Below are 72089 nucleotides of genomic sequence, written 5' to 3'. Positions count from 1 at the left end.
ATAATTTCAAGATAATTGGGGCACGAGAAGTAATAAATATATGATATCATCTAGAAAATAAATCATTAGGAAAAGTGGCAGACCATTCAAGAATCTCTTGACCACTATTACTGTCACCCTTCTGTTCTTCCATTCTCATGAGCTGAGGAAGAGCTATATGAGGACAGAAAATATAAGCATTAAAATTTCAGAGACCATTTTCACCCTAGGATCCTGCCACTACTGTCAGCCCTCCTAACCTACACCTTAATGAAGTATGATATTGCTGTCTCCAAGTCACCTTTGGCAGAGGCCTATTTCATTTCAGGATCTGCACGGGTGACCTTACTATTGGCCCTCTTATACTGTGTTGTTATTTCAATGAAGACAAATCCAAAAAATTCAAACACAGATCCCCTTACTTTCTTGTGCTCTGTTTTGTAATTTGTTTCTTCCTGGGAGTCCCCCTCCCAACACCACACCCCCGCCATCCAAAAGGCTAGAATTATTGCTTTTATTCTTGAATCATCTGGAAATTTTCTTTAACTATTCATTTTAAATACTTTATATGAGAATGCCTAAAGGAAAACAAACTAATTAGTTTCTTCCACTTAATTCCAACTGTATCAGGAACACCAGAACTAGCAATGACAGAAGCAACCACAGTCTGCATTGACGTTGTATCTGAAAGGTTACATGTACTTTCATGATGTGTTCTCATTTTATCTCCATAGCATCTCTGTAACATGAGCATTAGCAGGTACTGTTTTTCCCATTTTCCAGATGAGGATACCAAGGCTCCAAGATGCTCATCTTTACTCCAAACCCTGTGCTTTGGGGCTCACAATAATTGATTCTAGAAATGGTGAGGATACCTATTCAATTTTAGCCTTCTTTCAGCCCAGAACTCCCAAGCTCAGTGATTGCATTCTTTTCCAGTAGCAGAATATATAGGGTTATGTCACCATGCCCAGCTCTCGTTCCTCTTTTCCTCTTGTATGGTCATAGTTTGTGTGAACCTTATTCTTTTGGTTCTGCCTTTTTGTCCCCTTGAATTTATTTTGGAAAGTCTCTCTATGTGTCTTTTCATTTTTCATATTTCAATCAATCAGTTGGTGAACAAGCATTTATTGCCCACCTACTATGTGACAAGTACTATGCTAGGTTCTGGAGATACAATTGAAAAAGTGAGATGCTCTGACCGCAAGGACGTTACTAAAATAGTGGAGGGAGAGTGGTCAGGAAAAGGCATTTGGTCTAAATAGTCACAGAGATGGTAAATGTAACTATGGAGCAGTTGATTACCAATATTTTTCCAGTAGCACTGGTGGTATTGCTTTGAATATTGTTCCCAAAGCCAACAATGGTTAGGGTGGAGTGGGGTTACTCCTTGAAGTGGTAAGGAAGATCTTGGCCAAAGTTGCCAAATAGTATGCCATTATATTAATCACTGCAAAGTTGAAATGTTACCATCATAATTCTATATAATTTGGTATCTTAACGATATAATTATTTTTAATTTATTGTGTCCTCAGACTCAGGATTGTAGGCACGACATATGAGGTGCCTTCAGTGAGGAAGAAATACACAGGAATATTTCTACAACTTCAAAAATATGTTTACCTGGATCACATTCAACATATCCAGGTAATAACTTCCCATTGTCTCTCTTGGAAAGGAGAAATGGACTCACTGGTACCCTTTTTGGCAGGAAACGGCCAAATCTAATGAAGAATCATCTCTGTGATCTTCAAACTAACAAGCAAAAATAAAAATATTTCATTCTGTTTTCTAGGATTTTTTTCAATGAAGGAACATGAAATGTGTAGGCATGGAAGCTAATTTTTTTTTGCTTTACTAAGTTTTTTTGAACGATAAATGTTGCTTTAAAAACAGAGAGGAAAGCGTGTTTCTGAAAAATACATTCTCAATAAAAGAGAAGTAAAAAGTTCAGGGCCGCACAGAAATGTATTTTTTTTTGCTTCCCACGTAGTTTTTCTGCTGGTAAAATAACCAGTAAAAATAATGAACCTCAAAGCCACATGTAATTATGCCTACTTAACCTCCACAGCTGCCAACATTTCACTTTTTTCTTCTGAGTGGCTAACTGAATATATTAGGAGATCTTTGTGTCTGTGTTGGTGGTAAGACATATCTTCTATGAAATTTACAATTCTGTTTCCAAAGTCCCATATGAAACTGCACATGCTGCAGAAATGGCAACCTGCAATATTTGCTGTGGTTTACAGTGAATCAAAGCCAACCCCATGACTCACATCCATTTCTCGGTATGCAACCCCTGCAAAGACTTGACATTGGATCCAATATCCTTAGTCAAAATAGAAAAATCGAAAGGGTTTCTCCATCACTGATAATTGAGACTTTTTAATTGAAAAGCAAATTAATTTTAAAAATGAATAAAGCTCATCTTCCCAGGTACCTTCAGCCCAATTCAAAATAGGACCCTAGAGAGGATTTACTCATTGGTTGGATCAGCTTTCATGATCAAAGATCAATAGCTGGATTACAGTACAACAGAATACTGAAGTGGTTTAGTAAAAATCAGTAAAATAAGTCTGCAGACATATCCCAACTCCATTCCAATTTTTTACAGGATATCCCAGGACTTTCTAAATATCAATTTTGACCAAACATTTATTAGATGACATGCAAAAATGTGTAAACTATATATGTGACAATTCCACATTATCTGCATTACATGTGTACTTTTTAAAGAATTTCCACTTACATCTGGACTGACCCTTATAAAAATTTCAGGATATGGCTGATATCATGGACTCACAGTTCTACTACTTCCAATGTGACTTTCAGCAAGTTTATTCATCTCCATGAGCCTTGCGTTTGTAACTATTAACTGCGTATTTATGCAACATATATTTGTATGTGTATTTCTTGTCTCCCCTATTAGAAGGTAAACTCACTGAGAGTAGGGATTGCTTCATTAAAGAATATATCCCCAGCCTAGCACAATTCTTGACACATATTAGGTGCTTAATAAACATGTGTTGACTGACTGATTGATGGGAGGGTTAGTGAGCGGTGAAGTTCATTCCTGCTCTGAATTTATGAAATTAAATAATTATTTCCTGTGTGGCATTGGACATGTCATTGAAAAAAATAAAGTCTCTGTCTCCTCATCTGTAAAACAAAAAGCTTGAACTAGATATCTCTAAGATCTCTTCTAGCTCTCAATTTTTAATCCTATATTCCCATAAGGTTCACTATATTCCTGTCTTGAAACCATACAAACTAAAATACAAATTACTGGAGGAACTCCCCAACATAACATTTATCATCATGGACCTATAGATTCCTGGACCACTATACACTGTGTGTATGGTTGTGTGTGTGTGTGTGTATGTGTGATTTTTTTGTTTGGTTTGTTCTGGAAATGTGATTTAATTGTTGTGGGGGACTCCAGGCTGAAAAGTCTCTTCACTCATGGAGATAGCCAGGTGCTGCTGACTCTAAGGCCAGCCCTCTCTACTCACTGTGCCACACTGTATCTCACTGTGCACATACTGGCACATATATACAGTGTGTCCCAAAAGTTTTATTGCCACTTTAAGCTTATCAAAGCTCTTTACTAAAGCCTAAAACTTCACTAAAACTTTTGAAAAACCTTGTATATATTGTTAGAAATCTGTATCTGTATATCTATGTATAAAAGTTAACTGATTTTCCCTCAATCACACAGTGAGTAAGTATCAGAGCTGGGACTTGAAGTCAAGTCTTCAGACCTTAGATCCAGTACTCTGAAAGCTAAATCTGTCTGCTGTGCCCTTCCTCTTACCTTCAGTGGGGCATCTCTTAATCCCAAATGAACTTTATTTTTTAACACACTGTTACCCTTTCCTTTATTAGGTCCTGGTTGAATCATTTTGAGAGTTCCTAATGTAACCAGTTGGGAATATATAAGACAAGATGGGTTTCAGGTGGTACAGTAATTCTTACATTATTTCTTGTCAATCTATTTTCCAAGACACTTGTTTTATTTTCTATGAGATATTTCATATTTTCTCCTCTATTTTCAGTCTTTTGACTGTGCTTTATTGTTTCTTGATATCTCATGGATACATTAGCTTCCATCTGTCCAATTCTAATTTTTAAGAAGTTATTTTATTTAGTGAGGTTTTTTATCTCTTTTACCATTTGGCCAATTCTGATTTTTTTTAAGGAATTATTTTCTTCAGTTATATTTTTGTGCCTCTTTTACCAAGCTGTTAATTCTCTTTTCATAGCTCTCATTTCCCTCCAATGTTTCTTCTACTGCTCTTTAATGATTTTTTAAAATGATTTTTAAAAATATTTAATTTTTTTTTACTTTTTTTTATTTCCTTCATTAGTGCTTCTAGGAATTCTTGTTGGGCTTGTGTCCAATCTGCAATTTTCTTTGAGGCTTTGCTTGTAGATGCTCCTATGTCACTGTCTTTTTCTGAGTTTGTGTCTTAAGCTTCTCTGTCACCATAGAAGCTTTTTATGATCAGGTTATGTTGTTGTTGTTTGCTTATTTTCCCAGACTATTTCTTGACTTTGGGCTCTACTTACCTCTGGTGTGGTATAATTAATTTGAACTTTTGTATCTTAATCTGGGAACCTGTAGGTTTTCTTTGCTTCCAAGGTGGTGTGATCTGGGGAAAGTTCTGGTCATTATCCTCCTGGTCTGCCTTCTGGTCCATACCCAGATAGGGCCTCTACTTCTCCTCAACCACAGCTATTCTTCTGTGCTCTGAAACTATGATCTGGAACTGGGTAATAAGCTGCAGAGCTGCCAAATGTCACACAGTCCTGTGGGCAACTACTTTCCTTGCTCCCAGATAGTCCCCATACCAGTGAGGACTAAAAAAAATGAGTCACTGTAACTTTTTTGTTGATTTTTCTTATCAGAATTTGATTTGGCATTTTCTGTAATCATCTTGTAGGAAAGATTTTTCTGGGGAAGTTTGACAGTTGTGACCCTTCAACATGTCATCTTGACTCCACACTCACACCCCTAAGTTCTTTTTCAAATCTAACATTGTATGATTCTATGGAAACAAGAGCTGAGGTAGGTTCTTCTTTCCTTAGGACCAAAGAATTGTTATTAAATAAACAGGTAGGTGAACCAGTAAATGTAGTGCCAGACTTAAAGTCAAGAAGACTTGAGTTCAAATTTTGCTTCACACGTTATTTGTGTGATCCTGGGGAAGGGACTTAACCTTTACAATTCCCTCAACCATAAAAAGGATAATAATAATACCTGTTTCCTACAACTGTTAGATCAAATGAGTTAAATATATATGTAAAACACTTTGCCAACCTTCAAGTACTATACTAGCTATTACTGTTATTAAAACAACAACAACAACAACACTTTACTGTTAGTGAACTCTTAAAAGATATTGACATCTTCCTGCTTGTTCTAAAAGGGAAAGAAGCCCTTTCTCCTCTCACCATTCCAAGAGTAACAAAAGGAGGTAGAGTGAAGGATAAAGAAGCAGATGGTGTATGAAAGAAAGTGGTACAGGCTGGGTTTTCTTCATGCGTGGTTTATCTTTTTTTCCATCCTATATTGATGGTACTCTTTTGTTTTCGTCTCTCTAAAAATTCCTCCAGATATCCCCAGTGGAGACAAGGAATTCAATTAAGAAAAAGTTTAAGGGTTTCAGTCAATAATCCTAGTAGCCAAGATTTCTGTCTCAGTTTTAATGTATGTTGCCATTTTCCTAAGTGGTCTAAATAAAGCTTTCATTACATTAAGCTTCTCACAATATTTACCAAAATTTCCATGGGGTTTTAATACCTGATATACCAGTCTACACAGCATAAATTAAGTTAAAGAGCTGGCAATGAACATTGAAATGGGGAAATAGACACAACCAATATGAGTAATTCAAGCCATTAAAATCCTCTGTTCCTCAATTATCTTAGGAACGTAGAAATATGTCAATTTTTTCCTCTCATTTTTGCTTTGAACTCTGTATAAAGTTGAGCTAGAATAGGACTAGATTAAGTTGGGTTAACATAGAGAAAGAATTTCTAAGTAATTAGTAAAAATATTTTTCTCTATTTTTTGTCCACAAGAACTCAGTGCTAAAGATTTATAAACATTCAAGAAATTTTTATCAGAAAGAATTGTTGATGAATCTGAAACAAACATTTTTAAGAAGGGATGGGGGACAAAGAGGTATAGACTTTATTCTTTCAGGAGAAAGAAAAAAAATCCAGATCTGTGATTTAACTCCCTCCACATAGAGCTCCCTTATCTATAACTTAACACTAAGGGACTGAGAGATTAAATGACTTGCCCATGATTACACAGCTAGTATTTCTCGAAGATGGAACTTGGACCCACATCTTAATGTCTCTATCCATTACACCATGTTGTTTGTCTAAAGGATAATTCAATCAAATGGCTATTAAGAGGTGTCACTCATGTTATTATGCCCTCTTCAATCCTTTGTCAATGGGTGGAACCAATGCTTTTGTGTCGCTTGGTAAAGTAACACAAGACACTAGTAAGCTCTTCAGTAGGTCATCCAAAAGTTTACTTGAATGCTTTACTACACTAAATTAAGATAATTAAGAAAATGTATTTTTCTGCTTTATAGTCATGCATATGCTATCAATTAGATCTTTACTGCTGATCTCACAGAGCAGCCGTTTATGCTGTATCCACTGCTAACCCAAACTGGAAGCAGCCATGCCAGCTGACTGTGGTAAAGAATACACGTCCAGACAAGATGAGAAACCCCAAGTAATAACCTCCACGGTTGTTTTTCCATGCTCCCATTATGTTAGAGCATTATCCAGTCCCCTGGTCTAATTAATTCCATCTCTAGTTATTTCAGTCTCTTCTGTTTGGGATATTGAAGCCCAGGAAACAAAATTGCTGGTGTTCTATGTAGAGCTTTCCTGGAATATTTAGAAGAATCTTGAGCAAGAATATCAGAGATAAGAATGTTAAATAAATTGTAAAGTGTGCTGTTATTGATAAAAAGTGGTTAAATAAGACAACTTGGGCTCCTGATTTCCAGACTCAAAGGCTGCCTAAGGTTTGTTTCCCTTTTCTTAAAGTTATAACACCAAGAATTTGTGATAATTGAAAGTCTCTCATATTGAGGGACTAATATTTTTACTATATTGGAGCTATTGGTAAATCCAAATACAGTTTGTCAGAATTGACTCTCCTCCTTCCTATCTCTTCAACTCTCCCCTACTCCAACAGATGCTCACAAACACAGACGTATTGTCTAGATTTAAGTATCGCCATAGCATGAGGCTTATAGTTAATATAAGTGTTTAAAAATTGAACATAATTCAATGGGTGATGGTATTAGGAACTCATATTTATATATCTCTTTATGGCTACAAAGAACTTTACAGAATATTACAATGGAAAGAAGGAAGAATCTAGCAACACAAGACATGGGTTCAAGTATCACCTCTACCACTTCCCATCTGTGTGACATTGAGTAAAGTTACTTAACCTCTCTTGGTCTCAGTTTCTCCATATGTAAAATGAGGGGATTGATCCCAAAGATCCCATGATCCCTCCCCACTCAGGATATATGATCTTATGATCTGATTTGATTCCCCCAACAATTCTTCAACAGAAGCAATACCCACACTCTTTTCCTCATTTTACAGATGAGGAAATTGAGGCTCAGAGAAATTGAGACTTGCTTAAGGTCAAAGAGCTTAAATGGCAGAGCTGCAATGAGAACTCAGGGTTTTTTTCATTCCTAATTCAGTGATCTTTTACCAGGCTTCCTCTTCAATACAATAGAAACAAGCACTTACCATCAAAGATTTACAAATGTCCAGTTTCTTATTAGGAGTTTACATGACTCTTGCCAAATTTAAGGCTTTCTTCATCCCCCTTTTACTCCCTTTACCTTTATTTCGTTCTGCCTTTTCTCTCAAATTCTGTTATCTTCTTTAAATTTACCTTTTTAAAAATGTTTCTTCTCCACATTTTGTTCTTTCTTAACCTTCATGAAATTCCACGATGCTGCTGTTACTTCCGCAATTCTCCTCCTCCTCCTTTCTTGTAATCAGTTGCTCCATCACCCACTCTCTGAAATTCCCAGGGAAGAAGAATAGCCTAAGAGGCAAGGGAGCGAAGAAGGCCTACAGCAGGCATAAAAAAACAATTTCTCCCTAAGAGTAGAAGGGGATTAAAGTGTTTCCTCTTTCCAGAATCACATGATCTCAGAGTTTTAAGATGTCTTAGAAGTCATATAGGTCAACGAAAAGGAATCCCTCGATAACATCCCAAACTATCGTCCAGTCTTTGCTTGAAGACCATCAGTAATGGGAAATTCAGAACCACTGAGGCTGCACATTCAATCTCATTGTCTAGAAGCTTATCTTTATGTTGTCAGAGTCTTACTCTATAAAATCCACCCATTATTCCTAATTCTGCCTTCCAGAGGTAAGTACTTGAATACAGCTATTATGTCTCCCTTATAGTTACTCTTTTCTAAGCTAAATATCTCTAGTTCATTCCAACTCTCTTCCCTTCTCCCCCACTCCACCATAAATATATTTTAAGTATGACTGAAATTTGGAGACAGAATTGAAAGTGTCACAAAATAATTGTATTTACCAGGCTTGTCTCATGAGCAGAATATTATAGTTTGATGAAACGTTAGAGCTCATCTATTCCAACCCTCTGATTTTGTATATGAAGAAATGAAAGCCTAGAAAGGTGAACTGATTTATCCAATAGCCCAAAGCTAATTAGAGATATAACTGGGACAAGAACTCAGGTTTCTATATTACATTATGCTGTGCTTATAGATGGAGTAGCTGGCTAAAGACAAGATGTGATTTAGAGAGGTTGGGACTTATCTGAAACTAAAAAATGTCACTGCCACCTTGGTATCCAATGGTTGAAATATTATCTGGTTCCTTGAGTCCTTTCCAGATTTATTGAGATTTTGTATAATTGTTTTAAAAAGAATTTTAACTTTATTCCAGTTTTATTTAAAACAAGTTACGATGTTCAATAGACAAAAAGAAAGTTCGGCCTTTAAAAATTCCTGTCAGCAGAATCTGAACTTTGGAAAACGCTGACATCGGCAGGCTTCTTGTAAGATGTAGATGACCTATTGACTGAGGTAGAAAGGTAAAAGTAAGTTAGTGAAAGGAAACAGAAACTGGTCACCATAGTGGTCAAAGGAAATGCTTACCTTGACTGGGAAAAGAAATTGCAAGGGAATGGATGTTATTGCCTCATTTTCTTTGTGGTGGGAATCTAACTTTAATTCAGAAACCTCAAGTAGAGAGCTGGTAATGCTCACTTATTAGAGATTTAACAGAGCTTTCAAAGCACCTATAAAGTGGGAGAAAATGGATGTGAAAATTGGAGAACGTGAGTTCTATCCTGGCTCTGCTGCTTACTGCCTTGCACAACTTTCCTGGGACTCAATTTCTTCCTCGGTAAAACAAAGTTTTGTGACTAGATGACTTCTGAGGTTCCTTCCAGATCCAGATCTTTGATGTTATGATATGTAAAAGAAGGATACTGAACCAAATGGCCTTTAAATTAACTTGCAGTATGTCTAATATGATTGTACAATGTATAATCAACATCAGATTGCTTGCCATCTTAGGGAAAGCGAGGCAAGGAAGGGAGGGAGAAAAAATTGGAACTCAGAGTCTTACATAAGTCAATGTTGAAAACTATCTTTACATGTAATTAGGAAAAATAAAATGTTATTAAGTGGGGAAAACTAATTAATTAATTAATTTACTTCCAGTTCTAAATCTATGATCTTATGAATGGGTAGGAGCTGTTGAGGGCAGAAAGAATAGCTACTAAGGTGGTAGAATCTCAATGGACAGATTCCCTCAACACTCCTAGTACAGTGTCTCATACCTAATAAGCCTTCAATAAATATTTGTGGAATGAAGAAATGAATGGATGTGTAGATGTATGAATGAGTTTGAAGACCGACAACGATGAGCTGGGACGTAGGGGAAAGACACCGGATAGGGACTTTGGGGTTAGATGTGACAGTGAGAGTACAGATCAACGCAATCCTCAATGACAAACTTTCTGGCTTCATGTGGCAGAGGAGCTCCAAAATGGAGTATACAATTTGAATTCCATAATTATTGTTTTGTGATAAAAATGAAAAACTTTGTAGCTTTATGAAACAATACTCCCAAATTCTATTTGCTGAAATGTACATTGCTAATTCTATTTGCATAGATCCTGCATGACATCATGGACAGAGAACTGAACTGGGAATCAAGAAGACTTGAGATCGAATCCTTTAGATGTGGGACCTTGGGCAAGTCACTTACTCCCTCTAAGTGTCAGTTGCCTCATGCGTAAAATAATAGCACCCACCTCAAAGGTTCATTATGAAGATCAAATGAGATAATAATAAGCACTTTGTAAACCTTAAAGTGTTAAATGTTACCTATTATCATTATTCCATTTTATATGTTAAAAGACTATAGAATAACAATTATTAAATTCTGCCTAAATATACTGATTTTGCTGGTATTTAAAGTCTGTGCATCATAATGATAAAAGCTAAAATGAGAATAAAAAGATTTTAGTACTAAAAGCAACAATCAACAGGCCTTTAAAAGTCCATTTTATTTAGAAAAGAAATGACCAGGGGTGCACAGTTAAATTCAGTCTAATAATGTTAACGATGTATTTCCATTGGTTCAAAGCTATCCTGTCAGCCCCAATTAGGGGCTCTGGGAAAGAAAAAAGACACTGGCACATAACACATAGTTTGGCCCCAAAAATGAACATGGGAGCCAAGGCAAAGAATATAGAAAATATTCAAAAGAAAAGAAATGCAATTTTGAATGATTAGGCACGGTTGTGGTTATTGTTGTTCAGTGGTTTCTGTCATCTCCGACTCTTTTCAGCCCTATTTGGGGTTTCCCTGGCAAAGATACAAGCTTGGTTTGTCATTTCCTTCTCTAGCTTGTTTTATGGATGAGCAAACTGAGGCAATCGGGCTTAAATGACTTGCCCAGAGTCACATAGCTAATAAGTATCTGAGGGCATATTTGAACTCAAGAAGATGAATCTTCCTGACTCCAGGCCTGACACTCTGCCTGCTGCAACACATACCTGCCCCACAATTAGACATGGGCAGGTTTTCAAAGTGTAACCCTGTAACAGTTCTCTATCTATGGTCTTTTAAGCTTGGTAATGGGCTTTAGAGGTCATTAGAGGAGCACAGGTCCAAATTGAAACTCCAAAATACCATTCCCACCAGGGCCCGATTCCTGAAAGGGGACTCAAAGAGTTGGTAAAGTGGATGCCCAACTTTCAAGGAGATGCGCATGTAGACTTAGGAGCCAACTGTGTCAATACTTCAAATAGTACATGAATTTATTCGTGTGGATGTTCCCTCCACTGACTCAGCTTGCAATCTTACTTACTTTTGTAGATAGCTCTTCAAGAAAGAGGAGCAGGCTCATGAATTAGTAAATAGCAGTTCCTTCAAGGTAGGTGTATAAGAGCGGCTAGGTGGTGCAGTGGATAGAGTGCCAGGCCTGGAGTCAGGAAGACTCATCTTCCTGACTTTAAATATGGCCTCAGACACTTACTAGCTGTGTGACCCTGGGAAAGTAACTTAACCCTGCCTTGGTTTCCTTATCTGTAAAATGAACTGGAGAAGGAAATGGCAAATCACTTCAGTATTTTTCCCAAGAAAACTCCAAATGGGGTCACAAAGAGTCAGACACAACTGAAAAAACAATTGAATAACAGCAAAAACCCAACTGTGGCACCCAAATTTAATGAACTTTTGTGCTCTAAGAAATGATAAATATATGAAGAATGCAGAGAACCATAGGAAGAAATATCAACTAATATGAAGTAAAGCAAGCAGATCCAAATATATGTGTATATATATATATGTATATATATATATATATGTGTGTGTGTGTGTGTGTATGTGTGTGTGTATGTGTATGTGTGTATGTACATATATGTATGTATACACAGACACACAGATACATACAGACACACACGACTACTTCCCCTCCCTCGATGAAAAGAGAAAGGACCATAACAACAAAAGAACAATAAATGAAACTGAGCACAATATAACGGTAATTACTAAACCCTGGCCCTGAAGAAGAAATGAGAAAATTCATCTCCTTCTCTACCTTGCAGAGGCGCAGATTGGGAATAAAACATTAAATATACAAAGTGTCCCAAAAGTCTTAATGAAGTTTTAAGATATTAAAGTTTAAAACTTGAAGCTACACCAAGATTTTTGAGGATATACTTTTTGTCAGATTCAGAATTTTTTGAAGAAAAATTCTTCCCATTTATTTTTTGTGTTAGGGATTCTCTGGATTGGACATGAGAGGAGCAATATATTTAAAAATAAAGATGATGTGTTTTTTTAGAAAAGACTTTTTTATTTTTTCTAAAGAAAGCTGCATTTGGAGTCAGTAGATTTGAATTCAGATGTGAGTGTGGCTATTTATTAGTTTATGAATTTGTACAAGTCTCCCTTTCTTCGCTGCGATTCAATTTCCTCATCTATAAAAATATATATGGAGGAGTTGTTGGATTCAGTCTCTAAAGACCATTCAAATTCCAAAATCTCATGATCCCTTGACTTGTGATCAATGGATCAATAAGCTCGTACAATGTGCATCGTCCACGATACTGGGTGTTGAAAAACCAAAAATGAAATAGTCCTACTCTCAAGACGCTTCAAAGGGAGGGAGGGAAGGAAGTGGGATTGACAAGGGGAGAGAATGAATTGAGGAGACCAGCGAAGAGTCCCTTATAGAAGTAGAGATGAGAGATGATATGGGTCTGAAGTAGGATTGTGGCTATGGAAATGGAAAGGAAAGGACAGATGGGAAACAGTTTCTGAAGGAACAGGATATTGTTCCTAAGGGAGGAAATATGGTCATGTGGCATTCGTCCATTTTAATCTTCTGTTTAATGTAATCCTAGGCTTCTTTCACATACCATCTAAGGCAAAATTAATTTAAGTTCCTCTAGGATTACCATATACTGATTCATTTTTCATCTAAAATACATTAAGATAAAAGCATTGATTTAATATATTTTAAGTCAGCCTAGTCTTTTATATACAGAGTTGGTTATAAAAATATCCTCATTAAATAAACAAAAAAAAATGCTTACTTATAGTCAGGGAAGTTGGGCTAATACCCACCTAATGGGAAATAATTTCAAAGCAAAATTCTTAATGTGTTCATTCCATAAGGTCATTAAATAGAATCATGTGCTCTACTGAAAGATTTGAGGGGGACATAAGCCCCCTCAAAATGGCAACAGAAATATTAGAGGATGTTGCTGAACTATCATAAGATCTCCATTTCAAGAATAAAGTAAATTAACAGTCAAGAATTTCAAAATCTGGTGTACAGAAAGTGTTATGATTCAAGAAATTCATTTGGCTCTTGGTAGATATCTAGTAGGAAAAGTTATTGTGCATATTTCCAGGGCATAGCAAGAATTTGCAATACATATCTTTCAGGTTTGCCTTCAATGGGGACAGTGGAAAGAGTGATGGATTTATCTTCATAGGACCAGGTTCTGTTCTTATTATCTCTAACAAACTTGGACAAGTCATTCAAATTTGGAGGACTCCGTTTCCTCCTCTATAAAATGAAAGGATTGGACTAGATGACCCCTCACGTCCTTTCTAGCCCTAAGTCTATGATCCAGGTACAGCAAAAATATAGATTGCTGTTGAATGATTATTAAAATAAGCTTGCTAATTTATTTTTGCCTACCCACATCACATAAAACTGTTTTCAAAGCATTTTTCAAAGATGATTACCTACAGAATTCTTGATAAGATTTCAATAAAGTATATCAATTTTCTGAAGGTTTTTTTAAAAGCGCTTAGAAATTGTTTATCTCCACCGATTTTTAGCAATCGATTACTGGTTGGCATTTTGATGTTTTTCTTACATAATTATTGTCCTTTTCATTAAAAAAGAAATTGAAACATATTTCCTTTTAGAAACACACATTGACAGAGGTTCATGAAGTGAATCCTTAAGGAAAAAAAAGTTTTATATAAAGCACACAGTCTAAAATCCCCACTCTTTCTGTCACTTTACTTCAAAATAGCAACAAAGAAATTCTCAACAATTGATTTGAGAAATGTGCTACTACCCTCCAGTGGTCAATAGCTGAATTTCACCCTGTGAATTCATGGTCGTCTTTCCCTTTTAAAAACGGTGAAAATGTAAAGAAGTTTTCGTTGAACTTTTAGTTGGAAGGGATCTTAGATATCACCTTTTCCTACCCTTTCACTTCACAGACGAGGTAAATAAGGTCTTGTGACTTCCTCAAAGTCACAGAGGTAGTAAGGAGTATATAACAAGAATTCAAACCCACATATCAGACTCTAGAACCAAGGCTCTCTCCACTTTACCAAAATGTCTTTCATTTTCACCAAATGATATTCTTCTCTGCAACAGAATTTATCTTCTCAAATGACCAATATTTTAGCTATGTAATTAGAGACTATACATTCATTTGAGATATATGTTATTAGCTAATTAACATAGACAGACTAAATGATACATTAGATAGAGTGTTGGGCTTGGAATCTGGAAGATCTGAGTTCAAATCCAATTTCTGACACTATATGTGTGACCCTGAGCAAATCATTTTTATTGTAAAACAGGGATAATACCTTCTAGGTTTATTGTGAGGATCAAATAATCTAAGTAAAGTGCTCAGCATAGCACTTGGGACATAGTTGACATTTAATGAATGCTTTTTCCTTTCTCCCTCCAAACCAAGATGTTTATATTCAAGAAAATAATAAGCCTTTAAAAATAAATATGTGTATGTACATATATTTATGCATATGCTTATATATGTTTTGGGGACAGTAAATATATCAACTACACAGACATTTATACATATACACATACATACATATGTGTGTGTATATTTCTGGGAGGGTAAATATATCAGCTATATTCTTCATCTTTAGGTGATCCAGTCCATAAAGTTAATTGGGAGAGAAAAATTTAGTTAAAATGATTCCTTTAGAAGTTTTGATTGAGCCATGGTTTATGAAGACAACCTAGAGATGTCAGCCTCCTTGCTGGCAAGGTCAGTTTAATGAATCTTTGCATAAACACATGACATTTATCCATTCTCTTTCATGCCTGCTCCTTGATCTTTTTTTCTTAAATTTCCCCAAGGAATTACTGTCTGGAATAGAAAAATAATGAGTCCTAACTATTCGTTTTATTCTTAGAAGAATTAGGTTTATATTTTTAGACAAGAGTTTCAACATATCAGCATTGCTCAATTCTCTCCCCTCTTTCTTTCTAATCCAATCCACTACCACACCCCAATTGTTGTTGCTTTCTCCCCATGCAGGTGTCTCCTCAGTGTTTTCTGTGTTTTCTGTCCACCAGCCATGACATAGACCAGCTATACATGAGGAAAGATCAGCATGTAATCCGGCCATGACATTATTTTTTCTCAATCTTTCTTGATTGCCTTTATAGAATTCAGTCTCAAGTGTGTGGTTGTTCAAGTTGCTTGATAGACCTGACTAATTTATGAAAGCAAGCCCACGGCAGTCATGCTTGTTCTGCTTTCTGATTTAAGAACATTTTGGTGAACCACCCATTGTTACAATTAAGGTTTTTGTGGGCACACTGTGGCAAATTATCAGCAGTAGATATAATAAAGCCTTTCCTATAGATCTAGTCTAAGGGATTTTAAAATAGTAATTTTGGTAGAGTAAGAGCCAGCCATCTGGTAACCAGTGATTGATAACATGGTCAGGTTGTCTTGAAAGTGTCTTAGAATACACTAATCAAAAAAGAAAAAGAAAAAAATCTTTCCCACTTGTTGATTCATGCTTGCAATTCTATACTGTCATTTATCCCTATAAAGGATCCTTTATAAATTTAATTCCTTTTAAAATGAAAATGTCATTCTGAGACATTTAAAACTTTAAATTGCTATTAATGTTATAGCTTAGCATGAATGAGAGTTATGAAAGCTAGAAGCCTGAGGAGGTCAAGGGATAATTAGATGGAAGATGATAGATGGATAGGTAGATAGATAGATAGATAGATAGATAGACAGACAGATGAATGAGTGATTAAGCAAATATGTGTGTATTTGCATTATATACTTTTATGTGACAGGGAGACTAGGGCTTAAGAACAAACTGCCTAATTTTTCACAATATTGCTTAGGACCATCCCTGGGTAGATCCCTGGTCTGAGGAGACCAATAGTCTTCCCTTTAAGAGATCAGCCTTGATCTCTTTATACAGCCCCCTCCTCACCAATGTTTCATTGGTACAGGTAAGGGACTAACAATAGCTACCATTTATAAAATATACAGGCAACTAGGAGAGCAGTGGGTAGAACACTGGCCCTGAAAGTAAGGAGGACCTGTGTTCAAATGTGACCTCAGAAACTCACCAGCTGTGTGATCCTTGCCAAGTCACTTTACCCTGTCTACCTCAGTTTCCTCATCTATAAAATGAGTTAAAGAAGGAAATGGCAAACCACTCCAATATTTTTGCCAAGAAAACCCTAAATGGGGTCACAAAGTCTGACCTGACTAATCAACATTAACAGCAGCATTTATGTAGTGGCTACTATGTACAAACATTATGCAAAGCACTTTTCCTTTGATCCAACCCTGATATTATTATCCTCATTTCACAGTTGAGGAAACCGATGAAAACAGAATTTAAGTGACTTACTCAGGGTCACACAGCTAGTAAATGTCTGAGGCCACTTTTGAACCCAGGTCTTTTTCACTTCAAGGTCAGGGCTCTAACTGCTACCCCACCTAGCTGTTTCCACTGATACAAATTAGCACCTGCTCAGCCATCTTGAATTTCAGGGAGTTCCCTAGAAATGCTAAGAGATTGAATGACTTGTCCAGGGTCACACAGCCAGTTCCTTTTATTCCTCAAACAGAAAGTCTAAGGAAGAGGTTCTGAGAGTCCCAAGGAGCACTTTCAGAAGAGGAGTAGGGGAGCAAGAGCAGAAGTCATCTCTCAATGGGTGGGTCCTTCCTTACTGAATACATGCATTCAGAAGAAAACCCAGGTGGGCTCAGCTTAGCTTTATGAATGCCTAATTTAATTTAATTAATGTGTTCTAGCTAGGGAAGATTGAGGGGGTGGGGGTGGAGGGGCTATGCAGATTATCCCCATGACAGTTGCAGCGGAGCAAATAAGGGCCTATTATTTCTACTATATACATATATATGAGAGGGTGACTAGGACTACAGACAAACCACCTACCGTATTTCACTGCATAATCGTCGCACACTGTGTTGTGGGGTTTTGTTTTTTTTTTCTTTTTCAATCCAAAAATTGGTTTGCAGATTTCATCTTAGCATGGTATACTTCCATTCCTCACACCGCTTAAAAGATAAACAGAGCAGCAACATATTCACCAGTAGCATAAGGATACCCATTTATCTCTGGTGTATTGTGAGTGAGCCCTGAGCCTAGAATTCTCAGCCCAGGCACATTGTCAGTATACTTCTGAAAGCCCACTTGTTTGGCTTGTTTAGAACACTGCAGTGGTATTATCGTTGGCCCAAGAGCTGTAGGCCAAGGGGAGGAGCCCACTGGTGGAGCTGCCATGAGTAAGTCATGTAACATGGTAAGACTTGTGTCTTCTCAATTTTTACGTATATTCATGAGTATTCCCTGCATCCTAATCTTGCACCAAAGACAGTTTAGTTATAAATAATTTTTAAGTAATAATACTAGCACAATTGTTTCTTTTGGGTTTTTTTGTTTTGTTTTGTTTTAAAATGTCATAGTGGTCGCACCTCACTTTTTTGCAAAAAAAAAATTGGCATAAAATCTGCAACATTTGTGCAGTGTAATATGGCAATTCTGTAAACTTGAAAATAAGGTTGGCCTCATTTTTGTATTGGTATACATAGTGCTTAGCATGGTTACTTCGCACAAAGTAACTGGTTAATAGATTTTTTTCCGTTCTTATCAGTCAAAAAGATCTAGCATGCCTAAGCGGTCAGTAAAGAATTTTATAACACAGTGGGAAAAAATCATGACCCAATAGACAATTTCAACTGTCTGTTACACATCAGTAAACTGTTTTGGCTGGGGACTTACTCCTGTTTAACCTGAAAGGGATGGTTCTAACTCTACGTCTTCTTAAATAGCTTGCCAGGATAATATAGTTTTTCTATTAAGAAATAGGTTTCCATGCTCAAATACATTAATCATCCTTTCCTTGTGGAAAATTGCATCATCCTTGTGAAAACACAGACAGAGAGTTGGATCTCTGTGGTTTCACTCATAGGAACGGGATATTAATTATGCCTATAGACTCTTGTAGAATGCCAAAAGCAAAACTGATCCTAAATTTGATGGTGAAATAGGAAGCTGCTTAGACATGTGATTTAAGGGTCTATGAGAATCAATCATTCAATCAATGTGCATTTATTAAGAATTTATATGCCAGACTCTCTCCTAGAAGCAGAAGACATAAAGACAAAAATGAAAGTCTTTGCCTTCAAGAAGCTTAAATTCTAGCAAGCACTCCATTACAAAATATAACATCACCCCCCCATTACTGACTTATGTATTTTTATTGTTGTTCAGTCATTTCAGTCATGTCCAAGTCTTCATGACCCCATTTGGGGTTTTCTTGGCAAAGATACTGGAGTGGTTTGCCATTTCCTTCTCCAGTTCATTTTACAGATGAGGAAACTGAGGCAACTAGAGTGAAGTGACTTACACAGGGTCACAGCTGGTAAGTGTCTGAGGCCAGATTTGAACTTGTGAAGATGAGTCTTCCTGATTCCAGGCCTGGAACTCTATCCACTGCTCTACCTGGATGCTCGGTTTTGTGTATAGCATGAATTATTTGCTAGATTGAAAACACACACGTGTGCACACACACACACACACACAACCACTTCTTATGCTTTAATGGAAGGTATGATTTTATATAGGACATCCCATCAGTATCTCAAAATCAATGTCCAAAACTGAATTTACCATCTCCTTACTAAAACCTCCCCATATTCTTCCCCATGGAGCCTCCATTTCTGTTGAATTAGATTGACCAAGTTCTTACTGATTCTGATGATGCTGACTCTGTATCTTCTATACCAGGTTACCCCTCTATATACTGGCTATGTGATCCTGGACAAATGACTTTAACCTTAAATGACTTGCTAAATGGTAATCAAACATGTTGGTAGACAAAATTTATTAACCAGAAGAATCATTGGAAGGGAGAAAGAAGAGGGTGGAGGGAATAAGACAGAGAGGAGAAAGAGGTAGAGAGGAAAGAGGAAAGAGAGGATTAAAGAGAATGAGAGAAAATGAGAGACTGAAAGACAGGAATTGTGAGATACTGAGAGTGAAAATGAAAGAAAGAAAAAACATATATGTTAACAGAGAAGAGAGAGAGAGGGGGAGAGAGAGAGAGAGAGAGAGAGAGAGAGAGAGAGAGAGAGAGAGAAGAGAAAAGAAGAGATTAGATTTTTTATTTTTAGTTTACGACATAGTTCAACATGTTCTTGAGTTTCAAATTTTCTTCCCTTCCCTCCCCTCCCCCTCTCCCCCAAGACGGCATACAGTCTGATATAAATTCTATATAAACCTTCACATTAAACTTATTTACACAATAGTCAAGTTGCAAAGAAGACTTATGACCAATGGAATGAATCATGAGAAAGAAGAAACGAAACCATAAAAGAAGAGAAGAAAGAGAGCAAATAGTTTGCCTCAATCTGCATCGAGATTCCACAGTTCTTTCTCTGGATGTAGCTAGCTTTTTCCATTATGAGTCCTTTGGAGCTGTCTTTGAGGCTTGTATTGCTGAGGAGAGTGAAGTCTATCAAAGTTAGTCATCACAGAATCAATAGGTCTGTAGTTGTGTACAATGTTCCCCTGGTTCTGCTCCTTTCACTCAGCACCATATCATGTAGGTCTTTCCAGGTTATTATGAAGTCCGTATCTTCCCCATTTCTTATAGCACACTAGTATTCTGTTATATTCCTATGCCACAACTTGTTCAGCCATTGCGCAGTTGATGGGCATCCCCTTGATTTCAATTCTTTGCTACCACAAAAAGAGCTGTTATAAATATGTTTGTACATACAGGTCCCTTTCCCACTTGTGTGATCTCTTTGGGATATAGCCCTAGGAGAGGTATTGCTGGGTCAAAGGGTATGAACATTTTTATAGCCCTTTGGGCATAGTTCCAAATTTCTCTCCCAAATGGCTGGATTTGTTCACAACTCCACCAACAATATATTAATGTTTCAATTTTCCCACATCCTCTCCAGCATTTATCATTTTCCTGTTTTGTCATGTTAGCCAATATGACAGGAGAGATGTGGTACCTAAGAGTTGTTGTGATTTGCATTTCTCTAATCAATAATGATTTAGGGCATGTTTTCATATGATTATAGATATCTTTAATTTCTTCCTCTGAAAACTATCTGTTCATATCCTTTGACCATTTCTCAATTGGGGAATGGCTTTTATTCCTATAAATTTGGCTCAGTTCCCTGTATATTTTAGAAATGAGGCCTCTATCAGAGACACTGGTTATAAAGATTTTCTCCCAGTTTTCTGCTTCCCTCCTAATCTTTGTTGCATTGGCTTTGTTTATACAAAAACTTTGCAGTTTAACATAATCAAAATTATCCATTTTGCATTTTGTAATGCTCTCTATCTCTTGTTGGGTCATGAATTCTTCCCTTTCTCATAGATCTGACAGGTAAACTATTCCCTGCTCTCCCAAATTGCTTATAGTAATTTATTTCTAAATCATGAACCCATTTTGACTTTATTTTCATATATGGTGTGAGATATTGTTTTTGCCTTACCATTTCACAAGTTTTCCAGCAGTTTTTTGAAATAGTGAATTCTTAGCCCAGAAGCTGGATTCTTTGGGTTTATCAAAGAGTAGATTGCTAGAGTTGGTGACTTCTGCGTCTTGTGTACCTAACCTATTCCACTGATCCACCACTCTGTTTCTTAGCCAGTACCAGGTAGTTTTGATAACAGCTGCTTTATAGTACAGTTTGATATCTGGTATGGCTAGGCCACCTTCTCTAGCATTTCTTTTCATTTATACCTTAGATATTCTAGACCTCTTGTTCTTCCAGATGAATTTTGTTATTATTTTATCCAGCTCTGTAAAATAATTTTTGGTAGTTCGATTGGTATGGCACTGAATAAGTAAATTAATTTAGGTAAAATTGTCATTTTTAATTAAATTAGCTCAGCCTAACCACGAGCAACTGATGTTATTCCAGTTATTAAGATTTGACTTTATTCATGTGAAAAGTGTTTCATAATTATGTTCATACAGGCCTTGGGTTTGTCTTGGCAGGTAGACTCCCAAATATTTTATAGTGACTATTGTAACTTTAAATGGAATTTCTCTTTCTATCTCTTGCTCTTGGGCTTTGTTAGTAATGCATAGGAATGCTGAGGATTTATGTGGGTTTGTTTTATATCCTGCAACTTTACTAAAGTTTTTTTTATTATTTTAAGTAGTTTTTTACTTGATTCTTTAGGATTCTCTAAGTAAATCATAATATCATCTGCAAAAAGTGATAATTTAGTTTCTTCTTTGCCTATTCTAATACCTTCAATTTCTTTTTCTTCTCTTAATACTAAAGCTGACATTTCTAGTACCAAATTGAATAATAGAGGTGATAATGGACATCTTTGTTTCACCCCTGATCTTATTGGGAATGCATCTAGGTTACCCCCATTACATATAATGCTTGCTGAATGGTTTCAGTAGATGTTATTTATAATTTTAAAGAAGAGTTCTTATTCGTATTCTTTCTAGTGTTTTTAATAGGAATGAGTGTTGTATTTTGTCAAAAGCTTTTTCTGCATCTATTGAGATAATCATATGGTTTCTGCTAGTTTTGTTATTGACATGATCAATTATGCTGATAGTGTCCCCAATATTGAACCAGCCACTTTGGATCTTTCCTTTCTTTCTTCTTAGTACAAGCTGCCTTTTATTTTAAATACAAATACACACATACACATATGCACATATATGTACATATATACATATACATATACGTGTGGAGAGAGAGAAAGAAAGAGGGGGGCGGGGTGTGCACGCAGGCACACACAGCAAATAATAGCACAGTAGACAGAATGGTGGGCCTGGAGTTTAGAAGACTTGAGTTCAAATCCAGCCTCAGCCATTTACTAGCTATGGGACCCTTGGCAAGTCATCTAACCTTGTCTGCCTCAGTTTCCTCTTCTGTAAAATGAATATGAGAAAGAAATGTTAAACCACTCCAGTATCTTTGACAAGAAAACCCCAAATGAGGTCACCTAGAGTCAGACAGAACTGAAACAAGCAAACACACACACAGACACACACACACACCCACTCACTCACACACACATTCTCCACTATTAGATTGTAAACTTTTTGAGAGCCCAGCCCTGATATTTTTTTTATCCCCACACCTTAGTACAGTGCTTTGCAACAAGTAGGCACCTTAAGACTATTTTGTACTCTTCCTTTGCCCTCACTTTTCACATCTAGTTAGTTATATAAAGCCCCTGTCAATACCATCTCCTTAATATTTCTTCAGTTTGTCCTGTCTCTATTTATACTGTCACCACCCTGAATGGGCAGTAATCACAGCCTTATTTCAGGTGGTTACAATGCCACTTTATTCTTCCTCTATTTCAGACTTCATCCTGCTGCCAGGATATCGATTTTTATACGTAAAAATGTCACTCCTCTGCTCAAAATTGTTCAGTAGCTTTCTATTGCCCACTGAGTGTGGTTCAGATTTTGTTTGGCATTCAATGTCTTCTGCAATTTGACTCTACCCAGTATGTCTGAGCCTTGTCTCATATTGCTTCCACAAGTTGTAAATTTGAGGCAAATTGGATAACTCTCTAATCTTTCCTGAATATACGCCACATTCACATCTTCTGCTTTTGTTTCATATAACTGCTCATTTTTTGATTTTTAAACTACCCACCCTTCAATGCCCAATTCCAAAATCATTTCCTCCATAAAACCTTCCCTGATACCTGGGTTGATAATGGCCTTCAACTTCAGACTTCACATAGTACCTTGTCTATTAGAGTTACCTGTTTTGGTAGCTTACTAGATACCAAAATAGTATCCTTGGTACCCCTACTAGACTGTAAGCTCTTTGCAGTCAGGGAGTCTATCTTATCTAAAACCTCAATATCCAGCAGAATACTTTGCACTTGGTAAGAATTTGTTGAATGATTAATGAATTGAATTTAAAAAAAGTTTTGACTGAGTTTGAAAGCTTCTGTAGCAAATAAAAGACATGAGAAATGTAAACACATTATCATTTATCCCAGGAAATAATCAGGGCAGAAAGAAACCATTGCTATAGCTGAAAGTATAAAAGCCAAGAATTGACTGTTCTTTCTATCAGTCCACATGTACTAGTTGAAACACTGTGAAGAGAGTTTCCCCAAGAGGAAGCATGTGCCTTTGAGGTATCTGATTCTCAAGTCTGCCTAATGAAAGGAAATCAGTCCTAACACGTACACCAGACAAGTTCAAAATTCCATGAATATGTTGTTGAATAAAGAAATAATAACAGAGAAATGATAGTAATTAGCTTTCATGAGTCATTAGAACAGCTGACCATCAGGTTTTCAAAGTTACATAAAAGTATAACAGTAGCAAAAGGTTTCCTAGTTAGGACCAATATACAAAAAGAAAAAAAAAACACAATAAACCTAGGATAGGAGATAAGTGAGAGATTTTTATGTGTTATTGTATATTTTGGACAATTATATAATTATTATATTTACATATGATACATTTCTATTAATAATTATTATAATGTATTATTCTAGTATTATGTAAAACAGGGATCTGTTAAGTATGCATTTCACAAATGTACACACACACACACACACACACACACACACACACACACGAGTCCAACAGATCTCTAATTGTTCAACAAGCTAATCTTTTTAGGGTACTAAGAAGTTAAGTGACTTGGCTAGAGTAACACAGGCCGTCTGTGCCAGAGACTGGACCAGAAGCAATGTATGCATGTATACATGTATACATACATGTAATGTATTATACATATGAACACACCTACATACACACACTTATATTTGGAAACTCCCTCCCTTTAAACTTAAAACCAACATATATTTGTATATATTATAGCATATATATACACAGGGTGTTCCTAAAGTCTGGACACATAAGCAAAAATGTGTATTTTCAAGAAATTAAATGAATGAAATTTTCAACAACATTTTATTTAATTGGAACACCTTCAATATGATTGCCATCATCTGTGATGCAAAGGTTGATGTGTTTTGCAACATTCATGTGAACTCAATGCAATAACTCCACATTGCCGTCAATTTTCCTATGTGTCCAGACTTTAGGGACACCCTTTACATATACTTTTTTTGATTATATATGTGCATATGTTTGTGTAAATATTATATATATATATATATGTTTATATTGTGTGTTTACATGCATATATTTCTATATTGTGTGTATTTATATAATACAACACATGTGGGGGAGAAAGTTTCTGAATAGATACACATGGACATAATGTGTATGTATGTATATATATATATATATATCATACATAGACACACATACATACACACATATGTTGGTGGTAAGTTTGCGGGGAAGGACATTTCTGAATTCATAGATTCAAAGATCATTAATGCTAGGTGGGAATTTAGAGGTGATCTAATCCAGCCTCTCCAATTTACAGGAAAGGAAACTGAGACTGGGAGAGGAAAAGTTATTTCACCAAGTATGCACAAAGACAAAACTCTGAGAGGCAGGATGTAATCATAAAATTGGGTATTGATTCCACATAATATATTCACTTGGACATTTTTAAAGTAAGTTACTTTATTCAACTATGATCAGAATTTGTATCTAGTTTGTTCATCTTTCTATCAGGCAAAGGCAAATTATGGTGCTGAGATCTGTAGTTAGATGACTCTAATTGGTAGAATTTGGCTAATAACTTTCCATTTCACTTTTGCTTTTTACACATAGAGACACATTTTACAGCATTTAACTCTTTCAGATACTATTTTGATTGTCTGTAAGTTGGAGGAAACACTAGACACCTCCTATATAGGTGAAGTTTCCAGCTACTTTAAATATATTTTATTTAAAAAAACAGCTAGGATCTCATGTCACTACCAAATGAAGGCTGAATAATTATCCTGTTAATTTTGTCCATGAAGAAAGATGACTTTTGTAGTCACATAACTTTTAATGAATGATTGCGAGTTGTTGGACATTTCACTTGGCTCCAATTACATATGACCATCTAGTATCAATACTCTAATTGGGAAATCCAACCTTAAGAGATCAAAGTTAAATTATCTAGTTTGGCTTATCACGCTCTTTAAAGTAGAACCAGTGCTCAAATAGCCCTTGTTTTATGATGAAGAAACTGAGGCCTAAAGCAATCTAGTAATTTGTTTAGTGTTAAACAGACAACAAGTGGTAGAGTTGAGATTGACAACCAGGTACTCTAATCCTTGTTCCCCGTTTCCCCATATCTCCACATTGATTATGACTAACTGGGAATGGTTCTGGGCTGATGTTATCTTTGTCATTAAGAGAAAGAAAAAAAAAACTTTTTTTTTCCAACCAGAATTTCAAGAGAGCTATTATAGGCCCCAAATCAAATTCTCTATTTGGCCATTGGCTTTGTCACTGATGTGAGTAAATTCTTGTATTTCTCTGAATCATTTTGTTGTTATAACAATGAGATGCTAATGGGAAGACCAATCACTAAGTTAATTCTCATAGCAATTCTCATAGAATTCCAATTCTGTTACCATATTTTATTAGCTCAAGGTTTAGTTTTAATTATCTCAGAACATAAGCATTATTGAGAATCTCATCCCACCCTTCTACTTTTTATGGGAGTTCCTTTAAATATGCTAAGTAATTGTAATAGTCTTTGCCCAGGAAAAAAAAAATATATTCTCAGAAAACTGTCAGTCGCCTCTCTGGACCTTTATCTTCTCGACATCGGGATTGAATTTACCCTTAAAAAGTCAATAGATTCAAAGAAAATACAATAGTAGCTGGGATAGCAACAGCCATAAGAAGGGTACTGTTACATCTATTGCTGTGGTACCACACAGGAGCCACATGTGACCCCAAGGATTTTTGATAATCATTTAAGTCAGAAGTTTTGAAGTCTTTAAAAAAAAAGCTCCTCCAGGTGGTGTTTTAAATACACAGAGCAAGGACAACGATAGCAAGATTTCTAGAGAAGAAGAAAAAGAATCCTATTTTCATTTCTCTTTTTGAAAATGTGGTTTGCATTTTTGAAGCAAGGCTCTACAGAATGAACACAAAGGATGTTCTTTTTTGGCCAAAGTTATCTTTTCATGGCTGCCTGATGGAAAGTGGATGACATGACCAATATAATAATGGCAATAATAAGTTATCATCATAGATAGAATTTTCATAGTGTTTTTATTTTTGCAAAGTGCTTTATAAATATCTCATTTTATTCTCACAACCATCCTGGGGAGCAGGTCTTATTATCCCCATTTTTTGTTTGGAAATTGAAGCAGACAGGCGAAGTGTCAGCCCCTAAGTGCCTGAAGCTGATTTTCAATTCAGGCCTTCCTACCTCCAGTCTAGCGTTCTACCCACTGTGCCACCAAACTGCCACTGCATCTAAGAAGGCCTTAGCCTTGTTTCATTTCAGTCCCCAGACATCTTTTCACCTGCCCACTTGCCACTAGACCATTCACTACTACTCAGAGGTCTTAAACCTTCCATACTGGAATACTACTATCCTGATTGGTGGGTGCCATGCATGGACTACCACATCTACAACCCCCATCCTTTTTCAGTTCTTGAGCCACAATCAAATCAACTCTGCTACTTCTAATCCAAAAAGTGTGTTAATCTACTCTTCTATGAATCCATTCAGCATTCCTATAGCCTCACAAACCACCATACTCTGTTCTGGATGCAGCTTCTTCTCTCTGTTGGCTTTCCCTGTAAGAAAGTCCTTTCTTCTCTTGCTCCTTGAAGGTAATGACTATCTTTGTTTTAGTATTTGTATCCCCACCTGAAGTTCAGTATAGTGCTTGGCACATTTTGTTGCTTTCAGTCATTCAGCTGTGTCTGACTCTTTTTGACCCTGTGCACCATGAAGTTCAGTATAGTGCTTGGCACATTTTGTTGCTTTCAGTCATTCAGCTGTGTCTGACTCTTTTTGACCCTGTGCACCATTATCACAGCAATACTCTCCATGGGATTTTCTTGACAAAGATACCTTACCTAGCCCCCAGCCATTGAATGGGCGTTGCCTCAGACAAACTGAAACCTGAGAAAGACCTTAATTTAGGAAGGCTGAGGTCACTCACTGCATTCTGGGTCATCACCAGTCATCTTGACTTTTATCTTGCCATTGGACTCCAATGACTTTGGAGGAGAGATCAAGGCTGATGACTTTGTGCAGCTCTGCCTCACTTAAATCTAATTCACACACATGGCAAGACATCACCTTCATGGTTTCATTGGTCCTCTTCAAGAATGAAGGACTAACAACAACCACAGCAATTTTTGGTTGCTTATGTTTTGTAAAACATTTTAAGATTTGGGGCCTATCTTTTTTTTGTTTTTGTTTTTTTATTTTTTTAAATGTTTCTATTTCTATTCAGTTATTTTTATTTTCTCTTTTTCAAAAAGCTGGGACAATTTGCTTTATGGTGTGTGAGTTTTCATTTAGGATTTCTTGAAATATAGTTGTAAAAAAACAGGCTATAAAAAGCCCATTGTGTTTCAAATGGAGCTACTCAACTATGCTTTTAAACCCAATTCACTCTGACTTTCATTGAATGGCCAATAACAGCCCCCAACATAAGCCTCTGGCTCATTGTTTAGATTCTGATGGTTTAGAATAAGTGTAAACAGCAATTATTTTGTGTTCTGCCCGGTGGGTCTGCCTCTCCAAGATTGATGGTTTTATGATGGCAAATGGGGCCAATCCTTTGTCTCAGTTCTTACCTAGCCATTAGTCACTGAATAGGCATTGCTTCAAGTAAAGTGAGACCTGGGTAAGAGCTAATTTAGACAGGCCAAGATCAGCCTCTGCATCCTGGGCCATCTCCAGTCATCTTGACTTTTGTCTCACCATTGGACTTGAATGACTCTAAAGGAAGCTGTGAGGCTGATGATTTTGTACAGCTCTGACTCATTTAAATCCAATTCACACACAAGGCAAGACTTCACCCTCATGACATCATTAGCCCTCTCCTGGAACAACATCAACTGGAGTGGTTTGCCATTTCCTCCTCCAGTGGATTAAGGAAAACAGAGATTAGATGACTTGCCCAGGGCACACAGCTAGTGTCTGAGGCCAAATTTGAACTCAGGTCTTCCTGACTCCAGGTCCAGCACTCTGAGCCACCTAGATGCCTCCACTTAGCACTTCACAAGTGTGTAATAATGATTTTTGTATTTATTCATTCATTCACTCACTCAACAAGGGAATAAGATATATATACGATAGCATATAAAATGTCATTATGAAAAGTGCCTAAAAGATTGAGTAAAGGATAATTCTTGTGAAGACTACGCAGAGAAAAAATATAAGAATTATTTCTGGAATAAGCAGGGGCAGTGAGAGGATGGAATAGACCTTGGGATTTAACCTTGTAGGAATGTGATTACTTAATTCTCAGGAATTCAAGGCCTGGGGCAATAAGTGCCTACAGGTTGTTCGTTCCCTGCTCTGGGAAGCCCCCTCCCTCTTTCCTCATTCCTCCTCTTTACCTTAGCCATACTATTGCCACATCAGCAACTAGCTAATAAATAAGGAGATATGTTTTGGGTTGGCTATACTCGATTTCCTGGTTCTTTGTCTAGCTTTTCACACCTAGATTCTAAGCCCACCTCCCAGCCAATGGAGAGGAGGAATAGTGGTGGGTGGGAGTTCCTTTGCGATAGGATATATGTTGGTGCTTTGCCTTTGTGATCCACCTCCTTCCACTAGTCCATCCTAGTGGAGGTGATGCCCAAGTCTCTTGAGATTTGTGAAATAAAAATTAATTCTTTTTCTGTCCCTACCTGAGAAGCCTCTGTGAATTATTGGGGTACTCGGGTGGTCTCGCCACCCCACACGAGATGAAAATCAGGGTGTGTGTGTATGTGGTGGAGGGGGTAATCTGCAGTACTTTTTAGAGATAGAAAACTATCTTCAACAAGGGCATGGAGAAAATAATAGCACTTACCTTGAATTGTTCCTGTAAGGATCAAATGACATATTTGTCAAAATGCTTAGCACGATTCCTAGCACATAGTAGGTGCTTTATAAATACCTATTCCTCACTCCTCCTTCCAAATCCTCACCCCCAGACTGCAGACAACAAATCATTTGCCTAAGGTCTCACAGGCAGATGCTAAAACCATTATTCCTTTTTTTTTAATCCCTTTATTCAACAAGTACTCACGCCAGTGAGTCAGGGAGACTCTGGGAGAGAGACTCTGGGAGTCTCTGGGAGATGAAAAGAAAAAGTAAACACTTTATCACCATTCCCAATTTTATCTCCTATCCCAGCATTGTCCCTCCCCTTAGCCTAGATGCTATTGTCCTACATTTAGGATAAAATCAAAGGTACACTTGATTACAGGGAAAGGGATTTTACCAAAAACAATAATGGGTAAAGTTGGGTCTATCTCACCTCTACCTAAATGATATGCTATGTTATAATTTGACCCCCACTCAATAGCAGCTTCCTGCTATATTCATTGCTGGTACTGCTATACAGTCCTACCTGGACCCTGAGATCATGTTTTCCTGATTTGTGAACTGGAAATTGAGGAAACTGAGGCAGAGTTGAAGTGGCTTGCTCAGAGTCACACAGCTGCTAAGCGACTGAGGCCAAATTTGAACTCGGTTCTTCCTGACTCCAGGCCCAGAGTTCTATCCATTTGGTATCACCGGCTGCCTCAAATGTCTTTATTATTGGTATTATTATTACTGAAGTCTAAAGGTCTCTAGGTCCTTATTAAAATGCAAAGTTTAGATTATATCAAGGGTTGTTAACCTGGGCTTTCAGGAGCTTGAGGGGGAAATGGCACTAGCCTCTAACTGAAATTGAGCATTTCTTTAGATTTTTTTTCTTTAAAGCATGATTCTGAGAAGGGGTCCACAGGTTTCACCAAGGCTGCTGAAGAGTTCTCTGGTAAAATAAAAACCTGAAATGGTCACTAAGTTTAATAATGTCAACAGCTAGCATTTATAAGCGCTGTAAGAGAGGCAAAGCACTTTACAAAAATTGTCTCATTTAAACCTCATAACCTTGGGAGGTAGGTGCTTTAGAGCTTATATTAACCCTCTTTTCCAGACCAGAAAATGGAGACAGACAGATGTTTATTGACTTACCTGAGGTCACATAATTAGAAAGCATCTGTGGCTGCATCTGAACTCCTGACTTCCTGTTGCCACATTCAACTCTCTATCCACTGCACCACCTTGCCGTTCCTTCTAGCTCTCACAATCTATGATTTGGGTTTGTTGTCATTGGTTAGTTGTTTCAGTTATGTCTGACTCTTTTGCGACCCCGTTTGGAGTTTTCTTGGCAGAGATACTGGAGTAGCTTTGCCATTTACTTCTCCAGCTCATTTGACAGATGAGGAAACTGAGGCAAACACGTTAGGTGACTTGCCTAGGGTCACATAGCTAGTAAGTGTCCGAGGCCAGATTTGAGCTCACCAAATTGACTCTTCCTGACTCCACGCACTCTATCCACTGCATCACATAGCTGCCCCCATCATTTGCATGGTATAGTTTAAAAAACACTGTTCTTAGAGTTAGGCAGACCTGGATTCAAATCACGCTTCTGATGCTTACTAGTTATATTATCCTGGTCAAGCCATTTAAATTCTCTAGGTTTCTTCATCTTGTCAATGGTGATGAAGATGTAGTCCTTGTATTCTCCATCAAAAGACTGTTAGAAGAAAAATTCGTTGGAAACCAGAAACCAAAAACTACACTTTTACACTCATAGATATCACATTGTCCATAATATTGAAATCTCAAGGATCTTTCCCATATGGACAGAAGTCCTTGGAAATGTCCAGCATGTGGAAAGAAAGCCAGGGATCTTTTCTTAAGTAGATAAGTATCCAGGAAAGCTATTAAGGAGGATTTGGTGTGCTGAAATGGGGAGAGTGGTTTATTCCCATTATGGTTATGTTCAACAATCACATGTTATTAATAAAAATATCAACAGTGACTGAAATTGGTAAATGACATTCAAAGAAAATATTTAATCACAAATATTAGACTGCTGAAATATAAAAATTTTATCTCCCTTTTAAGTATAAACAAGTCAATGAATCAATCTATAACTACAGTATCTCAGAACTCAAATCTAAGAAGATTAAGCAAAATATCTGAATAAGATTTAAAAAATAGATATGCCTTGGTCAATAAATTAAAATTTTGGAGATTTAGCCACCATATATTGGTTTGGCCATTAGGTTTAACGTGAGAACTAGTTCCAGGATTAATGCTTTTTATCCCCAAGAAAGAAACAAATAGAGGGATGGCTTGGTGGAGATCTGAGCCATGCTGATAACAAGGAAGGAAGATAATTCAGAGCTGTTAAAATCAAAATGGGTAAGATACAGAGGCAGCCTGCCTGGGAACACTGATAAAAACGTGAGGGGTAAGGGCTAAGGCTAATGTTTAATACTACCGGTATGGAAAAGAAAACCTCAAGGATGTCTATTATCAAGTCATGAATTTAAATTATTGCTGAGATACAGCTTTCATTAATTTGGGTTCTAACCAATGGCATATAAGTGCTTGAGAAGGGAAAAGTGACAAATGTGTTTGGAGCCACCCTCTCTAGCTCAACACAAGAGGCAACACAGTACAATGGAGAGTGAGTTTTGGCTTTGAAGTCTGAGGACTTGGGTTCAAATCTAATTTTCCTAGTGCCCTTAAGTAATTCATTTAATCTCTTTGGGCCTCAGCTTCCTCATTATTAAAATGAAAGGGTTGTACTAGATGGCCTTGAAGATAACTTCTAGTTTTAAACATATGCCCTGTCATTTTTAAATGATCCTTTCCTAAACAATAAGCAGAGACAATGATGAATATAGAGAAGAGTAGAAAGAATTACATGAACTAATGCAAAGTGAAGTAATCAGACCCGGCAAAACAATATACACCAATGACTGCCACAATCTCAATGGAAAAAAGTAATCACCACAAAAAAATTAGTACTAAATGTTATGAAATTACAAAGAATAAGTTTTGCCCTGAAGATAAGATATAAAAAGATGCTTTCTCCCACCCAAATCTTTTGTAATGGTGAAAGTCCATGGGTTTTGGAACATGGAACATAATTTTTTGTTTCAATAGTCTGATTGATTTTGCTGAGTTTTACTTTTAAAAAAATTCTTTGCGGGGCAGCTAGGTGGCGCAGTGAGTAGAGCACAGGGCCTGGAGTCAGGAGGACCTGAGTTCAAATCCAGCCTCAGACACTTGACACATGTACTAGCTGTGTGACCTTGGGCAAGTCACTTAACCTCAATTGCCCTGCCAAAAAAAAAATTAAAAAAAAACTCTTTGCTATAAGGGGTGGCTTTCTAGGGTTACAAGGGGATAAGATGTCTGCCAGAAAATAACTGCATTGAGATGAAAAAACGGAGAAAGACACAGACAGAGACAGAGAGAGAAGGACAGAGAAAGACAGAGAGAGAGATCTAAGTAATGTAAAAACAAAACTCTGTTTTTAAAAATATGAATAAGGGGAGAGACTAGATTTGTGATTTTACTGGCATAGGAAGGTTCTAGACGAGGAGACTAACTCTAGAAATGTAGGTCAGCACCTTCCCTGAAATATATTTAGCATTAGAGAGGTTAAGCGACTTGCCCTGTATGTTAGGATGTTTCAGAGGCTAGACATAAATCTAAATATTACTGGCTCTGAGGCCAGCTTTCTATCTACTACAGCACATTTTCTGCTTTTACAAGTAGCCTATTCATTTGAACCAGCATCTCCACCCTTCTTACTCCACCAGAATAAATGAGAAATGACATTACTGAAAGAGAAAAGCTGCCTGAAACAAAATGATAGTTGCCTTCCTGTTAAAATGGAAGACATTTTAGCAGTATTTGAAAAAAAATAACATTAGAGATCTCAACATTGGGAATTATAAAGGAAGGCTCCTTAAGAAGACAGGAAAAGAAAAAGGCTATCATTAGAAAATGGTAATGTATTGGATGTTTGTGTTGTCTTAGTTTTTTTAAAAGGTGTTATTTTGTGAAACTTTATAAAGTCAATAACCTAAATGCCAATAGGTTTAAGGGAGAGATGTTTTATAGCATTGCAAACATGGCAGAAGATATTATTTGAGCTGAGTCAAGATATTCAATTTCCCCCTTGTCTAAAGAAAACAAGTAATTTTATTGACCTACCCCATTCGGGCCTTGTTGAAATTCCCAAATTCACCATCATGAAGTCATTTTAAAACCATGATGTGTATTTCAGTTCACCACTTCTTCACATTACCAACAACTCATGAGCCCAAAGAAAATAATGCATCTTAAAAAGCAACACATCAACCATTTTTGTCATCTTCTTTATTTGTAGATTCAAATGGAATGCCATACAATTTTTGACAATTTACTGACTCAAAATCAAACCAAACAAAACAAAAATGCATACACGAGGATTTCTTTTTGCAAAAACAGAAGCAAAAAAGAAATTTACTAAACAAAAGTCTGTCTTGCTTTTGAGTTATCAAACCAGTACATAGAGTACTAATAATATACATATATACATTAGAAGTATATTGATATAAATATACTATGGATAATCTTGGAACCACAATAAATATCAAGTAAGTTTTTTAGGCACACGGCATAGAAAAAAATGCAAAATCTGCACAATCCTTAAGAGTCTTGAGTGACTCACTCTTACATCATTTTCACACTGAAAAAAGCAAATTTTTACACAAAATATACAGCTACAACTCATATAGTCCCCAGTGACCCAGGAATCTAGCTTGTATTAGTGCTGCCTTGTTTTTCTGATGCTACTGCTCTATACAGCTATCTATCACATAAGAAAATATTTTGCAGATTTCTTCAAGCAAATTGCCTACATCGTCATTATCTAACAAAATAAGTACACCCTTATCTACATAGGATATCTATACAGCTGTGCAGAGATGCACAAACTTACTGAACAGCTTAGGAGTTCGTTAGAATACTGGGGATTTACCCTGAAGGCAAAAGGATGATTTTTTAAGGTACATTATTTGTGAACTGTTGATATTATTAAATCCAGTTATTATTACAAACTGAGGTAACACCTGTTCTTTAAAGATAGAAATATCTTAAAATACAATTGAGAGAATTAAGAAAAAAAAAAAACCTTGGATAGCATGAAGGAACTAGGTCATTGGAAAGATTTGTTGGTAATCCCTTCAGTGCAAATGTAAACCAAAGAACCCAAAGGGGATGCTCCAGTTGACTGTACCATGTACTGTCGGGATTAAAGATCGGAGACATGGAACACCTGAGATCGCACTCTGGTAAGTGAAGCCTCTGATGCTTCTCTTAGTAGAGCCAATGTTCAGTGATAAAAATTAAATACAAGGTGATTTGGGGATTTTTGTTTGTTTTGTTTTGTTTTGAAGCTATAAGTCGGATTCTGGCATGTCGGGCATGTCTGCCATTAAATACCCTATTCCATACCGTCCATTGGGAGCTGTATCAAGAGTTGGAGAACCACTTTGCTTTCGATAAATATTTTTACCAAAATTTGGAGAAGGCACCTCACTTGCTATCTTTCCATGAATGAGGCTGGCATCATCTCCTTCTAAATTAGATGGTTCTTTAATGATCCGTCCTCTCTTATAGGTCACAGACGCTAAATTGCCAGAACTATCATCGATAAGGTTGCAGCAACGAACAACGAAGACGATCGGGACAGGAAGTATCGCCAACACCATCAGACATATACAGAGGGCCAGGCCCCAAGTTGGAAAGCTCAAAAATTCTTCAGCAGCCTGATGAAAACAACAAAATATAAACACTATCATAAATTCTCTTCCTTTGTTTCCACTAAAGCATAGAGATAGATGATAGATATGACTTTACTCCAGTGACAGAAACATATATATATTAGCCCAGTGACTTACAGAAAACAGATGTATACAGGAAACTTTTAGATTTTGCTTTTTTGGAGTATACTTTTCCTTATCACTTGAGAAAATGTAGCTGCTAGCTATGAAATCCCATTATTCAAATTGTCCATGGAGAAGACATTGCCTGAATTATTAAATCAGTTGAGGAAAAGACTGATGGGGTAGGAAAGTTCTGAATTATTCAGATTGTTTCCATCGGTCTAAATTGCTAGAATTCCCTAGATAGTTAGACAAACTTATATACTTCATCTTGCACTTTCCGGAAAATCTGTAATAAATATAGATTTTACTATAGTCATAGCAATTAAGAGACTGATTACAGTGATTTTATATAATAGCTATTTGCATGTAGCTTCTGTATCCTGGGGGAATATATATTCTAGTAATATAAATATACTTAAGCTAAAATATTCCTGAAATTTTGCTAAATAAGTTTTCCAGTAAAAAGTTTTCTAGAAAGACAGAATGATTCTTTTTTTATTAATAATGAAAAATAGCTATTAATCAATATTAACAAGGTATTGAAAGGAAAAAATAGCAATAACCAAATTGGATTTTATGGATTTGGGGAATAAGAAAATAATTTTCAAGAGACCTACACAAGAGGTAACCCCATTTTGTACAGGACAGGGCTGTCCAAAACACGGGCCGTGTGCCCCCATGCAGCCTGCACAGAAATGGACACAAATATTTGCTTTAGTTAAAGAATTTATGTCAATTTCCATGCCAATCGTAAACACAGGCGGGCCACATTCTAGACAGCCCTGGTATAGGATATGCAGAAAACTAAGGTATTAGAACTGATAGTTTTCATTCACTGGAGTTTACAAACATATTTTATTTAAAATGAAATTCATTGCAATTCATTGCTTTTTACCTTGTCTTCTATCCACGCATTATAGCCAGGTCGACTTAATCCAATCTGAACCATGCTGGCGATCAGTAATGACAACAGCATGAGGGGAGACACGTATTTCCACATGTAGAAGTAGTATCTGTTAGGGGCAAAGCCTAGCATATCCTTCAGATCTTCCATGAACCTAAAAACAGCAAATAATTAAAGATCCTTTCCCATCACGTTGCTTCCTTCGGTAAACAATTCCAGTCAATGAATGACCCGGGGTACTCTTAAAAGTAAATCCAAGACCACTTTCCTTAGAGAAGAGCCTTGACATGCCCTGCATTAATTGTGTCCACCTTAGCCTTTGAAATTACACTCTAGCTTTCGCTCTCACTAGGATGGAGGCTGGTTTGCAAAATGGATAGAGGGCTGGTCTCAAAGTCAAGAAAATCTAGGTTAAAATCTAATCCCTGCTACAGAAGGACCTTGCGACCCTAGGTAAGTCACAACTTCTCATTGTCCCAGATATCTCTTAAGATTCTAGTCAAAAAGTGGGAGATGCTGCATTGGTGGAGGGAATTTCTTCACTAGAAGTTCTCCTCACCAATGAAATTCAGGTTTGGTCCAAAAGATTCAATAGTCGACAATTACTCAAGCATTTATTAAGCACTTGCTCTGGGCCAGTCGCTGTGTTAAGTGCAACAACAAATGACAAATGAAATAAATGTACTGATTCTGTGATAGTTTCTTTGGGACAATAATTCAATATATATAATATATTCAATATATATAATATGAACATATAACACAGATTCAATATATTCTATATAATATATATTCAATGTATATTTCAATATTACATATGTATTTTATATATATTAATTATATATTCAATATAGAATTCAATACAATAATTCAAGTGGTGAAAAAGGGATAGCTGTGATAGCCACCTGCAGTAAATATAAACTTACTTCCACAACAATAAAATATTAAGGCTCAGAACAAGAAAATAGAAGCAGCTGGGGTTCCACTGAGGAAAGTCCTAAGCACCTTGTTCGTTCCCCAGACAGCATTATGTCAGAGCTGAGCACGGCCACTGATGTTCACCCCAGTCATCTGGAGTTATCAAGGATCGATTTTATTTAGGAATTGTGTTTAAGGAAGTTTTCTATGTTTTAGGAAAACATCCATCCAGAAGCTAACATTTTATTCAATTAAGAGGGTATTAACGTCTGAATGGCTTGCTCCTATGAAAGGAACAATTCAGTCTATAACAGTGTAAAGGAGGCAGTGAGGAGCTTACGCTGCAACAAATTTTATGTCACTTATCAGTTCCCTTGTAACTTAAAAGACATACAAAGAAAAACCCAAATTAAATAAGTTGCCCAACTAGAATCTGATTAAAAATGCAGCACAGCCTAAGAGATATGTATAGGGAGGGTGGGAATGGGAAAGAGGGAGAGAAAGAAAAAGAGAGGAGAGGGAGGGAGAGAGGGGGAGAGAGGGGGAGAGAGATAGAGAGAGGGAGAGAAAGAGCGAGAGAGAGAAAGAGAGAGAGAGAGAAGAAGAGAGGAAAAGAGGGGGAGAGGGGGGGAAACAGAGACAGAGAGAGAGCATAAAAAAGAAAGTGAGAGGGAAAGGGAGGAAGAGAGTGACAGAAAGGGAGAGAAAGAAAGGACAGGGAGAGGGGAGAGACAGAGACAAGGAGCTCATAATAAAAATCTTTCTAGCTTATTGGGGTTAGACAAGAGCTGGGATAATCTACTGGCATAACCTTTGACAACACAGGCATTAGAGGAAGCCTCTAATAATGGCAGAATCCAGGCATCAGAGGAAGCCTCTAATAATGGAAGAACCTATCATTTGATTTTAAAGTTTTCTGTCATTTCCATAACACCCCACTTCTTTTCGATAGAAATATGGTCCGTGAGTTTTCCAAGACCAAAATAAAAATGACCAAATTAGATTATTTTGAAACTTACTTGTCTATGCCATAAATAGTTGAGACAGCAATATTCTCCAAAATGACCACAATTAGCAGAGGCAAGGTAGCAGAATAGTCATCAAACATTGTGACAAAATAATTTCCAGAACGTTGCACAAATATCAGGCCAATAGAAAATGCTAGAAGACAACAGACAACTGCAGAAGAAGAGCAAACAAGAAAAATAAGTTAATCCTCAAGTTTGGCAATTAAAAACTATCAATAAAAATTAACTATTTAGTGCTAATGGCCCACATCATTTTGATTAGTGAGTGCCTCCTAAGGCTCACTATATCTAGCCAGCCTCCAGCCATACTTCACTTTTCACCCTAGCAAAATTCTTGCCAACTGTATGCCACTCCAGGCACCATCTAGTGCTGGTACACTCATTGCTCATGGAAAATCAGATCTATTCCCCTATAGCTGCACTCTCTATACCTGTGGCTTTCTAAAACCAAACTCACTTCCTCGGAAATAACGGTTCTCATCATGTTAGAATCTGAACACTTTAAAGATAGATTCTGTGTTTTTATCCCCAGGGCTTATCACATGGTATGTACTTAATAAATGCCTTTTCATTCATTCACAGGATAATTTTAAAAGAAAATGATTTGGTAATCTTGTCTTTCTTTTAAACTGGTGATTACTTTAAGCTTTGTTCTAAGTAAACCAATGGACTGATTGTATACTCATAGCTGACTCTGAAATCTGTAACCAAGCACCTCCTGTCTGCTAGGATTGAATTTATGTCTTTTCACGTGATGTCTTTTAACCAGCCAGAGTGAGGGACTTCTGGGCGCCAATGCTCTGTGTATACCTAAACAGATGACTGAAAAAGGTCATATTTCCATTTTGATCTTATCTATTTGGTTTAAATCTTAAATGAAAATGTATTATACATACTGAGAATCCATACATCGTTTTATGTTGACTACTCTGCACTTTATGGATACTTAAAAACATTTTAATGCCATTACATTAAAAAATTCCATTGGTTTGTTATTCTTGCAGAATTGTGCATGTTTCTCTGGGAGGATCAACCCTATTGGGTGATAATTCCTTTATATATCAGCAGACTGCCTTCCTGGGCTATTACGCGTCTTGCTCACTTTTTTGCCGACTGCATGGTTTTTAAAGTTGAGCTCTACTCCTGGGGGACATGAAGCACTGTCCCAAGCTCCTTGTGCTGGGCTCCAGGGGCCTGGTCACTGCTCTGGGGTGGCCCAGTCTAGTTGCACCTGTTGTTGCTTGGTTTCCAGGGCTCTCAATTTGCCTTCTGCACTGGGGCTGGAGGCCTCACAGCTGGCCTGCTAATCCAGGACAGAGAAGCCTCAGTTGCTGATCAGTACTGTGGTTAAGATCCTCTGGCTGGCTTGTCTGGACACCTGTCTGCACTGCGCTGCACTTCCTTTTTGCCCAAGTGAGACAGACCTTTCCTGAAGTCCTAAGTAATCTTAAGCTGGAAAAGTGTTTCATTCCATCTCTGTGTAGATTCTATCGCTCCAGAATCCACTTAGAGTCTTGATTTACAGTTGTTTCTGAGGGAAACTGAGGAGAGCTCAGGCAACTTCCTGGCTTCTCTCCACCATCTTGGCTCCTCCCCCTACCCTTCCTGAGCTATTATGGTCAGAAATACACCATCATCCTATGGCCTCTCTGAACTAGCACAGGCTAGTGCTTGGCCACCACAGACATTCATCCAGTGCCAGACCTTCACTCAAACCCTTTTGAGATTAGCAAGGCTTGCCAGAGCTCAGAATTCACTATCCCCACCTTCAAGAATGACGGGTCACTTCCACGTCCAAACAAGGGTCCTGAGTAGGGTGTTGGTGCTCAAACATACGACTAATAAACCTTTTTTTAAAAGGAATTACAGGGGCAGCTAGGTGGCACAGTGAGTAAAGCACTGGCCCTAGAGTCAGGAGGACCTGAATCCAAATCCAGCCTTAGACACTTGACAGACTTACTAGCTGTGTGACCTTGGGCAAGTCACTTAACCCCAATTGCCCTCCCTACCCCCTCAAAAAAAAAAACAAAAGGATTTACAACAAAAAGATGAGGGAGTTCTGAGAGGAGAAGAAAGGAGCACAAGATGTGGGGTTGGATGATCTGGGAGTGAATTTTAGCTCCATTTTTTAACCTTTGTAACATCATGACAAAGACTTCATGCAGGTAAAAGCCAAAACAGAAAATAAACACTTCTTTCCTTCCTTGATCCTTCACGTGAATGAAAACCATCTTATTCAACGAATCATAAAATACATGAGACTCACCAGTAAGTATTTCCTTCCTTACTTTGAAGGTATCGACAATTGGTGTGATGATTCCTTCTATGGTCCCAAACATGCTGCCAAGTCCTAAGTTTATGAGCATCAGAAAGAACATCACGGACCAGAAGGGAGAGGCAGGGAAATGGGTCATTGCTTCAGTGAAAGCAATAAAAGCTAACCCTGTCCCCTGTACGGCCTGTAAGACAGACGACCAGGAAACAATGAAATTAATGGAGAATGAAAAGCAATAGGTCATCCAACTCTATGTGGAAGTCACAGTGGCAGAGAGGGATTTCACTTCTGAATAATAGGGCAGAGAGGACCAGAAATGAAGTCAACGTGTTGAAGGCAACACATAATTGGCAGCCACTTATTTAATTTGCCGTATCATTTTCTTAGATCCAGATCCTGCCACTAGATTTAATTTGTTACACTGAATCAGAATCATTTGTATCCTGCTAAGGATTGTAACATTTTGACAAATTAATCTTTCCTGCAAAAAGTACAGAGGCCCTACTACTTTTCATGCCTATGATATTAAGGAATTAAGGATTAAGGAATTCACAATTACATATATACATGCACTTAGACACACAGTTCGATTGCTTTAGAGGGAAATGTATATATACATCTTTTTCTATGCCAAACAAAAATTACAAAGTATTTTTCTCTTTAACCTCCACATGACCTAATTAATCAGCAAATATGCATTTTTCAAATTAAAATAATATGTGAATGAAAACTAAATGAAAACCAAGTGAACAGAAATTTTCCAGAAAAGTGAAAATCCTTTTCTATCTTCTAAGAAGAAAGTCGATTGGCCCACCCCTGATAACTCTTCCATGTCTGCTTTGAATGGGGCTTATGGGTTTGTTTTCTCAATACTTTGGCTATGACAGCATGAGCATCACTGACTTTATGATAATAATTAATGATAATTTAAAAGACCTCCCAAGCAAAACTTTCTGTCTTTCATGACTAACCCCAATTTCTATAATAATAAAAGTGACCTCTTGTGACCACCCCTCTCCCCCAACATCACTTTAACTGATTGCTCTGAGAGTCCTAAGGACTTAAAACTTGAATCATATTTAACAGAATTTCCTAAAGAAAAATCTAGCCACAAAATGTGGGACAGGATAGAAGAGTCTTGAAAAGGAAAAATTCCCAACTGTCAATTTCATTCCCATCTCAATTCTCCGCTTTCACATTTATAATGTCATCACTTTTAATTAATACTTTCCAGTTATTTCAGAATCCACAAATTTAACTGCTTTTATGTATAGAATGCCAAAAGCTTTAATATCACTGTAGTTTTCTATTTGATAAAATGACACATGATGCAAGAAGAAACAGAAAGCCAATCTTTCAGATTCATCTATTTCTTGCATCTTAAAATAATATAATGACAGTAACGTAAGGAAAGAAATTGTCAGTACTCCTGTTTAGAATTTCACAATATTTTCTTCTCCTCTTAAAAAACATAAGAGCAATTATAAAGTACATTTAAAAAGACACTAGAATGACACTAAGTACTAATTAATTTTAATGACCAATTTTGGCCCCAGAGAAGGTATAAAATACTTTCCTTATTTCAGCAGAAAGGTGGGAGACTACAGGTGTGGAATGTTATATATTATGCCACACGTAGTTCCTGCTTCAATTGGTTTTTCTTAACTATCATGTCTTGGTTATAATGGAGAGAGAATATTTTTGAGGGTGGGGAGGATAGTACACCTGCAAGTTACCATAGAATGTAGTATGTATGTATACAAAGTTTGTGTGTGTATATATCTATACAATATTATACACACATACACACGTGTGTTGCATATAATTATATATAGTATCAATTCTATCAATGTATATCAATTTTATCAAATCAATGACATATATCAATTATGTATATATGTGTGTATATATACATATATGTACACAGCCTACACGTGTGTGTGTATATATACACACACACAAAGTATGTACATATTACATATACACTTATATACATATATAAACACATACACTGAGTGTATCTGTTGTATACGTGTGTTTACAATTTGCATATACACATATTTGTATATATACACTATGTGTATATGTGTGCATATATACACGCTATGTATAAAAGTGTGCATATATGCAGACAGACACACAATTAACCAATTAACCAGGCTTGACATTTCGTAGGAAAAAATCAAGTTATATATCCATATATAGGTTTGCTTATTATTATCTAAATAAATAGGAAAAGAACCTAATAGAAAAACATACATTAGATTTATAATGCATACCATCTAGAGAAATTATTTGATAATTCTAATTATTAATCATTTGTTTCCATCTAAGTACCATGTATGGAAATATCATGTATGGAATGGCTAACATAAAATGTTGTCAAACTAGAAAAATAAATTTAAAATAAGAGACATGCAAGTGATGGCAAAACTACTATTTTGTACAAAAATATGTAACAAAATATTCAGATTAAGATCGCTTTCATGCCAAAAACATAGGATCCATCACCGCATGAGTTGAATATATATCTATGTTCTCTTCCCTTATGATAAAGGTATTTTTCAAATTATTTACAGTTTGATTTATTAACTCTCACTGCTTTATGTAGCATATTTTCATATGGCATTTGCAAATAGTGAACACTTAGCCAATAGCATCTTACTTTGGATTATGAATAGATAAGGATATATACACACATATATACATACAGTCATTGACACAGCTTTGCTTGAAGATAGTCAAAACAAAAACAGAGTGGGTAACCTCAGTGAGGATCTTATCTAAGAATAAATGTCTCAAATACCCATGAATAAAAAGCCCCAAAGTTCTTGCCTTAAAATGAACTATATTCCCCTTTTCCATCCCAAGCAATAAATGACTTGACAACTATAAAGTATCAATTCCACTTAACCCCTTTCTGAGCTAAAACAAAATAAGTTCCTGGTGGGTTCTTTTCTGTTCTGTTCTCTTCTGGCTCCTCAGATTTAATCATATCCTCTTCATTTTGTATATCAGAGATGTATATATACAGACTGATTTGAAAAGCTCATTAGTTTCCCATGTTGCTTCTTCTACCCTAGATTACAAACTAATACATATACTAAAACCCATTTCTACCAAGAAGAATGAAAGAAAAAATACCATATTATAGTTAACTTTTAAACTTGGTACACCTGAGAAGTTTACTTTTTACTCAAATAAAAAGAAAGAAAAACATGCACTATGGGCTATTTTTGTCTTTTTGTTGTCGTTGCTCTGACCTTCAATTTCATCAGTACAGATCAGCAATTTCTGCAACTTATAGTCGTAATGAATTACCTGGCACGCTGAGAAGTTAAAGGATCTACCCAGGGTCACCTAGCCAGTATGAATCAGAAACAAGACTCAAACTTTTGTCTTGCTAATTCTGAGGCTGACTCTGTAGCCACTACACCAAGCTGGCTCTCCCACACTGTGTAACCAGACTAATTAGAATAGATACAAAAACTACAGCCAGGTTTCCAGGTTATATTTCCGTATCTATTCTAGTTTAGCCATATATAAACAGAAGCAGCATGCTGAAATTACATCTCACATTCTCTGTTGTAACCCCAAGATGTAAAGAGAACACAAGACCACCATACTGCAAACTTGAAGAAAGAAATGGTACCAAAGCGTTGGGATCTCTACTTTTGGAGTGAGATCACACACAGATTCACTGTAGTAGACAGAGCACGAGGCTTCAAGTCATGAAGACATAGACCTAAATCCAGTATCATACTGAGGAAGCCACTTAACCTCTAGGTGCCTCAGGCAACCCCTTAAGAATTATCTACTATGATATAGATATGTTGCTATCTGCATTAAGAAAGGCGAGCTCCCTGAGCCAAATATATAGGAATACAAGCCATTCCCCAATTGAGAAATGGTCAAAGGATATGAACAGGCAGTTTTCAGAGGAAGAAATTAAAGCTATCTACAGGCATATGGAAAAACGCTCTGGATCGCTGCTGATTAGAGAAATGCAAATCAAAACAACTCTTAGATACCACATCTCTCCTGTCAGATTGGCGAAAATAACAAATCAGGAGAATGATAAATGCTGGAAAGGATGTGGGGAAATTGGAACATTGTTGCATTGCTGGTGGAGTTGTGAGCTGATCCAGCCATTTTGGAGGGCGGTTTGGAACTATGCCCAAAGGGCTATAGAAATGTTCATACCCTTTGACCCAGCAATACCACTTCTAGGGTTGTATCCCAAAGAAATCACACAAGCGGGAAAAGGACCCATATGTACAAGAATATTTATAGCAGCTCTCTTTGTGGTAGCCAAGAATTGGAAATCAAAGGGATGCCCATCAATTGGGGAATGGCTGAACGAGCTGTGGTATATGAAGGTGATGGAATACTATTGTGCCATAAGAAATGGGGATGATGCAGACTTCATAACAACCTGGAAAAACCTACACAACATAATGCTGAGTGAGCGGAGCAGAGCCAGGAGAACGTTGTGCACAGCCACAGATATATGGATTCCGTGAGGAGCAACCCTGACATACTGCGCTTTTCTCAGCAACCTAAGGGGCAAGGACAACTCCAGGGGACTCATGATGGAGAATGCTATCTTCATCAAGACAAAGAACTGCGAAGTTTGAATACAGACTGAGGCACACTACGTGTTCGCCTTTTCTGCTTCTCTTTTGTTTTTGTTTTGGGGTTTTTTTTTTGGTTCTGTTTCTTCTTTCTCATGATTCACTCCATTGGTCAAAATTCTTCTCCACGACTTGACTAGTGCATAAATTAATTCAATGCGAAGTTATACATGACAGTTATATGAGACTTTATGCCATCTTGGGGAGGGAGAGGAGAGGGAGGGGAGAAAAACTGGAACTCAAAACTATGTAGAACCGTGTGTGGTAAACTAAAAATAAATAAAGAAATTTATAAAAAAAAAAAAGAAATAAACAGGATAAATGCAAACAAAAAAAAAAAAAAAAGAAAGGCGAGCTCCCATGTTGGAAATGCCCTATGCTTATGAAATTCTAAATCCTTCACATATGGCTAAAACAAGTAAAATCACTTCAATATTAAATGTCAAAACTTCATGATCAAAAAAAAAATTACTCCTATAACATCTGAACTACAAATGTTATGCAACAAACAATATATAATTTTATATAAATATATATATATATAAATATATATATAAATATGTGCTTATATATAAATATATAAATAAAATCTATTGTGATTTCTATTAATTTATAAAAATATGATAGTATACCTACATGGTGGCTATTGTGCTTATTAACTTATATGCACTACGTTACCCCTTTTTTTTTAACCCACTCACTTTATCAAGCTCATCTTCGATTTGACAGGGGCTGAGATGAAGGGCAGGGAATTCCTCTTCCTTCACCTTCTCAATGATGTCATAAACTAAATGATAATCTTCAGCAGTAATAGCTGAAAAGTTGATATGATGAGGAATTATATCTTGGCTAATATTGCCCATCTTGAGAAGCTTAACAATCATCTCAGAATTTCTGTAAAAGAGTAAAATGTTATTATGATCCTCGATATACATCCTTCAACAAATCATACTGTCAAAATATGAAAGTGAATGAACGTTCATACTGGATAATGCATTTCTCATTTATGATGTTTGCTTTGAAGCCCAGGACGGCAAACACTACCAACGTGGCCAGGACAGAAGTGAAAAAATTGATGAAGGACACCAGGACAGCATCAAAATGGCAGTTGTTGTCTCTCTTATTGTAACTTGAGAAGGCAATGACTCCACCAAATCCCAGTCCTAAGGCAAAAAACACCTGAGTAGCAGCTTCTCTCCAGACCTTGGGCTCCAACATCATTTCAAGCTGTTTAAAACAAGACACGATAAAAGTCAGCTGCAAAATATAATTTGGGGATAGATATATAACAAGGAAAGACAATCTGACAACTATTAAAATATATTACAATGAGATATGTGAATCAAAGAGAACATTGATATGTGTCTATAAGCACACCTCCCACTGTTATATGTGAATACCACCAACTGATCCCAACTCTTACTCACCCTCATTCCCTGATGCAGAGAGTCATTTCAAGTTCCCACTATTAAAAGCTTTCAAAGAGAAACAAACTTAAGGTATCTTCAATTTTTTTTTCTTTGTTAGAAGATAATATGGTTCCTAAGTAAAAATAAATCAAATCCTTCCAAAGTTCTATGGCTCATAAAGTGATATGGGTCAGTAACTGGTGTGTATGTGAGTGAAAAACTAACTTGATTTAGAAGACTTATGTCAAGGCACACCTCTTGCTGCCGAGCAAGGAGGTGGTAGACAAGAGGTGAGGAATAAGACATACATTTAGAGACCACTGCTTTTGCTTGATCAAATTTCATTTCATTTTTTTTAAAAGGAAGTCTCTACTGGGGTTTGGGGTCAGTGGGAAGGGACAGGGATGTCACTGATGAACTTATGCAAAGACAATGGAAAACATGGGCAAGTTGGACTTTCCACAAATCTCAAACTCATTCATTCACTAATTCATTAAGATTACATATTTAAGCTGAAAGGGGCTTAGAGGTCAACTTCCTTGTTTTTAAGATGTGGAAACAGAACCACACAGAGGTTAAGTGATTTGCCCAGTGCCAAACACCTAGTGTCTGTGATGGGATTTGTGCCCAGGTCTTCCAAACTCCAAGTCCAGTGACACATCCCCTACCCCACACAGCCTCTCCTTCATTCAAGAAATACTTATATACTGTCTATCAAATGATTGGTAAAGGCCAAGTTATATACAACTTATAATCATGGTGATGATGGTACAATGCTTTTGCATCCCATTTCATATGACCTGTCTCTTCATGGTAAGATGGCTGAGAATCTATTTACTAGAGTTCATCAGGATTCAGTTTTATTGTGGTTACACTAGAACTGACATCAGTATTTTATCACTAATGCACTTAGATAATTTAAAAACTCCTTCATTTGCTCAATGAAACAATTATTTGCTCTTTTAAATTTCTGAAAAATATCTGATTAAATACAGAATATAAAATTTTTGTATATAATATGTGTCTGTGTATCTTGACTCTTCCCAATCAGACTTGTCAAATTCCTGTTAGTAATAAGACGACATGCATACGTCAGTCTTTGGCCACTAGATGGAGCCAAATACCCTTTTTTAGTATCAATTCCATCCCTGTTGAATTTATTTTAGGATTTCTGAAACCGCTGTTTATTTGATTCTTCCTTAGTAATTCAAGAATTTCGGTTTGGGGGGGGGGGCTGGTTTGGCCACACAGACAACCACTTGTCACATATGTGACAGGGGAATTCTTCCAAGGATGGATTAGATTAGACAGCTATTAAGGTCCCTCCTGACTTTCAAAGGTCTGTGATCTGTTATTGCATAAATTCAGAGAGTATAGGGCAATGCATATTTCTACTACCTCCAGTCACAGGAAAACAGAATTAGAGGTGGAAGGGGCTTCAGCTGCCGTCAAAGCCAATCCTCTCATTTCACAGATGAGAAAACTGATGTCTAGGAGGTTAAGTGACTTGCCCTTGCCTAAGATCACACAGGTAAGTAAAGAAGAATCAGAGTTCGAACCCGGGTCTTCCTCCTCCTCTGAGTCTATGCCACATTGCACCAAGCTCCCCATCTGGGATCCAGTGGCTACTAACTGATGTGACCCCACGGCCACAGGTGGTAAAGTTCAGCACGCCCCCATAGAGAGGGAAACATCCATGGATGTGGCAGAGCTGTGAAAGGCTGGACACTAACTCCAAGCTGAGTAGGCTCTTTCGCAGAGGAGGGAAGGGAAGCATCAGAAAGCCTTCCTAACCCACACCTGGCTGCCAAACCAGAGGACTCTATGGAGGCTCCATGGAGAAAGCTGAAGATGGCCCCCCCTCCCTGACACCTCCAGCAGCCTGGAGTGCACGTGTACACGCTCATTCACACACCCACTCATATAGACACTCACATACACTTACAATAGATCACACACACACACACACATACATATACACATATGTACACACACACTCTCTCACATATACATACACACATACATACCCATTCACACACATACATACACATACACTCAGGCATACATACACATACACACAAACATATATACACATACACACATACACTCACATATACATACATACACATACTCAGACAAATATACACACACCATACATACACACAGACATATATATACACTTACAGACACATATACACTCACACACATATACTCACACATATACATATCTATTTATACTCATTCACACATATACACACATACATAAATATGTACAATCACAGACTCTCACACATACATAAACTAGCACACTACATGCACTCACATATACATACACACATTTATACATACACACTTACATATATACATATACACACTCATACACACATTCATATACACATATACACAAGCAAACACACAAAGGCAAGGATTTCTTCTATCATACTATACCTCAGTTGTAACTTCAAAGAAAAACTACAACAGACACTCAGATCCTTATTGTTAATCCATATCAAACTACTAGCCATGCCAATATATTGTAAGTAGTTTATGTGCCTAGAACCCAGCTAATCGCAGCGAACAGTATCCCCTTAGAAAAGGAAAATATGCGTTTTGCCTTCCATATTTCCTAAGCTGAATTTTCTTCCAAAGTTATACACAACTGAAAAGTAATTCAGTAGCTGGATTTCCCAGTATAAGAAGTGCAGTAATTCTACATCCCATGTGAAGGCAGCATGGAGCAATGGGAAAAAAAAATGAAAGACTTGTGTTCCAATTCTACCTGAAACACTTACTTGCTATGTGACCCTGTCACTTAACATCTCTATGCCCCAATTTCGTGGGGTTCATTGCAAAGATCAAAAGAGGTAATTTGCAAAACTGAATGTACCAATAAAATATAATCCAATTATATTGTTGTCATTATGCCCAGAAGCAATTATTAAGTTGACTATCATATTCATGGGCAGCTGGTAGCACAGAGTCCTGGTTCTAGAGTCAGGAAGACTCATCTTGCTGACTTTAAATCTGGCTTCAGATCTTTACTAGCTGCCTGACCCTGGGAAAATCTATTTGCCTCAGTTTCCCCATCAGTAAAGTGAGCAGAAGCAGGAAAGTGCAAACCACTCCAGGATCTCTGCCATGAAAATCTCAAATGGGGGCACAACTGAAACAACTGAACAATGACATTAACAGCAATTGTATACATACAACCCTTTTTTATCCATAGATGATCAATGAAGAATTCAATATTTTTATCAGCATAAAATCCTTTTTTAAATGTTGTTACTTTTAGAAATAAAGAACCTTTCCCTCCACATTTTACACATCAGTTCCTTCATTTTTATCATTATCGTTTTAAAAGCACAACACGTTTTTCTTTACATCTGTTTCAGGAATGGGAAAGGGGTGGGAATCAAGAGTTAGACTCTACCACCTCTGAGATTTTACTTCTAAAATGTTTTTAAATCATTTGAAATCTTAAATAATGGCTAAAGAAGTCTTAGATCCCATGATTTTAAAGAACACAACTAGATTGATATTAAAGTCTTAAATCCTAATATTGACTCTTGAACACAAACAAGAAATATCTGTTTGATCAATAAAAAAAAAACTGTTACAATGTCAGTGACTTAGAAAACCCACAATCTAAAATTAAAAAAAAAAAACCATGTGTAAGAAAATTAACCTCCTAAGGCAGGCTCTGGTGGCCTTTAACATTCAAAGCATTTCTAATAATAAATATAGCACACTCATAAATGATATCTTACTCTGAAGCCAAGCACATACCTTGGGGGTAAACATATGACGGATGCCATCAATCGAACCATTTAAAAGCAGTGCTCTGATTAGAAAGCATATGAGGACCACATATGGAAAAAGTGAACTAAAATACATGATCTGTAAAAAAAAAACCATTATTATGTAACAGATTAATAAGTGTCATTATGAATATGGTTATTATTAATGATTCTATTAATTTTACATAGAAAAATACCTTAAGAAGCACTTTATTTCCTTGCTTCAATTAATCTGTGATAACAACTAGCATTTACATCTCATTATATCCTCAGCAATATCTTATTATATCTCTGAGAGGTAGGTGATATTATTATCCCCCATTTTACAGATGAGAAAATTGATACAGACAGAGACTAAATGACTGGTCCAGTAGTATGTACCTAGGAAACGCCTACCACTACATTTGAACTTGGGTTCAGGTGCCTTTTCCACTGGGCCCCTAGCTCATCATGATGAGTCCCCTGGTCTATTCTGACAATGATGGTTACCCTTGTAGGAAAAATCATGTTGAAGTAAGCACAGTTTTCCATAGACTAATTTAGTAAGACTGCCCCCCCAAAAAAGTAGTACTGTATACTACACTCTCTATAAAATAAGGGAGCATTACTACTTCTAAGAGATAACAACAGAAATAGTCAATCCTTTATGCTCGCATAAGTCTTTGGAAAAGGCAATTTTAAAATCACTTCACACTTTTATAAACAGCCTACGCAGCGCACATGTGTGCGCGCACAAACACACTCTTTAATTTTTTCATCAGTCTGCTCTCCCAAAACCAGAGTATTTTTTCTTTCTTTACCTAATTCAGGAATTTTAAAAATCTCTTGAAGTCCTAAGTAGCCCTTGAAGTATGTTCATTTCCTTAATAATATCACTCTTTTTTTAAAAATCATTCATTTCTTTGTTTTGTCATTAAATAAGTAGCACTAGTAGAGTAGTATATGGCTGTTGATTCTTTTTTTCCTCCTTTAAGTCAAGCACTTAGTTTTAGCAGAACTCCAAATAACTTCAATGATTAAAATGTCAAAAGTCCAGCTTACACACCCAGGAAACCTGGATAAATCTGCTGTTTCCTCCCTGCCTCCTCAAAGATATGCTTCTTCAGTAAATCTAGGCTGTGAACACCTTGTATTTCTGGGACTAGTCAATCAAGTACGGATGATGCACCTACAAGTTTGGGACTTGTCTTGGGACTCTACTACAGAGTAATCACTACAAATCAAATTTACTAGACAAGATAGAGATACGACCAGACCTGTGATTTCACTGGTATAGAGAACTTTGGATAAGGAAATAAGGCACCTGACCTCTGTCTTCCTCAATTTCCTCATCTATAAAATGGGATTAATAATACCAACTATATCCTAGGGCTGCTATGAGGATAAATGAGCTATTTGTAAAGAACCTTGCAAATCTTAAATGTTATTAGAATCTGTTAAATGAATAATTTTATGAATAATTATTATGAATTTGAACAATTATAAATTAGATTTAAAGTATATTAATTCATTATGTAAATAATTCACTATATAAATGGTAGCTATTATTATTTTCATTATTGTTAGTAATGTAAGTTGACACACCTTCGCAACTTAAAGTCTGAGAGAAGCACACTAAGTAAATTTTGTGTTTATACACAATCCCATGAAAATAAAGAGCTATGCTTTTTTTAAAAAAAATTCTAATTCCTTCATTAATTATATTCTTGGCACATAACTAAAACTCATTCTATCCACTACAATGCAATACAATGCTTATGACCATTATGGAATAACAGGTTAAAGAGAAATATCCCACTCGATGGCTCAAGTGCTATAATACACCTCCTCAGTCTTTTAAATATTTGTATACCCTTCTAAAGGCACCTATGGTACCTTCAGCAAACCTAATGACTGTGCTTTTGTGAGTTATCATCCCCCAAAATGACGTCAATGAAAACCTAGTACAAAGCTGGATTTTTTTAATTAAAATGTCAATACCCAGCTTACAGATCAAAGAAACATGAACTAATCAGTTCTGTGGCACATGTATATTTGAAAAAGAAAAAAAGAAAACTTAATGATTTCTATGTTACTGGAATGAACCTGGACACTGAAACAGCAATGACCAATTCTGGTCCTGGAGAAGAAGAGTAGGAAAAAGGTACGTCCCTCCTTTTCTTGGAGAGGCGAGTGACTATGGACACAGCCGACTCACATACACAAAGTCAAGTAATTTGGCCTAACGATTTTGCTTTGCTATAAGAGAAAGCTTTCTGGGTGTGGAGATAGAGGATAAGAGCATATACAGAAATGAATAGGGTGCACAGGCTTAGCAGAAAGGGTAGACCAGGTGTACCCAAACACCCTGGGGTGAGTATGGTCAAAAACCCTTCCCCTGTGTTTTGATGTTGAACGAAACGAATCAATGAATCTTTAATTTTTAAAAATATTTTTTTACAAGTCTCTCACGGTTCTTATCTCTTTAAGGGAAAATAACCAAATGCACACATTCTAAAAATATTTCCAACATTATCCAGATAACAGGATTTTTTTTTTGCAAGAGAAGAACACTCGGTGAAAATGTGGTGAGAGAGTGATGACTGCTCTTTTAGCGGCTGCTGAGACACATGGGATTCATCTATAGAGGCACATGTAGGAAACAGTCCTGACAGCAACTGTGTTTTAACAGACCAGTCTTCTTATCAGCTAAAGTGGGGTGTGAAAATTCTTTCACACTCAGCGCCCCCCCCCCATGGAAAGTAATGAAAAGGACTGTTTCTGAAATACTTGGTATGCTATTAGGCCAAGAGAAAGAGTTTGTTATGTTTTCTGTAAGAAGATCACAGCTTTATAAATTTGCAAAGAACTAGCACAGTGCCTGGCATATAGTGAGTGCTTAATAAATGCTTTTTTTTCATCCATTCATTCATTCTAAAGTTCTCCTCCAATCTTCATTATGGCCCTGAGGGTACAACATGTTCTACAAGGCAACAGCGCCTCAAACCCTTCCTGGCTCTACACTAACCAAGAAAGAATTCAGTAACAGGGTTGTTGCTGTCGGGAATAAGGTTGGTGCTGGTATGGTTGGTGTTGGTGTTTGTTGTTGTTTGGTGGTGGTGGTGGTGGTGGTGGTGGTGGTGGTGGTGGTGTCACTGTCCAGATAGTCAACATTTTCCTCATGTTGAACCAATGTACCACAAATGTAGCCCAAAGACTATGCTGAAATGTTCAAGGCTGCTCTCCCAGTGAGTGCTTTAAGAATACCATTTTGGGAATAAAGTTGATTACATTCTGAATCATATGAAGCTCCCCTGAGCCTCCCACTGGACCTAGTGTGCTAAGTCTTAAATTTGTAATAACATCCTCATCATTAGTTGTAACGTCATTTATTATTACAGCCCCAAAAATGGAAAATAAGAAAATTCATTCTAGGTCAGATTGCTTGTCTATCCATCGGGAAGCAACAGTTCTTAAACATATGGCTAGAAACACTTCCCAAACATTTTTACAATCCCTACCCCCTTATTAATTGATTTGTCTCAAGCTTTTTAATTTTTTTCAAATATTTATTAGTTGTCATACGTTTTTCAGCAGGAGCCCTATCTGCCACGTAGGCTAGGCTAGCTTCATGAAATGCTCTTAAAGACTTCTGGCTGAGGGGAACAAGGCTCACATCTTTTGTACAGCTTCCTGGTGGCCTAAGTACAAAAGTCAGCACAAGATGGTTTTAAAATCTTTTAAGGAAAAATACTTGCCTAGCCTATTCAACAGCTGTTATTCCTACCACATGCCTCCTGGGGCATTGGGCTCCAATGGCTGACTGCTCTGTAAAGTGTCACTTGATACTTCAATGGATATGTGATCACAATGTGAATGTAGTCCCTCTAAGTGCAGACTTCACCCCAGTCATGTCTTCTCATTCAGAGCAACAGTTAAAATCATAGGATCATAGATTTAAGGTTGGAAGGTGCCTTAGAAAGCAGCTGAGCTCAACTCCATCATTATACAGATGAGAAAACCGAGGCACAGTGAGGTTAAGTGACTTGTCCACGGTCATTTGGCTGGTAAAAACGCTAAGGTAGGAGCTGAACCCACATCTGCTTGACCCCGGGCCCAGTATCCTACCCACGCCTCTCAGTCTTCATCTTTTCAGTCTAGATTTATTATTAAATTATTGTCAATTCTCAGTTCTATCATCTTAGTTGCTTTTTTCTGGATGTTTCTCTGAACTATGTCCAAAATACCTTTTGTTAGTCATGGGAACCCAAGCTTCTCACAACAGTCAAGGTGCAAATGAATATGGGTTTTCCATGAGGGTGTAAAAACATGTGGTCTTATAGAATGCACTTCAGGTGTTCCATGACATTTTTTTATGTAAAAATCCCACACTCATCTTTAAATAACAGAAATCACCGGAGAGTTTCTTCATGGCACAACAGATAGAGTACCAACCTCAAACCCAGGAAGATCTGAGTCCTACTGGGACACAAACTGGCTGTGTGACCTTGGGCAAGTTACTGAATCTGTCAATGCCTTGCCAAGAAGATGCAGGCAGGCACTGGGAGGCGTTTTCTAAAATTGCAACCTGAAATCACAACTCCTATCCCTATCCCTAGAAAACATCAATCTCTCTTGACATCTAGACATGGTAATGTAGCATAGAAAGATGTTAATCAACCTTTTAAGCCTATGCCTTCTTGGCTCTGACCACACTTCAAAAGGATGTGAAGAAACTGGGGAGAGAGTTTAGGAAAGGGTACCGAAGATGACTAAGGCAGGTAAAAGTAATCCAATGATGAAAGACCAAAAGTGTTTGGTTTGTATAGTCTAGGAAAGGAAATGGTGAACACAACAGGTTCTTCCAACTCTCCAACGGCCAGGGACTGGCCACATCTAAGCAGGACTAATGAAGAGCTAGATTTCGATGAAAACAAGAGATGGACTGAATATAAGAAAAACCATCGTGGTGATCAGTGTAACAAAGCAGCTAGAATAAAATAAGGAAGTCAGTAGAGATCCTATCCATGGAGTTCTTAAAAAAGTGGCTTTCTATAATGGATGGCTTATTTACATGTGTAAAAGCTACCAAACAAGTCAAATGATTTCTTGAAAACCCTCTCAGAGATAAAATCTAAGAGGCATCGTGGGTAGAGAGCTGGCCTCGAAACCAGAGGACGTGAGTTTGAGTCCTACTTCTGACACATGCCGGCTGTATTACACCTGACAAATCACTTAATTGTTCTAAGCAGTTCTCTTAATTGTAATATAATAATAGATCATTTGTGTGTATTACATAATTATATGTATGTTATATAATTATCTCATTTTGATCCTCACAATATTCCTATGAAATAGATGCTGTTATTATCACCCTTCACAAAAGTGGAAATTAAGGATTTCTTCGAGCATCCAATTCTTTGAAGACAGTTTCATATGTTTGCATATGATTTAAAAGCTGGTGTGGAGGAACCCATCTATCTGTTAAGCAAGTCACTCCAGCTCAGTTTCCCCCTTTGAAAAATAAGCCATCTAAGGCCCATTAGCTATGATCCTCCGATCTCATGCATCTAATCAATACTACCCCACTAATGGTACTTGAGAATCAGGCTGACTCTACTTACAAAGTGAAAAGAGTGGCTAGAAGGGGAAATTATTAGAGTAATACAATTCACCAAATGCTTTGTCCTGGCACTTTCAGGTCAGAAGCATTTCTTCATCTTTCTGAACTTAAGTCTAGTTAATTCTCTCAGCCTTGACTTCATTTTTTTAATTGTTCTAACAATGTTATCATTTCACTGTTACAAAATCATAATATTTGTGTAATACATTTTCCCCTAAATTTACAATAATGAAGGTCATACATAAACTATATGGATCACAATTTCTCTATTTTCATGAGTCAGAAAAAAATTTCCTTGATAAATATGCCCAGTGACACGTATAAACCCCTAGTGGATGTCCAAAAGTGCAAAAAAAAAAAAAAGAAAGAAAGAAAGAAAAACCTTTCTGGTTTTAACCATGGTGCTTTTTACATAAGTAATCACTGAGTAAGCATGGTCATTCTGTATTAAAAAAAAAAACCTACAACTCTACAATTTGCTCTTGTTCCTGCAAGAATGCAATTGTAAAATACCTTAACATACAGTGCAGGGCATACCCAACTAAGATGATTACTAGTTAATTGAGCATACTTAGTCAAGCAATAAAATTTTCATTAGATTTGAAAATGAAACTGCATGTCTTTAGAACTATATTTCTATCGTCATAAGCAAAATCTATTTTGGAGAGCAAGAGACTACTAATTCCAGAAATGGAAAGGTTAGTTTCAAATCATACAAGAATTGAATGAATGTAATTGGAAAAAAATCTTTTAAAAAGATCCAAATTTTTCTTAATGTCAGATTTTTTAAAATATTTACTTGTCCCATCCTTTTCAAGATTTCATCTTCTGAAAACAATGCAAAGGCAGAGGTGATGGTAAAGTAATAGAACTGAATAGAAAAGGAGTTTGGTGACTCAATTTTAAAAAGGATCAGCCTTAGAAAATGGAAGGATTCAAAATTTAACATTCTTTTAGGTGGATAAAATTATTGCTTATTCTTATAATTCCTGTCCATTTTATACATGTGGTGCACAGTAAAATTCAAACTCTTGATAAAGTTCATTCAGGCCAAAATGCTTGTTAGGGTCAGACATGAGGGCATAGATTTTTAAAAGTACACTCATCCCTGGAGAATTCAGACACCTCAGAAACCAATCAGAGCCCTTTGGGGATAGGGAAAAATTTCTACAGGCCACTGTCCAAAACATACTTTTAGGGCCATCAGCTGAACCAAACAAAGTATCTCAGAAGACTTTAAAGATATTTAGTATGCTGTAAATTAATATAGAAGGAAAACAAAGAAAAAAATTAAGAGGGAAAGAGAGGAGACAGTGAGGGAAGAAGTAAAGGATGGAAGAAAGGAGTAAGAGGAAGGAAAGGGAGGAAGGAAGGAAAGGAGAAAGAGAAGAGAGAGAAAGAAGAGAAAGGAAGAGAAAAAAGGAAGAAAAAGAGAAGAAAGGAGGAGTGAAGGGAGGGAGGAAGGAAAAATGGATAGAGAGAGAGAAAGGAGGAGAAAGAAGGAAGGAAGAAAGAAAGAGAGAGAAAGAAGGAGACAGAGAGAGAGGAAGGAAGGAAGGAGGGATAGAGAGAGAGAAAGGAGGAGAAAGAAGGAAGGAAGGAAGGAAGGAAGGAAGGAAGGAAGGAAGGAAGAGAGAGAAAGAAGGAGACAGAGAGAGAGGAAGGAAGGAAGGAAGGAGGGAAGGAAGAAAGGAAGGAAGAAAGGAGTAAGAGGAAGGAAAGGGAGGAAGGAAGGAAAGGAGAAAGAGAAGAGAGAGAAAAAGAAGAGAAAGGAAGAAAAAAAGGAAGAGAAAAAGAAAAAAGCAAGAAAAAGAGAAGAAAGGAGGAGTGAAGGGAGGGAGGAAGGAACAATGGATAGAGAGAGAGAAAGGAGGAGAAAGAAGGAAGGAAGGAAGGAAGAAAGAAAGAGAGAGAAAGAAGGAGACAGAGAGAGAGGAAGGAAGGAAGGAAGGAAGGAGGGAAGGAAGGAAGAGAAGGATCCCTGGACAAACACTTTCAACCTCATCCTCCCATCGTCATAACCTGAACACATTCTTAATAAATTGCTTTTCACCAACACTCAAGTCTTTTTGTATAACTGACTGTTCTCCTTCCAGGTCCCACCATTATTCTACTGGAATTTATTCAAAGGCCAAGTGAATCATAACTTCTAGTCTAGCGGCCCCTATAATAGAGAAGATGGCATGTGAGGAGGGGTGTGGTATCCAGGAATGGGAAGATATATGCCTGTTAGCTAATGGGCAGGAAGCCCAAAAGAATGTACTAACTTTGCCTGAAGATTGAATTCCTTTGATCATTGCCAAGCAAACCAAGACCCAGGCAGACAGTAAGCAGACTGTCATCTTCCAGTTGAGGCCCCCGCTCTCTGAGATGGAGTCAGAAATATTCAAGGCTTCTCTATACCAGTAATAGGTCGTGGCAGAACTCTTTTCACATTCTGGCTCCACAACTGAAGGAGAGAAAAAAGAAGGTAAAGAATTATTTCGGATCTGAAAACTGTGGTAATTACATTAGAAATGGTCAGAGAGTATTTCTCTGCAAAGTATTTCTTACCTTTTGATGGAATACAATTGCTGTTTTCATGGAATGGAAACTCCGTATGAGAAATTTTTTAAATCTATGGCTATCAGTAAGGGGGGAGCATTTATTAAACACTTATTACGTGCCAGGCACTGTACTAAACATTTTACAAATATCATCTCATTTGATCCTCACAATAACCCTAAGAGGTGAGAACCTCATTATCCTCATTTCTACAGTTGAGGAAACTTGAGGTAGACAGAGGTTAAGTGACTTGTCCCGAGTCACACAGCTAGTAAATGTCTGAGTCTGAATCTAAATTCAGGTCTTCCTGACACTGAGCACTCTACCCACTACACCATCTACCTGCTCTAAAAATTCATTATATACATTAAAATAAACATTAATACAAATTCACTCAAACATTTCATGTTTTTGAAATACAAATGTGAATCATATCCAAGACCAACATTTTGAAAGATAGCAAAATGCTAGGTGTCCCCTTTATTTTTCTATTATATATAAAAGAGAGAAGAACATTCAAAACTGAAAGATAATGTTGCTTTCATACTCCATGATATGGCATCTTCTTGGCCACATGTGTAAAGGGCCATGCTAATTGCACCATACCTGATGAGGCCTAGAAATTCATCACACTGCTCATTTTTGTTTGCTTTAAGGTTGTTTTGTTTGTTTTAAGGTTGCCTTTCTCTATTCACCCAATTCAACCACCATTTAGAAAGTACTTACTGGATTCAAAGTCCATTCAAATTATTTTTTTTCTGGGTGCTCAGTAAATTAGGCTATTAGTAAATTTAATTTGCAGCTTTGAGCATACCCTAGCAGAAAGCTAAGGAGCAGAGCAATGTGGTACAGGGACATTTTATAAAGCTAGAGAAGTCTTCCTAGGATTAAAAAGGATTGACAATAATTTTGACATGAATAATCTATAAAGTGGACAATCTGTTTATTCATACAGCCTTTATAAAAGGTGGACAAAAAGTCTTATTAACTTAATAAACTTAATAATACTTCTACACTCAATGAACCCAAGGTCCACTTACCACTAAAAATATTCAAATACAGTTCATGAAAATCTATTGCTAAAGTAATTTTTAAAGCAGGATTATGAAGATTCTTTTAAGATAACTCTCTGAAAATTTTAGGCCCAACAACTGGGTTTTTGAGCTCAGCTCAGAGTCCTCTGTAATATCTGTCCAAGACATGTTGAAGGAGATATCATGCATAAAATGTTAGACTTGGCTGCAGAAAGGCCTGGGTTCAAATACCAAGACGCTTATTAACTGTGTGATGCTGGGTAAACAACTTGATTGTGCAGCTCAGTTTCATCATTAATAAAATGAGGGTGTTGAACATTGATGCCACTAAACAGGTTAACCTACTCTGTTCCCCTTCCTAGTCCCCTGAAGAAAGGGTCTCTTTTGTTTCTTAGTGTTTACATCCCCAGCACTTAGTACAGAGCTTGGCATATAAATATAGAAATAATAAATGCTCTATCTATCTATCCATCCATCCAACCATCTATCATTCATTCTAATTGTAAATCTATGAGTCTAATTATTAATATATAATTTGGCCATGGAAATAAGGTATCTATATCTAATCTATATCTATCTATGTATCTATGTATCTATCTATATATATGTATATATATATGTGTATATATATATATGTGTATTAGATAATATAAAGTTCCTGGCTTTAACTTTATGAGATAATATCATCCTAGGGACAAACACGTATTCTTATGAGAAATGATTATCTCATTATGACCATAAAATTATATCATAGTGTCTGCCTCCCAGAGATAATTTGGAACAGAAAAAATATTTTCTATTTTAAGGTTTCTGAGGGTGCCTATTCTTACTTTTCCAGGCCTAAACATTTTCCCTATCATATTTAGCAGAAATGATTCCAATTCCGCACAAGAAAAATCATGACAACAAATCTGTATGTGAAAATCAATTTATCTAAATATCTGGTATTTGTTACCCTCATGACAAAATACCTGGATATTTGGCTGGCTGCTTCTTCTGGACTAAGGGGAGAACTTTAATAAAAAAGGTAGTTAACAAATTATTGGAATAAGCAAAATATTACACCCACTTTGTGCTACTGCCAAAACCAACTATGTAGAGAAATGAGGTAATTCAATGCATTAACTTGGCCTAAAACCACTTTTCCTCAATAACATGTTATTTTGGCTAAATTATCTAATTAACTTCTTCATGTTGCTTGTATGTAGAAACTTATTTCTTTAAACTATTTTTTTAAAGTAATGTTAGAAAAAAATCTTGGATTTCCCTTCAAGACAAGAGGGTAAAAGTATGCATCCTATGCATCCCATGAATTAAACACTATTTCTGAAGGACTTTGAAGTTAAATCTACATCACAAAGGTGAAGTGGTGGGAGACTAACTGTCCAGTGAATTTGGCTGTCCGATTTGGCTTTCACCCTGATTTCTCTCAGCTAATTCATGCAAAAAGTAGGTCTTTTTCTTCCCTGCCATCTCTCATGATAGTCCAAATTATGTAAAATTCCAGTTTTCTCAAGAATAGACCTATAAAATTATTATATGACCAGGTCTTAAAAAAAAAAGCTGGAGAGAACTCAAGTAACTTGAAGTACTTGAAACAAAATCAGTATTTGTAGTTTCCTCTAGTTTTCATAAGAATGTGCATTTAGATCAAGGGTAAGGGACAGAGATGAAGGCTAACGTTCACAATCTCTTCTAGTGGTAACAAAGGACAATAACAGACCATGTTGGGAAGCTCTAAGAGCATTTGGGTAATTGGTAACAGAAGGCTGCCAGAAAAGAAAGAAGTTGAGAAAATGCATCTCTCTCCCCTCTTTGCAAAGCAAAGGGAACTATAGCTGTGGAATATTGCATTTGCTGTCACACATGATTGGTTTTGCTTCCCCCTCCTCTTTTCTTTTTTAATCCTTCTTTCAAGGGATAGCTCATTCAACAGGAAAGGGGGAGGGATATATTCAGAAATAAAAGTGTTACAAAAACAATAAATTAAGATTTTTTTAATCACTATCATTTTTTCACATAATTACTCTTTGTCCCAATTGACTTGTCGTTTGACATAAAGAGTTTGGACAATAGAATATGTACAGTCATAATGATCTTTGAAAAGTATAATACAGTTTTGCCCCGATTATCTTAATACAAAAATTTCTTATCCTTCTTAAATTCATTAAGAAGCAAAAAAAAAGTATGCATTTATGTTTCTTACAAGTGTGAGAAGTATTTTTCACCAGAGGGCACTGATCCCATGGAAGAGGCTGCTGAAAAGACTGTGAAAAATAGAACAAGCTCCAGCCAATGATAACATTGTAGTAAAGGGCCACAAAGAAACACACCTAAAAGAGAAAATAATCCTATTAATATTGCATATACAATCAGGCACCATAGCTTTGCATTAGCTGGTTCTGTTAATCCCCTCTTGCCTCCTTCCTTTCCTCCCTCCCTCCCTCTTGAAATTCTTCATTACAAGGAATTGTTCACTGGGTTGAGGAAGGGGGAAGGGACATATCTAGAAATGAAAGATATAAAAACAGAAATATAACAGTAAAGTCATCTAAGCCTACTGCATGTGATGCCTTCAAGTTAAAGTGTGTATTTTTATTTTAAAAATTATTTTCCCTATATGACTAAAATTCTTTCCGATAGCCTTACTTTTTCCAGGATTATTTGGAATATTTAATCTTTTACAAAAGTTTAATATCATCCACATACCATTTCACCAAAGAATGTGTTAAATGGATTCATAGCTAAAGATCTATAATTCATAATATTTCTACATTAGCATATGTTCTATTTATTTAAAAGAATCAGAAAAAATTACTCTTTGCTTTAAAATCAGCATCTTTCTTTTTTCTTTTCTATTACAAGTTAATGATTCAATGAAAAGTAAGTAAAAGTAAGGATTAAATGAAAAGGTACACATCACTTACCACACAACTTGCGAATCCAATCCCGCCTAGTTTAGGGCTGATGTAATTCCACACACCAATACTTCCTCTTCGGATTCTCTGCCCAACAGCGAGTTCCAAGAAAAAAAGTGGGATGCCTATTATCAGCAGCAATATTAAATATGGTATAAGATATGCACCTACAGAGAGAAACACAAATAAGACAGTATAGTAAAATTGACATTTCTGGTAAAAAACAGATTATTTCAAATTGCTAAAAAGTCTGAAATTTGGAACATTTTGGAAGGAATTCTCACTTTCAAGGGCAGAAAAAGAAGCAAAGTGATTACTATTAAGCATTTTTTTTGTGAAAAGGTCATGAATTAGCACCAGCAGCAGAGATTTACATACACATTTGCTAGTATCCTTAAAACTAACTTGTTTCCTCAAGTAGGTTAAGCCTTTCCCTTGTAATCCTCTTTAGTTACTTTTATAAATGAAAAACACAAATGTAAATTTCAGTCTACTCTAGGTCTTCTAAAGGATCACAGATTCCAGACCAGCAAAGCCTATTTAACACATTGTAACTGAATTCTAAAGTATAAATTATGATAAATTTTTATCCATAGAACCTAGAAGGAAAGGAGAATGAGAATTGAGAATACATGAGCATTCCTATGGGCACAGAACATTGTATATGATGGTCCAATTGGGGAGAAAACCTCCTAGTGCCACCTAGTTGTTGGGGTTTATTCTTATAGAAATGAAATAATAATGGCTGACATTTATAAAGGGCTCTCAGGTTTTAATGTCATACGACATGTTATACACATATGTATGTATCTATATGCATACATATATGTATGGGTACATACATGCGTAATGCATAGATGCCCATACAAGTGTGTATATGCATATAGATGTCGGTATACAAGCATATGTGTCTACATGTATATGCATGTGTGTATATATGTATGTGTATTAATCTCAAATGTGTATACATATATACACACAATCAAATGAGATTACGTACATATACATATAGATATAGTCCAACTGAATTACATACACACATATGTAATCAAATGGTATTTTGTGTCTCAGACTCCTCTGGCAGTCTAGTGACGCCTATAGCCCTGTCCTCAGAATTATTTTGAAATGGATATAATAAAATGCATAAGATTACAAAGGAAATGAATTATATCAAATACTATTAAAAAATGAACTCATTGGGCAGCTAGGTGGCTCAGTGAGTAGAGCACCGGCCCTGGAGTCAGGAGGACCTGAGTTCAAATCCAGCCTCAAATACTTGACACATGTACTAGCTGTGTGACCTTGGGCAAGTCACTTAACCCCAATTGCCCTGCCAAAAAGCAAAAAAAAAAAAAAAGTGAACTCATAAGCCCCAAGTTCAGAGCACCTGGCATAAAGAGTTTGTAACTGCTTAAATAACTTATGGATAAGTACTAAGTACTTGAGTAGAGGCAGATGAGTTAGAAGTATCCTCTTCAAGTCGGGAGACATATCAGGTCAAATTCTACCTTTGACGCTAACTATGTAATTATGGCAAAGTCACTTCAGTGCCATAAGCTTCAGTTTTCTTTTTTGAAAAATGTGGATAATTACATCTATGATAGCAACCTCCCGGGTTATGTGTGAGGCTCAAATGAGATACTGCATCAAAAATGCACTGCAAAAAATGACCAAGGTCAGAGCCTGAAAGACCCAGGCTTCAAACCCTGTCTTTGACACATATGGCAAGGGGCAAGCCACTAACCTCTCGGTGTCCCCGGGCATTATAAGTTACAAAGCAGGTGTTGATAGAGGGATGTCCAATTTGACTAAGTTATAGATAAACATCTATCATCACCATCATCATCTACTTAGTGCTCAGAACTATAAAGAGTGCTGGCCACCCTAGCTGTTATACGAATATCTTTCTGGAAAAATGTATTGTGACTTAAAAAAATTAACATCCATTTCTTTGAAAAATGACTTCATATTCCTTGACCATTTATCAACTGGGGAATGACTTGAATTCTTACAAATTTGACTCAGTTCTATTTGAGAAATGAGGGAGGGAGGGAGGGGGAAGGAGGGACAGAGAGGGAGGAGAGGAGAGGATGAGAGACAGAGAGAGAGAGAGAGAGAGAGAGAGAGAGAGAGCAAGCATGTTTCATTGTGTATTCAGACAATATCAATTCTTTCTCCGGAGGCAGACAGCATGCTTCACCATGAGTACTTTGGGATTGTCTTGGATCACTGTATTGCTGAGAATAGCTAAGTCATTCATAGTTCTTCATCATACAATATTGCTTTTACTGTGTTCAATGTTCTACTGGTTCTGCTCCCGTCACTTTGCATCAGTTCATGTAAATCTAGGCTTTTCTCAAATCATTCTGCTTGTCACTTCTTATAGCACACTAATATTGAAATGTTTTACACGATTGCACAGGTATAACCTATATCAGATTGCTTACCATTTCAGGGAGGGGGAGGGGAGGGAGAATTTGGTACTCAAAACTTTTTTTAAAAAATGTTAAAAATTGTTTTAACATGCAATTGTGGAAAAAATAAAATATTATTTAAAAAAGAAATTGACGTTGTGGTATCATCCATAAGGACAATTGTTGTGCATGAGTCAACTCCAAAAGCTTTTCTAAGTCTTGGCACAATAACCTTTCTCACCTTTATTTTTCAAGACAATGGTCAAGGCAGTATATTTAAAAACTTGGAGGAAATTTCCTCAGTGTTTCCTGTGTTAAAAGCCAACTATATATATATGATATCAAATTTATTTATAGGAATAATATACAATGAAACTAAGGTCTTTATCCTCATTGACTGAACTAGAGCGAGTCTAAAAATATCTTGTAAGTATCATCTTAAGCACTATTTAATAATCAGCTTTCAAAATATGAAAGGCAATTGTATGACTTGCGGCTGGTCAGGTTACGCTGCCTTATCTTTAGGGCTATGAAGCACTAGCAGAGAGAGAAAACATTTTTTGCTCCACACTTTTCTAATTAGTAATTAATGGACATATTTTGGAGACAGTCAAACCACCCACAGCTAAGAAAGGGCTATTTTCTATTTACAGCTGCACAAACTGCCCACAGACTGAAGAATGGCTAAACCTGTTGAGGTACATGATTAGTGGAATGTTAGTGCACTGGACATGCTGTGCACGATCAGCAAAGAAGCACGGAAATCCTTATGTGAACCAGTGCAAAGTGACATTTAAGAGGAACCAAGAACACAGTAAGCACAATGCTACAACAATAAAAATGGACAGAACAACAAAACAATGGAAACCAAGTACTGTGAAATTACGAACAACCAAGCCTGGCTCTTTCAAAGAGCTACTAGTGGAGGACTATGGGTGTGGGGCACTGAATATGATGTCAGACTTCTTTGATATGTTGTTGAGTTTCACGAAAAACTCCCTCCCCCCTCCCCTGCATTATTCTTTAAGTTATGCCTCACTGAAAGGCAATGATAGTAACACAATGGAACAGGACATGAAAATAAATACTTTATGCTTTACTAGGAAACTTTGAAGCAGGTGTGAAAATAGACTTTCAGATATCTGGGAAACCACTCCAGCTTAACAGGCACAGTGGGTATCATCCAAAGTCTCTCAACAGTCCTAAGAGGATGACGACTGTGTCTCAATGAACTTTCGAAGTTGGAGGTTGGTATTACAGGTATAATTATACATATTTTTGAGAGAAGGAAACTGAAATTTGTAACTTTTTCCCATAATAGAGGGTGTCAAAGGTGGTATTTGAATTAATGTTTCTCTTAACAAACAATATTAATAAAAATTCACTTAAAAAAGGAAGGAAAGAAGGAAGGAAGGAAGAAAGGAAGGAAGGAAGGAAGGAAGGAAGGAAGGAAGGAAGGAAGGAAGGAAGGAAGGAAGGAAGGAAAGAAGAAAGAGAAAGAAAGAAAGAAAGAAAGAAAGAAAGAAAGAAAGAAAGAAAGAAAGAAAGAAAGAAAGAAAGAAAGAAGCAAAGAAACAAAGAAACAACTTTTCACAAGGCTTGACCTGTTTTCCAGCAGCATGGCAAAGTATGTAGAGTATCAGCCTAGGAATCATGAAAGCTCAGGTTTAAATTCCATCTCTGATACTCTGATACTAGCTGTGTGGCCTTGGACAAGTAACTTAATTTTGTTCTATATGCCTCTCCTACAGGGGTGGAGAACCTGCGGCCTTGAGGCCACATGTGGCCCTGTAGGTCCTCAAGTGTGGACCTTTGATATGTTCTGTGAAGTTTGGATTCAAAGGGCCACACCTGAGGACCTAGAGGGCCACATGTGGCCTCGAGGCCGCAGGTTCTCCACTCCCACCTAAGACTTAACTTCTAAGATACACAGAGGTTAAAATCAGCCTCAAAGGAAGGAATTTCCACCATGCTGACACCAAAATCTGCAAACGTTTGTTCTCTATGGGTTGTGACTATTCCCCTCTTCTTTTTGTATTTAGAGCACTTAACACAGTGCTTGGAACACAGGAGGAATTTAATAAATGTTTATTGACTGACTACTGCAACACTTAAAGCTTTAGCCAACATATTCAATTTTGAAAGTACTCAGCTCAATTCGCTTAAGATCTCAGGCCACAGAAGGGGTGAGCTACTGGACCCCATGTGTTGAATGAACTTTAGTTCTTGGATTAAAATTTATTCATTAGGGTTAGGGTTTGGATATTTTGAGTACCTTCCATGAGCAGTGTCCAAAGTCATCAGGGCACAAAGGAATTTAGAAAAAGAGCACACCAGGGACATGCTGAACCAAACACTCAGAGATCAGTTATCAAAACCATTCGTTCACAGTTAAATTTTTAAGACAGGGGAAAAAAATAGTGGATTTGGAATCAGAGGCTGTGGGTTCAAATCCCAAGCCTGTCCCCTATGTTGCTACTTTGTATGACCTAGTTCAAGCTATTTATCGCTCTAGGCCTCAGTTTCCTCATCTGTAAAATGAGGCATTTAGACAAGATGTCTAAGTTTTTTTTTTTCCTGGTTCTAAATCTATGATCCCATGAATTAACAAGAATGAAGAAATGTAGTAACAATGGTAGAAAGGAGTTCCAGACACAGAGGCATACTGGATCAAGTAGCCAAAAGATGATGGGTTGAGACCACTCATTGAGACAGCATGGTACTACAGGAAGAGCACTGGACTTGGACACAGGAAGAGAGAGGGTCAGAATCCTACCTCATACACTTACAAGCTATATTATCCTGGGCATATTAATTAGCTTCAGGCAACAAACTCCATAGGACTAAGCCATAAGGGGTAGGGGTGGGGGTAGTCTGATCTGCACTGGTGAGTTTCCCACTGCTTCACATATATACTAATTATGTCAGTCTCTTAAATTCAAGCTCTAATAAGCTTGATAGAGCTCTAGCCCACTAGAAGTCAGTTTAAAGATTTGGTGATTGTGGATTTCCAGAGAGGGGGCATAGTGGCTAAAATGCTAAATTTTATAATAAATATATGAATAATAATAACAGTATAATAAAAAGAATATAAATAAAATAAAGACCCTGAGTTCAAATCCTGCCTCATATACTTAATGGCCATAATGACACTGGACAAGTCACTTAACCTCCCTAAGCCTCAATTTCCCCAAATATAAAATCAGAATAATAAAATAATATCACCTACCTCACAGGTTGTCATAAGGATCGAATGAGATAAAAAGGATAAGGGCACATAGTAAACATCAAAGCTCTATATAAAACATTAGCTATTATTATTATACATTCTCCACCATCGCTAGTTTTTTGGTTCATTTGGTGCCATCAACTTACATGTAACACTGCAACTTATATTACAGAGAAGAATATCCTCTGACCCTATTCTCCAAAGATACTTCACTCAGCTCTAGAAAAAAACCGAATGGCCATTACAGCTGCCTACTAGAAAAGTTTCGGAAAGAATCTTAGGGACAGTTACTTTATCAACAGAGAAAATAGTCAGGGGAGTTCATAAATCTAACCAAGAGCAGAGTCTTGGAGCTCCCATTTAAATGATTCCAGGATTCTCTTTTCTCTGGTAAACTCAGGAGCCCACTCTTTGATTTGCAAGTAGATTCTACTAACTACGTGTAATAAAACAATGTTTATTTTCAAGCTAAAAATTTTTAAAAAATTCAATTTTTTTTTTGTTAAGGAGACACCTAGATTCTAGGCTTCCCATGTGTCCATTTGTGACTCATGATGAAATCCCAAAAGGTATTTAAGAAGTGCATATAAGACTTACCTCCTCCATTCTTCTGACACAGGTATGGGAATCTCCACACATTCCCTAAACCGACAGAAAATCCAACCTGCGCCAAGATGTACTGCAGCTTGCTGTTCCAAGCCGGCCTTTCGCGGTCGACATCAGTGCCTTTTTCAACATCAATGTCTTTTTCTTCTGGGTCATCGACAATTAGCTCACTCTTCTTAAAGGCATCATCAGCAGAATCTTCATTGGAAAGGAGATCTTTGACAGATTCGATGACGTCATCATCTAGTTCTCTTTTTACCACTTTGCTATTTTTCGGCATTGGAAAAAGTGGGTGTGTGGTTTAGGGGTGGAAGTCTCAAAAAAAATTGCCACTTAATATGAAGAAAAACGCTGAAGAAACTTTTAAACCAATTCACGATGATTGAATCTGGAGGCTTCTGGACCTATATGTTCAAGGTCCCATGTATACCTGTAAAATGTTGGAAGAAGAACTATTAAATAATTACTTATTGATATAACTCCAAAATTATGATTGACCTTTCTTGTATTTCTTTTTGAATTAAGACTTCGTCTAATTCAGCATAAAGCGGGTATAGCTAACCTAACCCCCTAGAGTAGCTCAAGAACAAAAATGTTTTTTTTTCTATTTTCAATAAAGTGTTATTGTATTTAAAAAATGGAAAAACCATTTTTAGCTTGCAGAGCCATATAAAAGCAGTCAGCCAAACAGACTTGGCTGACCCCTGCTCTAAAGTCTAATATAAGTTGTAACTAGAATGGGATGACCAGGGCTTTGTCTCACAGAACTGGCATTTAAAAGACACAATGAGAGGGAAGGAAATAAGCATTTATTGAGTATCTACTATGTGCCAGACACTGTGTTAAAGCACTTTACAGTTTCATTTATTCTTCACCACAACTCTGTGAAATAGGGGCTACTATTATCCCCATTTTATAGTTGAGGAAACTGGGACAAACAGAGGTTGAAGTGACTAGCCCAGGGTCACACAATCACAGTAAGTGACTGAGGCCGTATTTAAACTCCTGACTCCAAGCCCAGCCCCCTGACTACTTAGCTGTCTCTAGGTAATATGTTAGCAAGGTAGAAACTACTGAGATTGGTACCTAGTTAGCAAGAATAGTTAAAACAGGAAGCTAGCTAATGGCAGGCTTCCTTCCACTGCAGGCGATACCACAGATGAAGGAGTTCCTACCTGGCCCATCCACATTACTCTCGCTCCCATGCAGCTGCAGTAAACTTACAATATTTTCTGTCTTTTTTCACCCACAGGGCAGTTTCCAGTGATCTCGCTCCTTCCAACCCAACTGAATTGTCATAAATAGTTGGTTTGAGGTATTTGTGTCATATCTGTCCTATCTAGGTTGCATGACAAACAGAATCCTAGGCCTGGAGTCAAGTAAACTTGCTTCCAAATCCCGCCTCAGACACTAGCTGTATGTACAAGTCAAAACATCTGTTTCCCCAACTGAAAAAGAGTGAGGTTGGACCCAATAGCCCGACAGCCTCCAATGTCCTTTCCAGCTTGAATTCTACGATCTTATGACTTCTTACATCAAGTGCTACTCTTGCTATGATGATTTTCACAAATTCAAGAATTCTAGAACTTGTACATATGTCGTTAAAGAACTAGCATAACATAGAGACAGAGAGAGACAAAGACAACGAGAGACAGACAGACAGCAAGAGACAGAGAAAGAGATAGCAAGAGAGGGATAGAGAGAGAAAGACAAAGACACACACACACACACACACACACACACACACACACACACATAGTGGGGGGGAGGGGTGCAGAGTTGGTCTTGGAATCAAGAAGAGCTAGAATCAAGCCCTGTCTCTGAAACCCTCTAGCTCTGTGACCCCTGGGTAAATCACTTCACCTCTTGGTATACTGTATTGTTAATATATTTTTGCTTAATAGGAATTGCTTAACGGAAGATCTTTCCCATCCATTAATAGGCCCATGTGACCTGTGTGAGTCACATGGAAGACTGAGTCAAGTGAGCCTAGCTCACAAGGGTTATGATGCCCTCTGAGCTTCAAGAAGAGTATATATACTCTGAGGTTAGCATTTTGCTTTGGGGCTTACTCATGGGAAAAGTGTTTGTGTGATGTAGCCAGACGAGACTCTGGGTAGCCATTAAGGAGCCCCCCAGCTTTGAAAACCCAGATGTTGGTGCTTCTCTCTCTGGCAACTATGTATGTATTGCTTTTGGTCAGATAGTTGGAAGCCCTGTCTGTTGGTCTTTGCTGTTTGTATTTGCTCTGTTTATATAATTTCTGCTTGTAATTTCTATTTGCATTTTCTCTGAAGTTCAGGGCGCTGACTTTTCCCCTGAACTAAATGAATTTTATATACATATATATACATATATATATATATATATATATATATATACACACACACACACACATATGTGTGTGCATGTGTATATATACACACATATGTATGCATACATGCATGTATGTATGTATGTTTGATTAAGGTAAGATTATTGACCCCTTTTAAGTTGCTTCCCTTTAGAAAAGTAGCTCAAGGAACCTATGTCAGCAGCCCTCCTATGTGCTGGTGTTGTTGGTCTTACACCCCCACAGCAGCTGCAAGTAACATTGTTGTTACATACATCCAAGCAACATTGAAGGGAAGGTGACAACCAGCAAGGTAATGGGAGGCCCTTCTATTCGTATAGGTGCTCTCCAGAGTAATGAAATTCCATGTCCACTTAAAATACAAAAATAAACAATCTTCACTGTGCTTCCACTATTAATTTCGCTTTGGAATGTACCCCAGTATATACCATGGCTTGAATATCTTGTCATTTCTCCTTTCTCTCTTTTTGTTTAAACATAATTTTACCCTCTGTCATTCACATGGATCTTCTCCTTAGGTATCCTCTGTCCCAGTGTCTATTACACATGTGTGTCTTTTTAGACACACACAGTAATCAGGGTTTTGACAAATAGAATTTAGGCCCCAAAATGAATGTTTTCCTTGGAAGTAGTTGCCTTGAAAAGCATCTAATTATTCCAGTGAGGTAGTCATCATCCAAAAGACCTCAGTAAATATAACTTTTAAAACTTCCTTTAGCACCAATTTAAAAGCAACAAGTTAAATCTTGCTTTTCAATTACTTAACATCTGACACACATTAATTCACAATCTATCCTGTATAAGGTGTTATGCTGGGTGAGTAGTGCCAAATGTAACATTATTAGCTTAATCATAGAACCACATATTTAAAACTGGTCATCTAATCCAGTTATGTCTAACTCAAATAGAAACGGGGATAATTAACTCATACATAAGGATATCCCCAAGCCACATATTAACTTAATTTTAAAATATATTACAGTTTTATTTATTTTGTTACGTATAATCCACTTACACTTTAATCTGGTACATGCCTCACTTGGGAGTGTTGTGAGACACATGTTCTACACCTCTGGTCTTATGCAACCCCTGAGACATAGAGAGGGTAATGGACTTACCTAGAGTCACAAAGGTTTTAAGTAAAACAAGGATTTGAACTCTGATCCTATGCCATCTATCCAGCATTCTTTCCACTACAACATGGTGACCACTCTCATTCCTGAGACTTGCC

At 36.9% G+C, this 72089-nt stretch overlaps 1 protein-coding gene across 1 annotated transcript; it reads right to left on the bottom strand.

Annotated features, from left to right (window-relative positions):
- Window positions 1-33621: 33621 nt before the first annotated feature.
- SLC6A15 (solute carrier family 6 member 15) lies at window positions 33622-68793 on the bottom strand. Its single transcript, XM_036758615.1, has 11 exons — window positions 68497-68793; window positions 62266-62423; window positions 61545-61671; window positions 58028-58209; window positions 50148-50258; window positions 45938-46179; window positions 45654-45846; window positions 40310-40502; window positions 38035-38194; window positions 36089-36251; window positions 33622-35073 (listed from the first exon to the last, which is right to left on the bottom strand). Exons 1-11 carry the CDS (start codon window positions 68783-68785, stop codon window positions 34702-34704), a joined length of 2190 nt encoding a protein of 729 aa, XP_036614510.1. The 5' UTR covers window positions 68786-68793; the 3' UTR covers window positions 33622-34701.
- Window positions 68794-72089: the final 3296 nt, after the last annotated feature.

The sequence above is a fragment of the Trichosurus vulpecula genome, chromosome 5 (assembly GCF_011100635.1).
Source record: "Trichosurus vulpecula isolate mTriVul1 chromosome 5, mTriVul1.pri, whole genome shotgun sequence".
In the NCBI taxonomy this organism is placed as follows: domain Eukaryota; kingdom Metazoa; phylum Chordata; class Mammalia; order Diprotodontia; family Phalangeridae; genus Trichosurus; species Trichosurus vulpecula.
The sequence above is the reverse complement of the archived record's forward strand: the minus strand, read 5'-3'. Positions and strand labels throughout refer to the sequence as shown.

What these genes read in the sequence shown, in the direction of transcription:
- SLC6A15 (XM_036758615.1), bottom strand. Translation starts at nt 68,785, where the DNA reads ATGCCGAAAAATAGCAAAGTGGTAAAAAGAGAACTAGATGATGACGTC. An exon ending in TCGAAGATGAGCTTGATAAA is followed by an intron (nt 40,503 to 45,653) that starts GTGAGTGGGTTA and finishes TCTGTCTTACAG; the next exon opens with GCCGTACAGGGGACAGGGTT. An exon ending in AAGGAAGGAAATACTTACTG is followed by an intron (nt 38,195 to 40,309) that starts GTGAGTCTCATG and finishes CTTCTTCTGCAG; the next exon opens with TTGTCTGTTGTCTTCTAGCA.